Here is a 72,089-nt window from a genome sequence, read left to right on the forward strand (position 1 = left end):
TCCCCTGTTTAGGGAGTTTGAGTATCACAGGGCCCTGGGCTAGGACCTGGTGGAGGAGGAGGAGTCAGGTCCCCTACAGCCCCCCCTCAAACCAATGATCCAGCCACTAGGCTGCTTGGCGACTGAAGGCCCTATCACACATACATGATCAGATCTATATGCAGACTGATGAAATACAGATGAGTAGTCAGTGCATATCTAGTCTGGAGAAAAGGCAGAACATTAACAAGTGAAAATGTTCTGTTTCATTTAATTTTTGTCTCTGTACTACTTTTTAAAGTCAATTGCTGCCCAATCTCAACACACTAAAAATTGACAGTGTGGAAGTAGCACAATGTACATTGAAATTAATGTCCAAATAAACACCAACAGAACTATGGTTCTGATTTCTTTTTATTTAATTCAGTAAAATTCTCCATTTTTAAGCAGAAATTAAGCTGCCTCAGAATTCTGATTTGTCACATTAAAATGCTACAGGATTTAGGGATCTTGCCACAGAATTTAGGTCCAATTTATTATGACATACATTGTACCTTAGCCCTATTTTGGCAAAAGAATAAGAGGTTCAGTGCTAGGCACCTGCTATCCACATACTCTTGTGACAAATGAGTACACAAGGAGTATATTTCATGGTGCCCAATCCTCGGCTGTTGTAAATTGGTGTAGGCCCACTAATGTCAACAGAGCTACCATACAGTGATTTACAACAGCTAAATCATGAATTCATTGTATTCCCCTAATTTGCAATAAACATCACAAATTAGCTTCCTTAGATGTGTAGTCAATAGCTAATTTGGAGATGCAAAGAACAACATTCACAAACTAACAAAATATCCCTGACATTCTGAGGACTTTTAGATACATGACTCATTGATAGGTCATTACTCATCCCATATGTAGTTTTTTGACACTGACAGATGAATAAAATTATTCACCTAAAAACTAATTATGCTTTTTAGCACATTACAAAAGACAAGTGTTTTTCCCTCCATTTATTTAACAATTACATAATGCTGTGTGAGAGAACAGAAATGAATAGAAATAAGAGGGGACTGCATAATTTGGTAACATGTGGCAGGTCTCTATAAAATGAAAAACACATCACTTTCTAGTTTCTCTATTGAGACGTGCCAAGGCCTAGAAGGCATGTCACAGTTGAAAAGCCAGTTTGTGAGATGCATTTCACTTCACTGGCATACTAGGTCAGAAACTGCTGCAAAACTTAACTACAAAATATTCCAACATAGCACCTATATATTACTATGTATTTGACAGTATGTGCTCTCTGATTGCAATAGTGAGACATAAGAAATGAGAAATGGGAGCAATTTTTAAACATGACCTCATTACACTTTGGAGGACAGGATTAGAATTCAAAACAACCTTGATAAATTGGAGAATTGGTCTGAATCCAACACGATGAAATTCAATGAAGTCAAGTGGAAAGTACTAGGCTTAGGAAGGAAAAAATAAAAAGCACAACTACAAAATGAGGACTAACTGGCTAGATGATAGTAAAGCTGAAAAGGATCGGGGGCTATAGTGGATCAGAAATTGAATAGGAGTGAACAATGATGCAGGTGCAAACATAATATTTTCAGGTGTATTAACAAGAATGTTGTATGCAAGACATGGGAGGTAATTGTGCCACTCTGCTCTGCAATGGGGAGGCCTCTGTTGGAATACTATGTCTAGTTCTGGGTGTCATACTTTTGAAAAGATGTGGACAAATTGGAGAGAGTCCAGAGGAGAGCAACAAAAAATAATAAAAGTTTAAGAAAACCTGACTTATGAGGAAAGGTTCAAAACAAATCTGGGTATGTTTAGTCTTGGGAAAAGAAGACTGAGGGGAGATCTGATAACCATCTTCAAATATGTTAAAAGCAGTTACAAAGTGGACAGATGATTGATTGTTCTCCACATCCACTGAAGGTAGGATAAGAAGTAATGGACTTAATCTGCAGGAACAGAGATTAAGGTTAAATATTAGAAAAAAAACAACCTTTCTAGCTATAAGGGTAGTTAAATTCTGAAATAGGCTTCCAAGGGAGGTTGTGGAATCCCCGTCACTGGAGTTTTTAAGAACAGGTTGGACAAACACGTGCCGGGGCTGGATCTGATGATCCCTCATGGTCCTTTCCAGCCCTACATTTCACTGATTCTGTGATTCATATGTTGATTAAGCTTGCTGTTTTTAGCCAAACGTTCCTTTTCCTTTTACAGTGCTAGTCCCAGTTACTAATCTGGGCCCTGATTTCACAATTGGATTGATACAAGGTATTTTTTTGGAAGAATTAAAATACAGACTCCTTGACCAAAACACACTTCTCAAAGTAAATATTTGTTACTTGGATGGCAGTTGAAATGCCCTCCCCCACCAAAAAAAACCCCTTTCATTTACAATGTAATAACAGCGTTATTAATTGCCTTAATAGTCAATGATAACAGCTTTACAGAACCTAAATGCTGCTAGTAATTAGGGTCCCGATCCTAGGCTACAAATACCCTCATTGTTAGCTTTACTCATTGAAGTCTGTGGGACTACTCAAATTAAGTATACACAAGTGTTTATAGGACGGAGGCAAAGCTTAGCAGCTGAAAGACATATTTTCTATCAATTTTCAAGTAATGTTAATATGACTTGATCTCTAACATTTTAGGAGTCATATGAAGAGATGGAGACTACATTTCACTAAGTAACTTGTATTTTTAATTTTAGAATTACTTTTGATAAAACTGTCATTGTTGGTCCTATAACCTTTAATTAACAAAAAAAAAGAATTGGCAGATTAAGGAGGTGTAAAGGCTCCATAGTTCCATAACAGTACCAAACTCACCTTCCAGAGGAGTTGTGGTTTAGAATAATAGACTAAAACTTTGCGATAAAACTTGATTTATTGTGATTTATTACTACTTGATACATTAACATTAATACACTAAACTTTACCAAATCATCATTTTATTTTCTATATCTTCTTCTTGAATATTAACTTCTATTTCAAACAACAAAAACCTTAAAATGTGTAAGAATTATTCCAGCTAAGCACCTTGAAATCCAAATTTAAGAGAAACTTTGTAATTTTAACCAGTTAGATAAAACTGCTTAACCAATGTGTTTTTATAGTGAATGTACTAATATTCTCACAGTGAGGACAATCTTGACAATTTTTATTTATAATCTGATTTTATATATATATTTTTAATTTTATTTATGTAATTGATTGTTTAAGTCAACTTTAAGCTCAGTTGCTCTGGGAAAGCATGTCTTGAGCCACCTGCTTTGGGCAGATCTCCCAACAGAAATCAAAAGACCTTTTTTTAAAAAAAAAAAAAAAAATTGGCTCAGTCATGATACTAGTTACCAGCTGGAGAAAAATGAGGACCTTTGTGTCATTCAAATATAATTTGCTGGGGCTTGTTCTCAGTCTCTCTCATTCTTGCTCAGAGTTCTTCTGACATATTAAATACCATGGAAGTGCATCCAATTTCATATAAGTAGCTGTATCTTTAGTTAATCAGTGCATGGGTGAGCTGACAGATACATATTCTCACATTTTTATTGAGTAGATGATGCCCAGCTATTTGGAACATTCTGTTAACAGAGTTATTTTGGCAGTGTTCTGCCCTGAAAATCATTCGCCCATTTCTTTCTCATCTTTACCATATGTGGAAAAACTGTTAAACGAGAACTTTGACTGCTATCCAGTTTGGAAACTAATTCCCAGCTCAGTTTATGTTCACTTCTTATAATCCTTCTGCCACATGCCAAAAGTTGCATAGGGAACACTAGCTTAATATACACTTTTACATGATCTCTCTCGGTTCTTTATTTGCTTTACAGCACTCAACTTCGGTTCCATAGTGTTTCCATAGTGTTTCTTTTCAAATACTCTTAAAAAGTTTATACAAATGTTCAATACAAGAGGTCATGCCATAGCTGACTTATTGACAAACTTTTACTAAAGGTTTGTCATTTTATATGAACACTTAATTTTAGCAAGCTGAGAGTAGTTGATTGCTCTAAATTGCAGGTGCTATTCTATCTACACTGATTGCAGTAATTAAAATAATTAGGGTGTGAAGATGTATAATGAAGGAATTAATATACACTGTTTGTCACATTCAGAATACAGGGTTTTTGACAAGGCAATTCATGTCATAGGACAACATTTAGTGCAAAAGGTTTAATGAAAATAGCCAGTTAAATTGGAAGTCAGAAAATAGCATTTTATGTGAATTAGCAAGTTAACTTGTTTTGTAATTATGAGAACACTTTATTTATGTAGTATTTAATTCAAACAAATGTGTGCTGCAAGGTAATCCAAGGCTGAACTGTAGCATACAGTCAATATGGGATGTACTTTTATTTATCCATAATTTATGTGTTTGTATTTTGAGAAGTCAGGGTAAGAAGTATTTTTTGAATAAAAAGTTATAAATTAACGTGTAAACATCAAATGCAAAATTCAACAATGTAATATATAGGAAGATGATTTATGCTTTATTCCATATGACAGTATTACATTTTAATCTATTAATCTCTACCCCCATATTGTTTCCATACCACATAAAAGATTAAACCTGGTATAACTATACTTTTTTAAAAATGGGATATTAAATGTGTATTAAATAGTCTTCCAAACCATTGCTTCCTCCAGTTATAATGGTGGGAAAATACTTGGCAACGCTTTTAGAAAATGGATATTTATCATCATCTGCAGTCTAATTACATGGCATAGCTACGAGGCACTGGTGAGACCTCATCTGGAATACTGTGTGCAGTTCTGGTCTCCCATGTTTAAGATGGATGAATTCAAACTGGAACAGGTACAGAGAAGGGCTACTAGGTTTTCCATTCCTCGGATCATCCTATCTCATGAAAGGAGACTCAAGGCGCTTGGCTTGTTTAGCCTAACCAAAAGAAAGTTGAGGGGAGATATGATTGCTCTCTATAAGTATATCAGAGGGATAAATACCAGAGAGGGAGATGAATTATTTAAGATCCGTACCAATGTGGACACAAGAACAAATGGATATAAGCTGGCCATCGGGAAGTTTAGACTTGAAATTAGATGAAGGTTTCTAACCATCAGAGGAGTGAAATTCTGGAATAGCCTTCCAAGGGAAGCAGTGGGGGCAAAAGACCTATCTGGATTCAAGATTAAACTCGATAAGTTTATGGAGGAGATGGTATGATGGGATAACATGATTTTGGCAATTAATTGATCTTAAACTATTCATGGTAAATAGGCCCAATGGCCTGTGATGGGATGTTAGGTGGGGTGGGATCTGAGTTACCCAGGAAAGACTTCTCTGTAGTATCTGGCTGGTGAATCTTGCCCACAACAACATCAGGGTTCAGCTGATCGCCATATTTGGGGTCGGGAAGGAATTTTCCTCCAGGTAGATTGGAAGAGGCCCTGGAGGAGTTTCGCCTTCCTCTGTAGCATGGGGCATGGGTCACTTGCTGGAGGATTCTCTGCTCCTTGAAGTCTTTAAACCATGATTTGAGGACTTCAATAGCTCAGACATAGGTGAGAGGTTTATTGCAGGAATGGGTGGGTGAAATTCTGTGGTCTGCATTGTGCAGGAGGTTAGACTAGATGATCATAATGGTCCCTTCTGACCTTAATATCTATGAATCTTTGAAAAGTGATCAATCCACAACTGGTGAGTCCCCAGAATTTTCACACCATCCAGCATCTTCAAGCTCAAGTGGAGAATGAGACTAAGGGTCTGATTGTAAGCCAAGGAATGCATAGATATTTGAGGAATAATGTGTGTATATGTGGAATACTGTGCCAGTGGCACCTCTAGGACAATATTTTAAGTGGGGGATTGTAATCCAGGAGGAGGATTTGGGGGAAACTTCTCTAAGTTTTTTTGACCCCAATTTTCAGGGGTGCTCATCTCTCTCAAATCCCATTGATTTAGATGGAAATTGTGGAACACCACATGTGAAAATTCAGATGCTGAGTGTTGTATATTTCAGTAAGTCACTGAAATCAGTAGATACTGGCCCCTAGTATGTGTCATTTAAGGCCCATATTTTTGGCTGGCCCCCTACAGGGCTTACACTTATGTGCACACAATTATATGCACACAGGGAAGTAGCCACACGTGGACCTGAAAAACACATGGGTGCATACTATGGATTTAGAATTTGTATTGTAATGCTTCAGTGGGGATCAAAGGTGCTTAGAATTTATGAAAATCAGATCACTTAATGCTGAAATGTGGCTTTAGGTGCCAAGTTTAGCACCGAACATTTGAATATTTAGGAGCTATTAGGCACCAACATTTGAATATTTTGGTATAGTTTGATAGACCTACAGATCAGGTCACTGATGACTTCTAGATGACATTAGTTGCTAATAATGTGGTACCAATATGTAGGCCCCAAAATTACCTATTTGGGGCTTGTAATTATTTGTGGACGTAAGCCAGGTATTAAGACATGGATTCAATTAAAGTAGTATATGTAAAGTTTAAATGTTCAATTTAATTGTAATATCTGTATCCAAGTCTTTTCTGGACAGTCCATTCACAGGGCCTGATTCTTAGCTGGTGTTTCCATCTAGAAAAGCTCCACATTACACACACTCACAGTTATTGTCAACATTTAGTGAAGGGGCGTGGGGGAACTTTCGCTGTCTTTGATCATCCTACACCACCTCGTTGCTCTGATCTCAATGATCATGTGTAGAAGCAGTGTGGCCTCTAAAACAAATGTCGGCCTGAGTCAAACACTCTGCATGAAAAGGTGATATCAAAGCTGAATCCTTAAAGGGGCAATTACATCATTTCAGATGAGGAAAAGGAATGCTATTTATCATGGGCTTCCTTTGAAACCCATCTGCAAAAGTCTGTTTCAAATTTGTGGCGAGCTAATAAATCCCTCCAAATATAACACAATTCAAATATATGCCTTGTTGCCAGTGCAGATGTTTCTTTGTATCCAGGCTTCTCTTTATAGCAACTGATGACAGTTTGGTTCCATGAGTAATATATATAGATATAAAACTATTAAACAACCCCCTTATTTTCTTTTGTCATTGTAAAGACAGTACGATAGAAAAACTGAGACCATTTGTTTCTTTTACTTACCTGTCTTTTCCCCATAGCTCTGTCTAAAAGGTGGGCATCTGACCTTTTGTGATTTTGCAGCCTCTGGGCATTTCAGTAGTTGCTACTCAATTGCCGTGCTTGGCTGCGCACTTTGCTCACATAGATAATGTTTCTGCTGGTTTGAGATCTGTCTGTGTAATATGCTTTCTTCAGTCCTGGATCTGAAGGATACTTGTCTAAATCTGCCACATGCATAAAGATTTATCTAGAATAAAACAGACAATATGACATTCAGCTGAAATAGTGGAGAGAATTTTAAAGTCATACTTGTAAAGTCCTGCAAAGAAAGAAGGCCAATATTGGTTATACATTTCCAACAGATCTCTGATTCTCTTTTCTATAGAGTTCCTGTGTGAACGTATAAGGAAAAACATGGCTGAAAGAGGGAAAAACAAAACACAGGATGGCACTTAAGAAAAGGGTTCACAAGACACAAATCAAAGCTAAGAACTTCAGGCTCACCCTCAAAGGACCAAACAAACCTGTAAGTATCAGGACTTATAAACATAGTCCTCTTTGACAAGTTAAAAAAAAATATTGCCAGAGCTTTTTAAAGGGAAATATCCCATTTTATTGCCGTGAAAAGCAAGATGTGCTTCATGATGATTATATTCCTCTTAAAATTGTGTGGTGATTTTTTCACTTGTCAAAGGAGAAGGTCGTTACAGTTTTACATATCTATAAATGTGCTGAAAGTCTGTTACATGAAAATGACAAATTCAGGAGATTTTTTTTTCTCATGAGAAAATAAAAAGATTAAAAATCCACTGGGGGGGGGGCAGCACGGTCTAGAGGAAAATCACATTTATTAGGGTTTTTTTCCTCTTAAGGGAAAGAAGTTCTTGGTCAATTCTTTATGGGTTTATAGACTGAACACAGGGCTGGAAGCAAGGGACTCCTGAATTCCTTTCCCACCTCTGCACCAGCATAATAATACCTGGCACTTGAACAGCACTTTACAAACATAATTTATTCTTGCCTCTCAATACTCCTATGAAAGTGGTAAACACCAGCAACCCCATTTTGCAGTGGCGGGAATGGAGACTCAGATTACTTAAGTGTTATTAAATATTGGTGATACAGAAGACATACCGAGTTAGATCCTGAAACCTCTAATGAGCACCTTCAGTGGCAACTCAAGACACCAAGCACCTAGTGACAGTGCTCAGTAACAGACAAGACTAGGCTGTAATATAGCATTTTAATTTTCATTTTTAAGAACTTCTTCCCCACAAAGAAAAAGAAATCCCATTAAACATATGGGGACGTATTCAGATCTGGCAAATTTGCCTTAATTTCAACGGAATTACACCAGGCATAAATGTGGCCCATAAAAACATGCGGCTTTTACCATTCTCTTAGCAGCAAACCAAATTCAATTCATGCTTTAATTCTAGCCTCGATTCTGCCATTGTCTTGCATCATCCCTGGTAAGTCAATTCGGCTTTTTCGTCAAAGGTATTTAGATATCTAAATGTCTTAGAGGAACTGGGCCTGACGAACTTTTAAAAATGAGACTTCCTAAGTACTTAGGCCATGTGGAGCTATGCCTACATACCTTTAAACATCTAGGCCTCAGTGACTTGCTGGATTGGGGTCTTTAATAGCTGCATATCCCAGTTCTCACATTTGTAAAATGTAACAATGCTTGCACTTTCTTTGTAAAGAATACGGAATGAAAAGTGTTGTGTAAGTGCACAGTGGTATTAAAATGGAAACAATTGAAAAACCAAGGATCTGACCATCTTACCTAAAATATAGCACCACCAGCTGCAATATATTCCTTATTAAAACTTTACAATAGCATTGGTTAAGTATTGTAAAAATGCCCTACCCTAGCTGCATATTTTGCCACAGAGATCACCCATCCCATCACTGATTTTACTAAACCCAATCCAGCTTCAATTGTGAAAAGCAATGATATTATGGGATAAAGTGGTATGCTGTAGGACATTGTGTCAAAATGGGAAATATCTATTATTTTTATGACCAAGGTATATGCCTCTGTTTGTGTTTATGATGGGTTAATTGCTAAGGAATTAAACAGGGAAGGCAACACAATTACCTAGATTAGGAACACACACACACACACACACACACACACACACACACACACACACACACACACACACACACACACACACACACACACACACACACACACACACACACACACACACACAGGTTTATAGCCCTGAAGAGGCAACTTCTCTGCCCCAACTCTGGTGACATAATTGTTATGCCAGGATGAGAAGAAAGCAGTTAGAGTACACTAAACCTGTAGAAAAGGGTGGGGATTGAGTGAGTGGCCAGACACTGATGAAGTGTCAGTGACAGCTGACAGGTTAACAAGGGGACATGCAGAGACTGAAAGAACATGGTGTGAGTGGGACAGTCTCCTTCACCAGCCAGAGATAGTTGGTGGGCTGAGGAGAAGTTACAAAAGCAGACCAGGAAAGATTACAGTGTAAGTAATACCTATGGGTGTGTAGGCTTTTGGTTGTTTTTGCTCTCTCTGCCACGTATCATCTTTTGAGAGAAACACATAAATAATGTTTTGTTTTGAAGATGCTGTTTTTGAGTCACTGTAATCAGCTCACTGGTCACACGGTCCCGGAGGAAAAGGGCTTATGCCAGGACTTAGTGTTGGGCCTGTTGCATTAACATAATTGCGAAACAGGGGACTGCAGCCCAAAGAACCAGTCTGAGTGGTAGGACTATATGGTTCCATCAAGTGTGGTTCCGACAAGAAGCCAGGCCAGTCACCTAAGGAGTGCACTTGAGTGAGGCTAAAAGGGGTCTTGGTACAGTGTGCCCTGTGATTGTGTCAGACAACCTCTCTGATCTGTCCAAGTCACGTTGGCCATTTTGGAACACAATTTTCTATATAAATAAAAAATATTTTTGTTCCGTTACAAATGGAACATATCTTCAATGTAGTCTAATGCATAAGGTACTGAGTATTATCCAGGACATGTGAGTGTATTTCCAGCTCTGCTACTGTGTGACTCTGGACAAGTTATTTCCTGCCTCTGTTTTCCTTCTAGCACAGAGTGACTGCCCCCTTTGAGACAGAGTGGGGTCAAGTGCACCTGTGGCTAATTACCTGCTGCTCAATTTGGCTTAAGGGAAGACACCTGAGCCTTATAATGGGAGACAAAGCTGCTGAAAAGGATTCCCAAAGGAAGCAGCTGAGAGTCCAAAATCACAGGCTGAAGGAGAAGGCCCATGCAACTCCCCAACTGTAAAGGGGACAAACTACAGGCCTGAGAATGAATGTGCCCAGGGCAAATGGAGGGAAAAAACAGAGCTGAAAATTGCACACTGAAAAGGCTTGAACTAAGCTGGACCACAAATAGGAGGGGCTGTGTCCAGTGGGATATAAGGGTAGAAAAGACCAAAGCATCTTTACTTTTTTTAATAAATCAGTCTTCAAGAAAGGGGTCTTTTAGATATAAATCTCTCTAGATTATGCATGGAAACCTGTGAAATGGAAATGGAGGAAGTATGCAACAGAGCCACTCTCAGCCAGCAGGTGATGCTATTGGGCCAGTATATCCTTTGACACCTTCCCTTTATCTGCCTTGTCCATTTAGATTGTAAACTCTCATGAGTAGTTTTCAGAGTAGCAGCCGTGGTAGTCTGTATTCGCAAAAAGAAAAGGAGTACTTGTGGCACCTTAGACTAACAAATTTATTAGAGCATAAGCTTTCGTGAGCTACAGCTCACTTCATCGGATGCATCCGATGAAGTGAGCTGTAGCTCACGAAAGCTTATGCTCTAATAAATTTGTTAGTCTCTAAGGTGCCACAAGTACTCCTTTTTTTTCTCATGAGTAGTGCTCTCTAATTGTACAGTGTCTAGCACCACATTTGCTGTTGCTGCTCATTGGTGCTTCTGTAATATAAATAAAAATAGCGTTACTAATGTAACTGGGCATAGGTTCACTGGAACAAGAATGAACAATAGCATCAGGTAGATAGTTCCACAAGACAGAGGAAAAACTGTTAAGTAAACTATGTAAGGATGGAGGAAAAACTAGTCAAGGTAAATGTTCATCCATTAGGTAGGAAGAAGAGTTGGTTGGGCTCCACTTGCAGATTTTTCCAACCAAATAATAGTGCTTAGAATTAGAAGACAAACCTGCTGCATCACTAAAATATGGTTTTCAGCCAATGCCATTTCTTACCTAAAAATTCATGAAGGGGGAAAGAATAAAAAAATTCCATAAAGCAGTCTGACTTTTAATAAAATGTTTCTGTTGCAGAAGTGATTCCAGAAAGGTCTGCCACTGTTTGCTACTTCAGGTAGTTCCTAGAAACTTCAATCTAAAGGGGAAAAGGAAGACCTCCTGCCTTTTTAAATACATCTTCTTAACAAGGCCCCGATGATCTGCATCTTAGGTAGAACTGATTGTGTAGAGCTTTCTATGTCCGCTTTAAATGTTATTAATCTATGATGTTGTTCTACTGCCCGCGTTCATCCAGAACTGAGATGAGGATTGACGTTGCATAGCACTGACACACGATAACTTCATCGTTGGTGTTGTGCCAGTGTACCCCAGTGGTTCTTGTCACATTTCAGGGGAACTGCAGTTGTATGCATGATCCATAGTCCCTCAAGGGCACCCAGTCGAGGCGCCAGGCTCACCCACCATCACTTCTCTTGGGCAGAGTCCTGTGTCTCCCTCCCTTCTGAATGGGGTTTTTCCCAGATGGCACAGTTCCCTGCGTACACTGATAGTCCCAGCAAGCCAGACTGCGTAAAAACGGGGCAGCAGCTGCACTCTCTCCCCAAAGGCTTATGAACACTAACTGCCAGCAGTTAAGTAGGCTTGGCAGAATTTGAATTTTTTTTTAAACAGTTACAATGGATAAATATTGATGTTCATTTTTAAGCATTTAATTTAGCTATTTAAAATTTCCAGTTGCACAAAATTTAGGATTTTAAGCATTTTTCCCCCCCTTTAAATTTTCAGTTGTGGAAATTAAGGTGCAGTGGGGGTCAGACACTTAATTACAGTATCTCTTGAGATTCCAAAAAAGGTAAAAGCTTTCTAACTGTTAATGAGACAGTTCATATCATATGTCAAAATATATGAAGTAAATATCCTTAAATTAAACAAAAGTTCTCAAGCAACACTTTTCTTTACATATATTTCAATCATTGATGGAAACACTTTTCCCCCCCTCATGTGTGTGAGGTGGAAGTGATGTTTATCAACATATACCAATCAAAATCTAATCCTTCCAGAAGTTTAGTTGTAAATTACCACACAGCTCTTTCTAAGCAAGCATATTTATTCTTAAAGTGAAAGCACTACAGAGAAAACAAAATAATAATAAGAGAACCTACATGCATGCTACTAAGCTTACAAGAGACCACCACCACCTCAACTCCAGCAAGGGCTCTGGTAGGAGTCAGCCCTTCAAACCCCATGTTTTTTTTCTTGTTATAAACTTGTACTCACAGCTCAGAACTAGCATCATTATGAATAGGTTAGTCATGCCTTTATATTGCTTGGTTTTTTCATCTTCAGAATCCAGAGCAGATAAATCAGCAGACAATGGTCCCCTCCTCAGTACATAGCTTCCAAAGACTTGGGGATGGGGGGAATTTGCATTCATTACCTCCTACATATTTCCCAGGAAATCCACTTCACGCATTGTCTCAAAAGAGCATTCTTGTCTCCCACATTGCTGACTCTAGGCCTTTGATCATCCAGGCTCACACTAAAAACATAACTTTTGCATTTAATACAATGGACTCTAAAGATACTTAATTCAGCAAGGTTTTCCCAAGAATACTGCAGGAAATTGCCCTACCTGTCACAGTACTATAACTCAGTCTTCCAAGATCTTTTAATTATCATGAGAGCAAGGTTTTAGTCTTGAAATAAATGCTTGTAATGTCATGAGTTTGCTTGCAAAGATGGTGTAGAAGCAAGCAACAATGTGGCTGGCTCTCTGCTAGAATCATTTCTTGGTGCAGAGTTGCTTCCTAGGAATGGGACACTCCAGTGTGCTATCTGTGACTGTCTCTTCCAAGACAGATGTATATTTGTAAATAAATCAAATTACACTTATAAAAACCCAGACTGCACATCACTGATTTCTCCTCCATTGGGAAGTCAGCCTACAAGGCCCTGGAATTCTGCTACCACTCAGCAGAAGTGCAATACCGGTGTCAGAGATAGGATGACACTATAACATGTCTGCATTTTTACAATATCACAGGAGTCAACTCTTATGGGTTCAATAAATCTTTACTTGGCAAAAAACCTGCCTTCTACTTCATACCAACATTGTAGATATTCATGCCAATGCTACAGATGAGGTATAAAGTTTGAAACACCTGATAAAGTGAACTGTAAACAGTGACATCACACAAGTGATCTATTTAGTGACAGCTCTGGTCAGTAGCTTTTAAGTTCCACATTAAAAAAAAAAAAAAACCAAAAGGTTTCAGTTTATATTGCAGCTGCGTTCCAGACACTGGAGAACAAATCTCAATGTTTTTAGCTGCCACTTTATTTATTAAGGCAATTGCATTCTCCTATGCAATTCAAGTAAATGGCTTGTCACAGGTTTGTAATTACCATCACTAATCAGTTTGTTGACATTTTTGTTTCTGTGCATGCACACAAGCCTCTAAATCTGGAAATGCATTTTCCATGGCTATGTTAGAAGTGAAAAGAATTGGAAGCAGTCCTTGCACCTCTGCCAATTTTTTCTTGACAAGATTTATGCAAATATTCATGGATGCTAATGAAAGAAGTTCAGCAAAGAGTTATTTGCCACAGCTGTCTACCTTGGATATAGATTTAACGTGCAACTTTGAGCGTTCAACACTGACAGATTAGGGAGTCCTTCAAAGGAAAGTCACTGTCCTAAAACAAACACTCCTTAGTGCAACAATAAACTGAATGCTGCCTCTTTTATATAGATCCCCCCCATATTTGAATGCTTTCCTTCTATCAGTATTTTTCCTGCACTAAGAGGAAGAAATGGGCACTTTGGATGTATCAAAAATACATATTGCAATTATGAACCCAGTTACTTTTATGGTGTACTGTATATACCCATAATCTGATTTTTTTTTAAATCAGCAGCTATAACAAATGTACTCTCACCTTCCTCCCCTCTTCAAGTTTCCATCCTCACTTGACTGCTTTCTTACTGAAATTGTGCGGTGTTAAATCCAAAAACTTCAGGTAGGCTTAGCTCAGAGTCTAAGGCACATTGAGAAAGTAAACTCACTGTGCCTTCAATGCACTAACAATTATTAGTGTGCATGGTATCATTAACTGCATTAGGTTAATTATATAGTTTTGCATGTTATTGAATCATTAGGAATGGGAGGATAAGGCATGGATGGCTGGGGGAGGGGCAGAAAACAGGACAGAGGGGCTGCAATAGAAGAGGGAGCCAGCTAGTTAACAGGATTGGTTTGAAGGCCAGTCCTGTCACCACTGGAGTCTATGGAAGTTTTGCCATTAACTTTACTGGCTGGTGGCTTGGATCTTTTGGGTGCCCAGATGGCAAAGCCACAAAGAAGCCATTTGAGACATCTTGGGCTTGAGGCTGATTCTACCCTGGTCTGGTCTCTGGCAGAGTATAGAAATGTGTCTGCTGTCTGGCTATTGCCCTGAGAGGTGGGTAAACCAGATGCAGATCACAGAAGCACGGTAGCGCTCTAGCCATATGACTTTTCTCCTGGCCATGCCCGCAACACACTCCCTATGCCAGTGGCAGAGCAGTCGAACATTTGGCACATGGCAATAGACTGTTACAGTGAGGGCTTTTGTATATTTCATTGAATCTGTTAGATTACTACTTGTTCTTTATCTGTTCCAGCTTCAGGCCAAACTGTGCTTGCCTCTCACACAGAAGTAATCACACTGATTTCAAAAAAGTGAAAACCCATGCAAATAAGGCAGGAGAGAGAGATTTGTCCTTCCACGTCAAACCATAAATACTATTGCTCTGATGATTAACATGGCTGCTAAACATGCAGATACTGTGTCACCCACTTCAGCACTCATCTCCCCTTCATAGTACAAACACAATCAAGGAACAAGTCAGAACGAGGATCACAGGGCTGTGGAAAGATCATTGGGATGACTTGGAGCTGAAGTTCTGTGCTGGTTCAATCATTTGACAAAAAGAAAAAGGAGTACTTGTGGCACCTTAGAGACTAACAAATTTATCTGAGCATAAGCTTTTGTGAGCTACAGCTCACTTCATTGGATGCATTCGGTGGAAATGCGGTGTTTTTTCCACCGAATGCATCCAATGAAGTGAGCTGTAGCTCACAAAAGCTTATGCTCAGATAAATTTGTTAGTCTCTAAGGTGCCACAAGCACTCCTTTTCTTTTTGCAAATACAGACTAACACGGCTGCTACTCTGAAACCAATCATTTGACAGGAACAGGGAAGGAGAATCTGAGCTTCCATAATTAGAGTTCAAAGGAGTTCCCCTCCCACCCGGCCCAAGAAGCAATATGCAAAAAAGAGTTGAAACATAATGATGAATGATCTTTTGACCACTGCCTATTCAATTTACCCAGTAGGTGCCATCATCCAAGCAGGTGGGGAGGGAGTGGGCAGAATCTTAGCTCCCCCCTCCAACCAGTAGAGTTTAGCCAGTGAGAGGGGAGGGAATCAGTATGTTAAACCTGATAGAAGTCAGTAGCAAGTTACTATGCCAACCCATATTCAGGGCTCTGTGTAAAATGCTCGATCGAGCCCTTTATATTTTGTGAAGCCTCAGTGTGCTGACAACATACAACCTTTGTGAACTGCAGCAAATCCTGAGCACCTTCAAGAAAATATTTGCACATATGGTTAGCATTTGTGACACGTATTAATGAAAGCCAGGGTGGTAAATGGCATGCTTTGTACTAGTGAAAACCCTTTTTTTCCCCCTCTTAATAAACAAACAAAAAAACCCACAATTTTAATTTCATGATCCCTCCAGAATACAATTCACATTTAGGAAATATTTTCAAAACGTACAAGATTGAGTAATGCTAGAATGAAACAAGAAGTCTGATCAACAAGAATTTAGTAGCCTCCTTTACTCTGAAGTGTAATTTTCTGTTGAATTCAGGTTCTTGGGATAAACTTAAATCTCTCAACTGTTTACCTGTCATTGACAAAGAGAAGCAAAGAAAGAACAATAAATCCCCTTTTGGAGAAGTAGGATGAAATGAAACCACTCAAGCATTTAGGTTATATTACCAAACGTGAACTTTAATCCCTCAATACCCATCTACTGACCTCTTCCCCCCGCCAACTTACGAATTTGTCTAATCATTCATTTTGACAGCACCTTAAATCTTAAATGGAAGATATTAAACACTTTACCTGTAATGTACAAGAAGCACTAATAGGTTTTTCTTGACCCAACATATTTAGAGAGAAATTGACTGTGTCTGATATGCTTGGATGTGCCTTTGCAAAGACAAATGCAGAAATGAAGGAAAAATGAAATATAAGCCTAACAGAATGACAATATATAGCCTTGCTATAATTTGACATAAGGGATAGAGAGAGATGGATGTTCCACATGCATATGTTTAAGTATGGGTAATGCTAATAGACACAACAGTGGGCTCCTTATTTTCAGGTGCTGAGCACTCAGGCCCAGATCTTCAAAAGTATGTAGGCATCCAGCTCTGATGGCGTTTAGGTTCCTAAATACCTTTGAGGATATGTGCCTCAGCTCCTGATCAAGCAAAGCCCTTAAATACATGCTTTACATTAGCATGTGAGTAGCCTCAGTGAGCTCAGTGGGGCTTCTGTTTATCTAGCTAGGGTATTTCTATGGCTCCCATCAATCTTTAATGTATTTATCCTCACAATCCTGTTAGGCAGTATTTTCATGCCCATTTTAAAGATGGGAAATGGAGGCCCAGAGCAACTACCCAGGACTTACCCAAGGTCAGTCAAGAAGTCTGTGGTGGAGCAGGGAATTAAGCCCGAGTCTCTGGCTAGTGTTCTAATCATTGGACAGTCTCACCTCCACTCATGTACATTTCAGTGCTTGCTGGATCATGGCCAGAGTGCTCAACACTTTGCAACATTGATCCTTACAGGAGTAGGGATGGGTTTAGTTGTTTGATTATAAAATCAACACAGTATAATCACAATTATTGTATTCCTCATTTACAAGACAAAGAAAAAAAAGTTCTCCTATTCATGCTCAGATTGAGTACAAAGTTTTGCCGTGTATGTAAGCGGGGGAATAGTCCCGCTATTGTGGGGAACTTTCCTGGATTCTGCACTACCCCGGTGAAGTGGGCTAGTGAAAGGATCTGAGTCCTCGCTCTCACTTCCTTTATCCAGTGGCCTCCCTGCCCTTGAGGGCTCCCCTTCCACTCTCCTCTCTGGCAGAGTCCTTGTAACCCCAACAAGGCTGGGCCCAGGATTCCTGGGGGGCTCAACCCCCAATCCTGCTGTGGTCATCTAGGACAGGGGCTAGGGTGTCCCCACTCCAGGGTACTCTCTCTCTGCACTGGGCACTTCTCTGACCCACTGACCATACATACAAGTTAAAGTTATTTAATCAACAATTAATTTTAAAAAGAATAAGGAAAAATGGGAAAGGTTAAAGAAAACATCAACCCGCTCTGTGGCAGGGAACATCACAAACAGTGTCTCTGGAATGTCAGGGCAGTTCACAGTCTGTTCCTTGCAAGTCCCAGGCCTTCTTCTCAGGCCCTGGCTGTGCTGCAGGGATGCTGTGGGTTGGATACTTGCTCTGGTGGTGGCCACACGCTCTCAGGCTCTAAGTGGTAGGACCCTTCTTCTCAGTGTCGCCCCTGCACTGTCCGGGTTACGATCCAAGCCTGGCCTGCAGAACCTCTTGGCTGAGGTGTCTCCCTGTGCTAGGCCTGCTGCCCAGGGTCCCCCTCGCTCTCCCCAGCTGCTCACCACATGCAGCTCTGGACTGCTCCAGCCCCAGCTCCACCATGCTATCTCAGCACTGCTGCTGCTGCTTTGCCTCCAGCTCTCTGGGCCGATTCTTTGGTTCCCTCTGCCTCTGGTTGCTACACCTCTGCTCCCAGGACAGGTCTGTTCTGCAGGCTGCTTCTGTGACTCTGCTCCCAGCACTGACCTGCTTCCTGGGCTGCTTTTCTGGCCCCTCTGGCTCCGATTGCTGCAGCTCTGTTCCCAGGGCAAGTCTGCTCTCTCTGGGCTGTGCCTCTGGCTTTGGGGCTGCAGCTCTGCTCCCAGGACAGGATCTGCTCTCTCTGGGCTGCTTTTCTGGTCCCTCTGGCTCTGGCACAGCTCTGCTTCCCAGCTCAGCTCCAGCCCCTGCTTTCTCCTTAGCTCAGCCCCACTTTGTCTGACCCAGGCAAATCCAGCTCACACGGAGGACAGGACCTCCCTGGCCTCCTGACTCCCTGATTAGCCTGCCCACCCTGTCATTCAGGCTGACCTAGAGTGTTGGCCTCTCCCCATTGTTCCTGGGGGCTGTCAGTCTCAGGGTCCTGGTTTCCCATAAACCCTTCCCCCTTTTAGTACTGGAAGCTAGCAACTGAAACACCCCCACTGAATGTTAGTAAGGGGGCAACAGTGCCCTACATGTGCACTGAAGGGACTGGAGCCTGTTGAAATGGATCTTTAATGGCCAGTACCAGTGAGACTTCAGAAACCAATATCCTTAATGAACAGAAAGTTATTTGATGAAGAACCACACAAGTAGTTAAGGTTACATAGCACACACCTTTCCCAATAAGCCTCAGCTTCCCAAACATAAACCCTCAGTAACTATGTTAGCTTTACGCAGTATCCTGATTGGCAAACAAAGCAGATATACCTGCCAATTCTAGATGGAGACTTCTTTTTTCCCCTCTCAGGTACTTAGTCTATCAAGTGTCCCCTGAAGCAGGGTCTAGGTCACTCTGAATCCTTCAGATTCTAGAATCCCGCAAAGGTCACTTGAAGCAGGACCTAGATTGCCCTAGGCCCTCTGTCTCACAGTATCATGAACCTCTTCAGATGTTAATTGGGGAACTAACAACTAATTTACTTTGATTAGCATTTATACCTTTTGTTCTCAAAGGAGTCACATGTCCCAGAAATATGCCCTGTAGGCATTCATTAAAGGGTTTTCTCTAATTAATATTTTGGAAGGGGGGCTGCAGAACAGACAGACCAAAGCTCAGTCAATGTTTACCCTCTCATCAATCATTCATCTAAGCTCTGAGCATGATGCCATCCAGAGTGGTCATTTCTACCCAGGTCAGCTTGTACCAAGCCTACTGATCACATGATTTTACATCTTCTTTACTTTGTGAGTGGGTCCCCCTCGGCTGATATGTTCCAAAGTTGAAACATCCATGCAGATTGAGTCTTTATTAACCATTTAAATACAGTTTTGACCACTCCCAGTAATTTTCCACATCATTTATCTAATGCTAAGAGAATCCTGCTCCCAGAATCCTTTAGCAAGTTCAGATGCACTAAGCCATACCAAACTCATGCTTACCACATTTATTCACATTCATAGACTAGAAAAACTTTTAAAGAAAAGGCGGACAAAAGAGGTGATGTGATCATGAATAGGTCGGAATATGAACAAGAGGCTGCTAGGCAGCTCTCCAACACCACTTCTACACCATTACCCTCTGATCCCACTGAGGGTTACCAAAAGAAACTACACCATCTGCTCAAGAAACTCCCTGAAAAAGCAGAAGAAATCCGCACAGACACATCCCTAGAACCTTGGGCAGGGGTATTCTATCAGCTACCCAAGATCCATAAATCCTGGAAATCCTGGATGCCCCATCATCTCAGGCATTGGCACCCTGAGTGTAGGATTGTCTGGCTATGTTGACTGCTTCCTCAGGTCTTATGCTACCAGCACTCCTAGCTATCTTTGAGACACCACTGACTTCCTGAGGAAACAACAAATCCATCGATGATCTTCCTGAAAACACCATCCTAGCCACTATGGATGTAGAAGACCTCTACACCAACATTCCATGCAAAGATGCACTACAAGCCATCAGGAACAGTATCCCCGATAATGTCACGGCCAACTTGGTGGCTGAACTTTGTGACTTTGTCCTCACCCATAACTATTTCACATTTGGGGACAATGTATACCTTCAAATCAGCGGCATTGCTATGAGAACCCGCATGGCCCCATGGTATGACAACATTTTTATGGCTCACTTAGAACAACGCTTCCTCAGCTCTCGTCCCCTAATGCCCCTACTCTACTTGCGCTACATTGATGACATCATCTGGACCCATGGAAAAGAAGCCCTTGACGAATTCCACTATGATATCAACAATTTCCATCCCACCATCACCCTGAGCCTGGACCAGTCCACACAAGAGATCCACTTCCTGGACACTATGGTGCTAATAAGCGATGGTCACATAAACACTACCCTATACGGGAAACCTATTGACTGCTATACTTACCTACATGCCTCCAGCTTTCATCCAGACCACACACCATGATCCATTGTCTACAGCCAAGCTCTACGATACAACCACATTTCACAGAATAGATACGAAGGTCAGAAGGGACCATTCTGATCAAGTCTGACCTCCTGCATGATGCAGGCCACAGAATCTCACCCACCCACTCTTACGAAAAACCTCACCTATGTCTGAGCTATTGAAGTCCTCAGATCGTGGTTTAAAGACTTGAAGAAGCAGAGAATCCTCCCTCAAGTCACCCGTGCCCCATGCTACAGAGGAAGACGAAAAACCTCCAGGGCCTCTTCCAATCTGCCCTGGAGGAAAATTCCTTCCCGACCCCAAATATGGCGATCAGCTAAACCCTGAGCATATGGGCAAGATTCACCAGCCAGATACTACAGAAAATTTTTTCCTGGGTAACTCAGATCCCAACCCATCTAACATCCCATCACAGGCCATTAGGCCTATTTACCCTGAATATTTAAAGATCAATCATTCCATCTCCTCCATAAACTTGAGTCTAATCTTTAAGCCAGATAGATCTTTTGCCCCCACTGCTTCCCTTGGAAGGCTATTCCAAAACTTCACTCCTCTGATGGTTAGAAAGCTTCGTCTGATTTCAAGTCTAAACTTCCTGGTGGCCAGTTTATACCCATTTGTTCTTGTGTCCACATTGGTGCTGAGCTTAAATAATTCCTCTCCCTCTCCAGTATTTATCCCTCTGATATATTTATAGAGAGCAATCATATCTCCCCTCAACCTTCTTTTAGTTAGGCTAAACAAGCCAAGCTCCTTGAGTCTCCTTTCATAAGACAAGTTTTCCATTCCTTGGATCATCCTAGTAGCCCTTCTCTGTACCTGCTCCAGTTTGAATTCATCCTTTTTAAACATGGGAGACCAGAACTGCACACTGTATTCCAGGTGAGGTCTCACCAGTGCCTTGTATAACGGTACGAAAATCTCCTTATCCCTACTGGAAATACCTCTCCTGATGCATCCCAAAACCGCATTAGCTTTTTTCACAGTCATATCACATTGGCAGCTCATAGTCATCCTATGATCAACCAATAGTCTAAGGTCCTTCTCCTCTTCCATTACTTCTAATTGATGTGTCCCCAGCTTATAACTAAAATTCTTGTTATTAATCCCTAAATGCATAACCTTTCACTTCTCACTATTAAATTTCATCCTATTACTATTACTCCAGTTTACAAGGTCATCCAGATCCTCCTGTATAATATCCCTATCCCGATCCCGATCATTTGCTCCATCCCCTCAGAGACAAACACCTACAAGATCTCTATCAAGTGTTTTTACAACTACTATACCCACCTGCTGAAGTGAAGAAAGATTGACAGAGCCAGAAGAGTACCCAGAAGTTACCTACTACAGGACAGGACCAACAAAGAAAATAAGAGAACGCCACTAGCCATCACCTTCAGCCCTCAACTAAAACCTCTCCAACGCATCATCAAAGATCTACAACCTATCCAGAAGAATGACCCATCACTCTCACAGATCTGGGGAAACAGGCCAGTCCTTGCTTACAGACAGCCCCCAACCTGAGCAAATACTCACCAGCAACCACACAACAAAAACGCTAACCCAGGAACCTATCCTTGCAACAAAGCCTGTTGCCAGCTGTGTCCACATATCTATTCAGGGGACACCATCATAGGGCCTAATCACATCAGCCACACTATCAGAGGCTCGTTCACCTGCACATCTACCAATGGGATATATGCCATCATGTGCCAGCAATGCCCCTCTGCCATGTACATTGATCAAACTGGACAGTCTCTACGTAAAAGAATAAATGGATACAAATCAGACATCAAGAATTATAACATTCAAAAACCAGTCGGAGAACACTTCAATCTCTCTGGTCACTCGATTACAGACCTAAAAATGGCAATTCTTCAACAACAACAACAAACTTCAAAAACAGACTCCAACGAGAAACTGCTGAATTGGAATTAATTTGCAAACTGGACACCATTAACTTAGGCTTCAATAAAGACTGGGAGTGGATAGGTCATTACAAAAACTAAAACTATTTCCCCCCTCCCCTCCCACTGTTCCTCACATGTTCTTGTCAACTGCTGGAAATGGTCCACCTTGATCATCACTACAAAAGGTTTTCTCTCTCTCCTCCAGGTAATAGCTCACCTTACCTGATCACTCTCGTTACAGTGTGTATGGTAACTCCCATTGTTTCATGTTCTCTGTGTACGTAAAATCTCCCCACTGTATTTTCCACTGCATGCATCCGATGAAGTGAGCTGTAGCTCACAAAGGCTTATGCTCAAATTTGTTAGTCTCTTGTGACTTAGTCACAAGTCCTCCTTTTCTTTTTGCTGCTACTCTGAAACCTATCCTAAAAGCAGGGGAGGTGGAGGAAGGATGGCCTAGTGGTTAAGACAACAGATTGGAGACCTGGGGGCTTCAATTCTGTGCTGTGCCACAGATTCTTATCTAACTGTTAGCAAGTAACTTTGTAGCCTAGGCCTCAGCCCTGCGAATAAAGGACAGACTTCCCTGTCTCACAGGGGTGCTAGTAACACACACACACACACACACACACACACGACTGTGTGATCATGAGGGCTGTATATGTACCCTGATAAAAGCTATCGTCCTCCAGAATTATCAGTGTTAGGCTGCTCTAGAGCTCCCAGTTCTTCTAGCAGAATTAGCATATCCTGACTAGCCCAGCCGTGCTACATGTCCTGCCCAGCTAGCACCATCTTTTAGACTATGCTGACCCCTCTATGGACCCAGGTAGAGGGTGCTTGTTGCCATTTCCTTTACAGAACCTCCTATTGGTTTACTGTGCCACTGCTGGCATCCTGTGCTTTGGTTTACACTAGCAGAAGTCTGCACAAACTAGGGGTAAATCTAGTTTTAAATATATTAGCATTCATACCCTCTGGATAGTTGTGATGTTCAGGAGATAAATTGCATTATGAACCTGACTGCCCCCATCTGCATTCTGTCTGCCAATCCACCTCCCTTCAAATTCCAAACCTCAGAGCAGTTGCAAACAGTCACATTTAAGAATCAAGAGTCTGACAAAAATATTTATTTTGCTGGACCCAAATGTGAAAGTTCCTCACAAAATTACCTTGGCTGAGACCCAGGAAGGGATGTGTGTCATCCTGTACAGTGACACGTTTAAAATCTGCAAAAAGAAAAACGAGTACTTGTGGTACCTTAGAGACTAACAAATTTATTAGAGCATAAGCTTTCATGAGCTACAGCTCACTTCATCGGATGCATTTAAAATCTGGCATCTCATGACCTTGCAGAGATCTCTTTTCCTGTAAAATGTGGCATATACAGAATAGATGATAGTGAGGCACAGAAGTTTTATTGGTTCCTATTTGATGACTCATAACACTGAAAGTTCTACCACTCATGAATAATTTGGGTGCAGGCTACACGTGGAATCATCAAGTATGTGAAGGCCTATGAGTTTGGGCCGTGACCACATCTATCTATGTGCTCTCCTTATTTTGAAAGGGTAAGTAAAACAAGGGCTCAAGCCTGGCTCATAATAAAGTCTTTGTGGACCTCAAACCTGCCCCAAAGGTGTAGCTAAGGGAAGCCTGGGCTAACAAAGCAACCATCCTTGATTCTACAGTAACTCCCTGCTCTAGAAATTTGGGAGGGGCATATGTCTGGAACTGAAGAGTGTAGGAGGGTGCATTTTAGGAACCAGAGGGAGCATGTTAGCAATCCTCACCAGCATAACAACCCATAAGAAGCACACAAGTCAGCATGAGCTACAGTACCCTTTAGCGTGCTCAACTCAAGGCAGGAAGTTGCTCGATTCTCAGTCAGCCCAAGGACTAAGGGAGGGGAAGAGAGGGCATGGCAGAAAGGTGCCTGAAGTCAAGTCTACACTACAGCGCTACATCATTGCGGCAGGGGGAGGTGCTTTTTCAAACCCATGAATGATGTAAGTTAGGGATCGACACAAGCAGTAGCGTAGAGCTGCCCTGAGAGCCAACTTTGTCTTCCTCACTCAACTGGACTAAGCTCTGCTTCACTGAAGCTGGAGGTTTTGCTGAAGATGTCTAAAGGGAAACAAACACTCATTCTGAGCTTCAAGTATACTTTATACAGCTAATGTTCCTATGCATTAATACCTATCAGGGAGAGCTTTTCTTGAAAAACAGGTTATTCTGTTTCTTGCACTTGCAATGTGGAATGTCTGTCAGAAGCTCCTAGGAAAGACATTTAGGGGGTTTCTGAAATTTCCAAGACCACTACTGAGAATTTCCCTATCATTCACTTAATTTGCAAATGAAGAAATAGAGCTAAAGTCCAACAGCATTCCTTAACAGTCAGCTATTTGGGGAGAAAATGTAGAACATGATATTTACCGCAAATGAGGCAGGGATTTTGCTCCATTCCTTAATGTGATCTGTGGTTTCTCACTATTTCTTTTTGTTAACAAGCCCTGGGTTTAAAGAGCCATGCCATGTATACTGCGTTGTTATACAAGATTTTTCTTTTGCTCCAATTGTTTTCCTCTAAATCCTGTAACATCAAGCACTGACATTCTCTCACTGACTTCTGAGCTAGGCTGCCAAAACACGATAAAAGCAGATAAACTGGGAAGATTGAAATCAGAAGGAACAGATGGGCTCATCTGCACATAGCAACTCTAAAACAAAAAAAACAAACAAAAAAAAAGACAAAGCACCACACAAATTTATAGAGCTGCTGGAAACCAGAAATTTGGTGATTACATAAAATGATCCTTTGAAATATTTTCACTAAAACACCAGCTTTATGTGAGAAATAGGAAACTTATTAAATTAGCAATGGTTCAAGAATAGGTATTACAGGTAACTAAAAGAAGCCAATGGTTAACTGCTAGAGATATGCAACTATACAAAAGGCCTGAAGGTGTAAAGATCTGATTTCCCAACCCTTACTTATGTTAATGAACACTCTTTGTATAAAGAAAAGGAGTACTTGTGGCACCTTAGAGACTAACAAATTTATTAGAGCATAAGCTTTCGTGAGCTACAGCTCACTTCATCGGATGCATTTGGTGGAAAAAACAGAGGAGAGATTTATATACACACACACAGAGAACATGAAACAATGGGTTTATCATACACACTGTAAGGAGAGTGATCACTTAAGATAAGCCATCACCAACAGCGGGGGGGGGGGGGGGGGGAAGGAGGAAAACCTTTCATGGTGACAAGCAGGTAGGCTAATTCCAGCAGTTAACAAGAATATCAGAGGAACAGTGGGGGGTGGGGTGGGAGGGAGAAATACCATGGGGAAATAGTTTTACTTTGTGTAATGACTCATCCATTCCCAGTCTCTATTCAAGCCTAAGTTAATTGTATCCAGTTTGCAAATTAATTCCAATTCAGCAGTCTCTCCTTGGAGTCTGTTTTTGAAGCTTTTTTGTTGAAGTATAGCCACTCTTAGGTCTGTGATCGAGTGACCAGAGAGATTGAAGTGTTCTCCAACTGGTTTTTGAATGTTATAATTCTTGACGTCTGATTTGTGTCCATTCATTCTTTTACGTAGAGACTGTCCAGTTTGGCCAATGTACATGGCAGAGGGGCATTGCTGGCACATGATGGCATATATCACATTGGTAGATGCGCAGGTGAACGAGCCTCTGATGGTGTGGCTGATGTGATTAGGCCCTATGATGGTATCCCCTGAATAGATATGTGGACAGAGTTGGCAACGGGCTTTGTTGCAAGGATAGGTTCCTGGGTTAGTGGTTCTGTTGTGTGGTGTGTGGTTGCTGGTGAGTATTTGCTTCAGATTGGGGGGCTGTCTGTAAGCAAGGACTGGTCTGTCTCCCAAGATCTGAGAGAGCGATGGCTCGTCCTTCAGGATAGGTTGTAGATCCTTGATGATGCGTTGGAGGGGTTTTAGTTGGGGGCTGAAGGTGATGGCTAGTGGCGTTCTGTTGTTTTCTTTGTTGGGCCTGTCCTGTAGTAGGTGACTTCTGGGTACTCTTCTGTATACTCTTTGTATACATTCAATAAGACCGTTTAGAGGAGTAACTAGGACATAACAACTGCCTCTATTTCCCCCATTGTCAGTGGTTTTCCCTGGGCTGACAGAATGATTTGGCCAAATCAATGAAAATCCTTCCCATACTGAACAAAATAAAACTGTCCAATTAAAAAAAAATAGTCTTCCAATCCTCCCTTAGTATTAACATGTCTGTAAAGGTTTTCATTCACTTTTCTGAAAATATTCAAGCAACTAGTTTTTGTTCCCATAAATATTTGGGGAGCTTTTATTTATGCAAATATGTCTGTCTGAGCAAGTATATTCATGTCTGAGCTAGTGCACTTACAGAGGAAGAAGTGCTTGACTGGCCAAGGCTATAAATGCAATTACTCGGTGGGAATGAAACCAGAGTACGTTGAATTTAAAGTTTGGCTAATACTTCTGGTTTAAGTGTTTCTTTCTCCAAGCCAGGAGAGAGCCCTGCTATTTATATTTTTTCAAATCCAAAATATTAATCCAGTTATTTTAAAATCTGTGGTTGACTCACACAGATAAATATAATGTTCTGTCGGCTCCAAGAGAGAAACATTAACATCTCCAAGGCCTGCTTTTCTCCTTATGTCTTTCTCCCTAAAACACTCTCAGCCTCTCCATGAGATTTTCAATGCCTGAATGACTTCAGGCACTGCTCCTATTAATAGATATTTGATCATCTAAATCAGGGAGATGGAAATCATGTGACTCTCAGAACTGAATTCCACATAGTCTATGTGGAAATCCATAGGCACAAGTTTTAAAAAACTTATTAGTCATTTGTGAACAAACACTCGGTTTACAAATCATTCATAAAGAGAAGCTTCACAAGATTTGGCCCTATCTATTCATAGAAAATAGCTGTACTGCTATCTTTGGCAGAGGATTTTGTTAACTTTTGGATTTGAAACTGAGAAGGCTGCAAGGCACAGAGGGGTGGTGAGTTCTCTCTCCACATGGTGCCTTAGCACCAGCAATATTCAGAGCCCAGGGGCCCAGCTCCACCAATATTTGGGGCCGGGTGTCGTCCCCCCCCGGCCCCACCTGCAGCCCCCCAGAGCCTCCCTGCCTCTGCCAGGCAGCTCCATGCTTCCTCCCTGCAGCAACTGCTGCCACAGGATCCTAGTGTCCCCCCCCAACTCCACTGCCAGGGCACACTGACTCTGAGCCTGCCCTTCCACCTCAGACCCTTGCCTTTTCTGGCGTGACCCTCCACTAGCACAGGGGGACCCCCTGCTTGCAGTCACTGCTCCTGCCTCATGCTGGGCAAGGAGGCAGCCCCATCACTCACCCCCAGTGAGGCTAGTCAGGAGGTGCATGCAGCACCCCACGGCACCCACCACGGGGGAGCGAGGGAGATTCCTGGACCTGAGAGGGGCCCTAGGAGCACATGCAGTGATAGTGGTGGGGGCGAGTGTGCTGCTGGTGGGGGCAGGAAAGGGGGGCTCCTCCCCCAAGGCTTGCTGCTGCTGGCAGAGAAAGGCCTTCTCTGGCCCCTGTCCCGGAGCAGCCCTGACCCACCCCAGAGCCCACACCCCCAGCCAGAGCTTTCAGCCCCCCACCTCACCCTCAACCCTAGCCCTGAGCCCATCCAACACCCCAAACACTTTATCCCCAGTCCCAACCAGAGCTTCTCTAACCCCCCTACCCCCAGCCCCAGATAAAGCCCGCACCCCATACAATCCTACTCTTACCCTGAGCCCCTCCCACACCCCAAACCCTCATTCCCAGCCCCAGACAGGAGCCCTGCACCCCTACTCTTGCCCTGAGCCCCTTCCATACCCCAAACCTCTCCCTCTGCACCCCCTCCCATCCCCAAACTCCCTCCCAGAGCCTGCACCCCAACCCCCTGCCCCAGCCTAGACCTCCTCCTCCACCCAAACTCCATCCCAGAGCCTTGGGCAGGTGGGGGGACGGAGTTTGGGAAAGGGCGGGTTCTGGGCACCACCAAAAATGTCTACAAACCTGCCACCTCATATATACTGCACTGATAGCAGTCAAATACATAGGTTCATGGCTAGATTTTCTTTAAGGTTGAAGGATTCTCCAACATAGAGAAGAATATTTTGAGAAGAAAAAGTTTTCTAGGAAATGTAAATAGAAAATGCTGTTGGGCAATCTTTCAGGAAGGTGACTAAGACAAACTAATGAATCCCCAGGAGGTAATATCTGTAACAATGCATTGCCATGCTCTTTGGTGCATTAGCCAGTGCTGTGACCTAAAGGTAAATGGAAGTCCTTGAAGACTGGAGGAAAGCATGATAACTCAAGAACACCAAGGACAAAAGTGGATGAAGCTACTCAGATATGATAATGCCTTTCACCTAATTTCTTTAGAAATGTTTTTCATTCTGGTGTGGGAAGAGCTCTAAAAGCTAAAAAGGTTTAGAACAGAAGAAACTATTTAAAACTAAGGAAAGGATGTAGGTGATTTTTCCTGAGTCAATTTCTAGGACTTGTTCTCAGAGGATGAATTAGTATAATGCGTGTGTTGATAATGGAGTTCAGAATCAAGGTACCAGCAGACTGGTGAGCAGCCCTGAATTACTTCATGCTATAGGGCAACCTTAAAAAAAAAAACCCTGAGTTTAACATTGGCCAACATAATATGACTGATTAAGTGACCTTCTAAAGGCAGAATTTCTTGAACTGATGTAAATTCATGAAAGCGTCAGGGACTTGATCCAATCCCTGCAGAATATGAATAATTCGTGTCAGCCTCAGTGTGGGGAGAGAGCCCGGCACCATGAGTTTATCATATTATCAGGAGTAGGATGGGCTGCTAGATAAGTCATATTTTATTTCCTCTTAACATTCCTAATTTTGTTGATCTATTTCTGGCTCATCTGTAATGCCCCCTGGCTCATCTGTAATGCTCACTGTTAGCTGCATTTCAAACACACACTTATTTCAGAGCATCCTTTCAGCGGTCTTTCAAAAGGGAGGCTACGACTTGTTTTACTAGACATGCATACTGTTCCAATCTTTATAGTTTCCACTTCCTAATGAGCAACCTTTGTGCAGCGGCAGCATCAGTCTATCGATATGGCGCACTGCTCTGGATACCTGGCTGTCCAATGTGTGAGGAGCACTACTCGCACTTCTCCTGCTGTTCCTCCTGGCTGTTCTTGGAGAGAGGAAATGGGAGAAATCAGCAACAGAAGGAGGGATGAAAACAGAAATCAGCGGCTATTTCTAACTTGATGTCTTCTAAAACCTGGAAATACCAAATGGAGACGCTAAGGTAGAATTTCAAATCCCCTCTCACTACCTGACTCTTATTTTCCTGATTGGTATGTTATGAACTCCAGCCCTACTCTCCATTCGGTATCTATATCTTGTTATTGAATTACATATAGCTTGAGAAACCTGACAAGACACTATTTTAATTACAATAGATGTACTGATTTCAAGAAAGAGGTGATATTTCTTATGCCACAATGAAACAATATCTTCAGTTTTTCCTATAAAGTCAATGAAATAGTTACCTTTGCTTGTTTTGCTGCTACTTTAAAAATAATGCAAACAACTCAAAATCAAGCAAGCTTTGTTCCACAAGCAGGTTGATTTGGAGAGATAATTGTGTAATTTTCTCAACAATTACATCTCTGTTACATGTTTATTTTTGAAATGCTTTTTCATTGGAAAATGCTGGTGTGTCAAAACTGAAATTGTTCATAGGAAAGTGTCTGTTTCAATGAATCTCACAATTAAAAAGAAAAAAAGAAAAAAGTTTCAAAAATTGTTAAAACATCATACCTGACCATTTTTTCCAATGAAAAGGGTGGGGGTTGGTTGTTCAAAATGACTGTTTAGAAATTTTAATTAATTTATTCTTAAAGATATTTTTAAAAGATCAAAATCATAACAAAAGATCTCAAAATTATCAAAATATTTTGAGTGACCTAATCCATTTCCCCCTCCCCTCCCCCAGATAATAAGTTTACAAAATTTGAGATTGACTTTTTATCCCAATTTGGGATTTTTTTTTTTAAAAAAATATATAAAGCTTGAAAATTCACCCAGGACAGAAAAGCCATTTCGTACCCAGCTCTACTGATTTATTCTAATTGACCTTTGGGGAATTTACTTAAATTTACATGTAAGGTGTCAGCTTTCTAAAGTGACTACTTATTTTGGATGCCTCATTTTTGGACACCCAACATGAGACACCTCAAAGGAGCCCAATTATCAGAATTATCAACCCATATATTAGTTGGTTAATTTCTTTCAGGTGTCAAGGTATGAATGGGTCTTGAGGAAGTACCTGAAAAAGAAAAAGCCTGGAAGCTGAAGCTAGATACATTCAAGCTAGAAATAAGTTGCATGGTCTTAATGGAGAGGGTTATTAGCCATTGGAGAAATCTTACCTAAGGATGTAGTGGATTCTCCATCACATCAATGCTCTAAATCAATATTGGAGGTCTTTCTAGAAGGAACAGTAGATCAGACAGACATTATGGGCTTGCTGCCATTACTGGATGAGGTTCTCTGGTCTGCGTGACACAGGATCTCATATTAGAGCAGTGTTTCCCAAACTTGGGATGCCGCTTGTTCAGGGAAAACCCCTGGCGGGCCGGGCCGGTTTGTTTACCTGCCACATCCGCAGGTTCGGCCGAATCGCCGCTGCAGGCCAATGGGGGCTGCAGGAAGCAGCGGCCGGTACGTCCCTTGGCCTGCGCCGCTTCCGGCAGCCCCCATTGGCCTGCAGCAGCGAACCGCAGCCAGTGGGAGCCGCAATCGGCCAAACATGCAGATGCGGCAGGTAAACAAGGGGCTTTCCCTGAACAAGCGGTGCCCCTAGTTTGGGAAACACTGGATTAGAGGATCATAATGGTCCCTTTACACCTCAAAAATCTATGAAATGCAGTGCCATTGTGGACTAGCTCAAGAAGGAACATTCATGTACAGTAAGTATCTTTTACTTTAACCTTATGGGTCAGCTATTGCTATTGGAAGAAGTGATTTGTCTATGCCCATAGGTAAAAGCAAATAACTTGGTAGCTAGATTACTAATTTAGAGTATTTTTTCCCCTTGATCTATCTGTTACAGACCTCTTGCTCCAGTGAATCCTTCTGTGTCTCTCTGCCCGTTATTTTTTTTTCCATTTTGCAATATTACATTTGTCTGATACATACAGATTCCTTACTGTTCCCTTCACTGGCATCCAACAGCTGCCAAACTGTCAAATACATTCATTGCATCCTTTATAAAAGATCTCAATTCAGTAACACTATGATTTAAACATCTTCAGTGAAAGCAGAATCAGCACCCATGATGATTTGCTGTATAATTTTGGGGTTGTGCCAAAGTTAGCCATGTTTTCCCTTCATAGTGCATTTCAATACAATGCTATATAAACATTTATAATACAATGTTCTAAATAAATAAAGGAACATCAAATGTTTCATACTACACAAATGGGAAAAAGCTCACAATGCATGTGTGCTGGAGTTATCAAACCAATACTAGTTCACAGAAAGAAAAAAAGGGGGGGGGTATGCTGTTGTACCAATCCTACTAAATACTATTTTCTAAAACTTCCCATTGTGGACTTATTTGTCAGATCACATTTTTCATCATTCAGTTTAAAATTAGTAGTATAATATGCCAACTTCTGGGATGCCAAAAAGAAAACTGCTATTCTTGGCATTACCCATAACTGTTCTATCTAGATTCAATTTTTTATCCTGCAGTGCTTCCTTAGAAAAGCTGCTTTATGTGCCTCTAACTCTGTACTGCTGATTTTACTTTGATTTAATATAATTTGGCTACTCCGTATCTGACCTTCACAAGCGCTATAGATGCATTTTTCTTGTTTGCCTGAACTGCCCGATGCCAGTTTCCCGTTTGACAATTGGCATCTGACCTGAAAATATGTCTAGAGGTTTTGCTAATTTTTGTTCCAGTTAAGTGCTATATTGGATTTATTTACCTTACTGTAAAAAACCCAGCAGCACAGAGTCTCAGAGCCCAGGTCAGTGACTTGGTCTTACAGGATTTAGGCTGCAGGGCTAGAAGTTGCATTGTACATGGTTAGGGTGGAGTCTGAGTTTTGAGACCCCACAATGGTGGAGGGTCTCAGAACCTGGGCCCAACTATCTACACTGCAACTTTAAAGTCCTGTAGCATGAGATTCACAAACCCAAGTCAGCTGACCTGGGCCAGCCATGGTCATGCCATGGGTCTTTGATTGCAGCATAAACAGTTTCTCTCATTAGCTCAGGCCACAATGGGTAAAACAGAACAATGGAATATAGCATAATATGAAATTCTAAATAGTCTGGATAGTTCAAGAATCCTTTTTGGTTTGATATGACAGGGCAAAATCTTTGCTGTGGTAGAGAACCACTGGATGAAACAAAGGAGAGAGATGGTTACATCTTACTGGCTCTGTTTGGCTCTCTTGGCCCAAGCCCTGACAGTGAATCTATCCTCATATGTCAATGTTAAGAGTGTTTTCTTATGGCATCTATTTTATTAAAATCAACATGACAAGCTGAACTACCTTTCTCATTAAATCAAAAGCAAATTATATATTCCCTCCTATAATTCAAAGATTATTCTGTAGTCTTATCTAATGCAACAGTCCCTTGACTCTAATGGAAACAGAATTAGACCAATGTGGAGCACTTCTGAAATCTCACCACATATTCCTATGAATAAAACCGGTAACTGGATGGTTATACAAGCGTATACCTCAGAATCTAGGATTAGCAGCTGAGGTGTGAAAATTCTATTCCATAAGTATCTCCATTTATCACAACTTTGACATAATATGACACACTGTTCTCAGATTCTACAATATTAGGCTCAATGGTGTAAATTTATAAAATATATATATATATATATATATATATATATATATATATATGCATGCGCGCGCAATGATGGGCATCCTCAGTTTCATAATTCCTTACCTTTGACAGTTTTGGCATGGTCATTGATAAAATGTTTAGTCACTTAATGAGAATATGTAAACGTGTTTCACTGGTTCTTACTGCATTCTCCGACTTTCATTTAAAAATCAAACTTCTTCAATAACAGCATTCTGTTACCGAGTGTTATAATGTTGTCAGATAGTATCATGAGCTCTGAAATTAACGTTACTGAGTATGTGTAACAGATAATTTTGAGAATCTCCCTTTAAAACGTCGATGCTTATTTTTCTTATGAGATAAAAATTGATCTAATTGCTTACACAAATTCTCACAAGTTTTAAATGCTCCTAAACACCACTTGGTTCTTTTTGATACCTCTGCATCCTAATAAATAAATTTGAAACAAATGCTAAGCAAAACATGCCTTTTAGCCTACAATTTTAAAGCCTATGCTTCAAGCAAATGAAAATGGCTGAGATACATCACTGACATATAGAGTTTATAATAGAAATGGCAAGTCAACCTTAACTATGGCATCAGCGTTGTAAATGTCATTCACTGATTATTCAAATTTCAAATTAACTTACGAGTCTATCTTCAAGGTGACCTGATTTTACAAAGGTTGTCTAAGATTTAGTCACACTCAAATTTGTTTGCCATGAACCATATGTTAATGTCACAGATATTTTTAGTCCACATAAATGCCCAACAAACCACACAATTGTCTGTGACTCTTCAGCCAGACTTCATTTAGACAACTGTCCTTAGATGTTTTACTATGGAGGTTACATTAAATAATTAAAACTCAGCAGAAAACTTAGAATCATAAGTGGAGCCTTTATTTAAATATTACATATAAAATACTAGAAGACACTGAGAATTCTGACTGAATAAACTATTGTTGATCTGTGAAAAATCTCTATTGTTTAGTAAAGGATGAAGACACAGACCTCCTAAAAATGAGCAAAGTCCAAAAACAGTTCATTCCTTTGACTATCTCAGAACTATGTTGGCCTTTTCAATACAGAAGATGCAACTTGTTGAGAGCTCAGTTAATGACAGGTTTCAGAGTAGCAGCCGTGTTAGTCTGTATTCGCAAAAAGAAAAGGAGTACTTGTGGCACCTTAGAGACTAACAAATTTATTAGAGCATAAGCTTTCGTGAGCTACAGATGAAGTGAGCTGTAGCTCACGAAAGCTTATGCTCTAATAAATTTGTTAGTCTCTAAGGTGCCACAAGTACTCCTTTTCTTTCAGTTAATGACAAAATCATTGGTTTTTATATTGTCAAAAAAGCATAATTATCTGGAATAAAAAAAATTGGTCAAAATGGCTAGAAAAAAATCTTCACTGAATTATGTGCCAAAGATATTTAACCCATGCTGAATCTCATTGTTAGTTTCTTGTCCATATGTCTGTTTCTAAGACCCTTCAAACAATTTTCCCAACTTCCTACCGATCCCTGTGAGACCTTAGACACTTCCAGAAAATCTCACTCTATTGTCATTTTTTCTTTCCTTATAGTGCTTCACCCAGTTTTCAATATGTGAACACTATTCCTATCAAAGACAACTTGAATTTTTTCATGGGTAAGATTTCATGAGATATTTTGTTAAAAATTAAATATACCATCTACCACTTTCCTTCTGCCAATCTGTAATTATTTGAAAAATAACAATCACACCATGTGAAACATAAGATGAGAATTAGTCAGATATGCCATGAAGATCTTGAGTTGTTTCCTGGATGTGGCCTGTATGCCTCCCTGGATAAGCACTGTGCTGAGTTTGAAGTAAAGTTGAGATGGGAAGAGTGCTGATTGACAGCGGTCTCTTTGTGGACCCATTTAGTGATAAAGTGGCTGAGGATCCAAACTCTGAGTTGAGAGCACAGAAAGCAATGGCCCCAAAGGTTGAAAAGGGAGTTGGTTCTGCAAGACAAACCAGTAAAGATGGGCCAGGTCAGAAGAGGCTCATCTTCATTCACCCATCTGGTTTGTTTCAAATTATTTTGAAAATAGAGTTAAGTAAGGCTGTGTACACAAAATATACTTGTGTGAACATCAGGTACTTTGCCAGAAATTCAGAAGATAAAATAGTCCAGGTGATATTCCTTTAAGATAAATAGTTTTAAAAATTGAAAAAAGGGGTTGGCAAAAAAAAAACCCAACCCAAAACCTGACAGTATCTGAAATTTTGACCGCTGATTAGTGCCAGATTTAAGCCTCCCATAAGGCTGAAAAAAGTAACTGGGATAAGCCTTCCTGATATGAATACCCAAAAGAAAACAATCCTTGTCATTTCTCATGGAATATAGATCTACTCAGTTTTTTTACTGTAGTGTTGCACTTGATTCAACTCCCAAGAGAGCCTCCCACTGATTTCCATGGAAGTTGGACTGGGTCTACTGGTCTAGATGCCCAATTCTGGTGAAAAAACAATTAGTTTGCAGACTCTTACCTAAACATCTGCTATACTTTAATGCAGAGTAAGTCAATTTTTCACAGTAGTTTTCACACTGATTAAGGTAAGGATGGGGAAGATGTAGTCAAACTGGGAAAGTCATTTACATCTCTATCATTTATATAAACCAAGTCATTTTGCAGCAAATGGAAAGTGTAAAACCGTTAATTGGTTCCGATTAAGGGAAATGAGGTTCTTGACAGTGTTCATTAAAAGAGAAAAGGAATTGCACATATAAAGTGCACATATAAAGTGAAATGAAAAAAGGCAAAAAGTGAAATTGCTTCAAACCAAAATACGAGCAGGAATATTCTTACCTGTATGCTTAGGAATTTATTTAAGAAATCCCCATTAACACTAATTGGAGTTACACACTTAAATCCCAGCACATCATCATCATGAGACTATGTCCTTTAGTCTGCATTCTTTAAATATTTAACAATTCTGAAGATTATTAATGTTGAAAAAAAAGAGTCTGAAAAATACACAAAGAAGATCTGTGACACAAACGTACTTCTGTACCTAATCCACCAAGCCATAGCATCCCTGAACAGGTACATATGGAGGAATTTAGCTAAGACGACATTTCACTATGCAGTTCAATAGCTGCTCACACATTGCATCAGATCCATGCTTCAGATTATCTCTTTGCAGCAGTTCTACTCTGAAAAAGTGATTCTTAAAAATGACACCATCTTTCTCAATAGATCTGCTCCTTACAGTATGGCCATGATTTTTCCTCTAACACTGCACATCAAACAGCCAAGCAATAGAGATGAATTTTTCTTTCTTGTACATCATTAATGGAATCCTATTTCCCAACTTCCAGTCAATGAAGTTATGCCAATTTATCCAATACAAAAATTATCAGCAAACCAACTGATTTTTCACAATTTGTATGTGTAGTTTGATATTACCTTGGACAAACATATTACAAACAACTGGAATATGGCTGAAAAGAAATTGCTTTAGACAACAGTTTCAATTATTAGCTATACACTATGTGTGTAGAACTGGTGTCTTAAATCGCATTGCATTTTTTCAGCTTCTTGATTGGATGACAAATATTAAAACAGGTACACTCTGCATATGAATACAGGGATTCACACACAAAAAGTCATTCCCCATTCTTCAGATACACACACAAACACACACACACACACACACACACACACACTGCATAAAAGAAAAAAAAAAAGAGGAGAAAGAAGTGGCCAGGACTGTCTCAAAATGAAATTGAGACTTTATGAATAATTTCCCCCTACTATTCAACCATCTTAAATCTTCCCTTTATGTGCAGTGTCTTCTAGCTGTAAATAGGAATGCCAAAATATTTTTCAAGACTTACCATATTTCTTCTTGTTTTCAAGAAATAGTCCACATTAATTTGCTACAGAAATAATAGTGCTTCACATCTGTAGCAACAGTATTTCTCCCTATTCACTAGTTCCACAGACAATGGGCCTATCCTTCTCACTTTTTCTAGTTTTTACAGAAGTGAAACTCTGCTGACATCAATTAGTTGAATTATGCTAATAAAAAAGTGAAAGAAGAATCAGACTCTGTGTCTGGCAATCTAAGATATGGATGGCCAAATCCCCTTCTTAACACATCTTTTAGCATTATCTATACTTTGCTGACCTCTGAGTATTCTTGAGTGTCTAACGTAAGACAAAATTGTACATTATACCTTTGACACCAATGAGGTTTTCCTCAGATTTCACTCTTAAAATGTTATTTATTGTCTGAATAAAATTGATTATCCTAGTACAATTTCATTTTCTTTAGTTAAGTAGGCTACGGAAGAGCCCATCAGTAACTGCAAAATACTTCAAGCTATATTTTTATGTTCCTAAATTTTTCCCCAACAGTTATCCCCATTTGAAACAAGTTTATACTGTACCTGAGCTATCTAAAAAAAAAAATTCACTGACCAAATGCTAAGGTTTCCTTTTATACAAAAAATAATTGTTGTGGTTAGAATGAACATGTGCGCATGTGTGTGCTCTGTCGATTAATTGCAGTTAACTCACACTAACTCAAAAATTAATCACGATTAAAAAAGTAATTGTAATGAATCGCAGTTTTAATTGTGCTGTTAAAGAATAGAATCTCAATTGAAATGTATTAAATATTTTGGATGTTTTTCTACATTTTTACATATATTGTATTCTGTGTTGTAATTGAAATCAAAGTGTATATTTGATTACAAATATTTGCATTGTAAAAATGATAAAAGAAATAATATTTTTCAATTCACCTCATACAAGTACTGTAGTGGAATCTCTGTGAAAGTGCAACTTACGAATATAGATTTTTTTTTGTTACATAACTGCACTCAAAAACAAATGTAAAACTTCAGAGCCCACAAGTCCACTCAGTCTTACTTCTTGTTCAGCTAATCACTAAGACAAACAATTTTGTTTACATTTACAGGAGATAATGCTGCCCTCTTATTTACAATGTCACCAGAAAGTGAGAAAAGGCATTTGCCTGGCACTTTTGTAGCTGGCATTGCAAGGTATTTGCGTGCCAAATATGCTAAATATCCGTGTGCCCCTTAATACTTCGGCCACCATTCTAGAGGACATGCTTCCATGCTGATGATGGTCGTTAAAAAATAGTGTTAATTAAATTTTTTGATTGAATTCTTTGGAGAAGATTGTATATCCCCTGCTCTGTTTTACCCACATTCTGCCATATATTTCATATTATAGTAGTCTCGGGTGATGACCCAGCACACATTGTTCATTTTAAGAACACTTACACAAAAACATGAAGAAGATACCAATATGAGATTTCTAAAGATAGGTACCCAGCACTCAACCCAAGGTTTAAGAATCTGAAGTACCAAAATCTGAGAGGGATGAGGTGTGGAGCATGCTTTCAGAAGTCTTAAAAGAACTACACTCCGATGTGGAAACTACAGAACCTGAACCACCAAAAAAGAAAATCAGCCTTCTGCTGGTGGCATCTGACTCAGGTAATGAAAATGAACATGTGTCGGTCCACACTGCTTTGGATTGTTATCGAGCAGAACCTGTCATCAGCATGGATGTATGTCCCCAGGAATGGTGCTTGAAGCATGAAGGGACATATGAATCTTTATCACACCTGGCATGTTAATATCTTGCAACGCTGGCTGCAACAGTCTCATGAGAAGGCCTCGTCTCACTTTCAGGTGACATTATAAACAAGAAGCGGGCAGCATTATCTCCTGCAAATATAAACAAATGTGTTTGAGTGATTGGCTGAACAAGAAGTAGGACTGAGTGGACTTGCAGGCTCTAAAGTTTTAGATTGTTTTATTTTTGAGTGCAGTTTGTTTTTGCACATAATTCTACTTTTGTAAGTTCAACTTTCATGATAAAGATTGCACTATAATACTTGTATTAGATGAACTGAAAGATGCTATTTCTTTTGGGTTTTTTTACAGTGCAAATACTGTAATCAAAAATAGAAAATGAGTATTGTACACTTTGCATTCTGTATTGTAATTGAAATCAATGTATTTGAAAAATCTAGAAAACATCCAAAATATTTAAATAAATGGTATTCTATTATTGTTTAACTGTGTGATTATATTAGGTCTGTCAAGCGATTAAAAAATTACACACATCTCCCCCAGAAAGCTTTCCATTATTAGCTGTCAATTCTAAATCACCTTAGAAACCAGTTGCTAAGCTTTCAATTATATCTTTCTGATATCTTTGTAATCTCTGCAATTTGCTGGTAACAGCTGCATTCAATCACATTGATATCTGTGTCAGGTCTTGCCACTGTAGCTCAGAGAGATGTATTACAGTGTATGCAACTGAAAATACTAATGCTGAGAATATTTGTAAAAATCAGGAAGTTCATAGAACAGAACAGAGACTTGTCTCTACAATATTATTGTTCATAATCAGCTCTACCCTTTGCTGAGGTTTAGAAGGAAGCAGAGGAGCAATCTGGGGTGTGCATACAGGAGACATCATGCATACAGGAGACAACATAAGGAGAAACAGGGTTCTGTGGGTAGATGTCGTGACCAAGGGGAACAAGAAAACTGGGCTTGGAAGCTGGGGAGGGATGACTGAGAAACTGGGTGTGGTTAAACCAATTTGATGAGGAAGCTGAGGTTGGCACATTTGGATTGGCTGGGTAAGGAGACTAGGAACCATTGGAGTAGGAGGGAAGGGAGACAGATCTGATGAGAAGCCAGAGCGTAGGGGAAGAACTGGGCCTGACTAGGCAAAGAGACTTGGATAAGAAGCTGGGGGAGGGTGGCATGAGACAATACCATCACTAAGATTAGACAGAGAACACAGGGAAGGAGAAGCATGACAAACTATTCCCCCCCCACACCCCCACCACACAGGTTCTCCTCATTGAGTGCATACTTAATAAATAGTTATTTGTTTTCTCCTTGTTGTTCAGCATGTGGCCCCATGCCTTATTTACTGCACACTATTCAAACCCTGCTCTGAAGACAGAATTATTATATTTCCTCACAGCTTTTCTGTGGCACTCATCACTATAGTATCTGAGTGCTTCACAAACATTAGTTTACCTTCCCAACACTTGTGAGGTGAGGGCTGTTATGCCTATTTTACAGATGAGGAGCTGAGGCACAGAGATTAAGATCAGAAATAGACGCTAATTATAGGTGTCCGATTTGCATTGCCACAACCTGATTTTTCAGAGTACACAGAATTAGAAAGCACTTTCTAGGCTCAAAGCACAGCTCCTATCAACTCCAGCTGTGAGTGTTCAGCACATCTGCATATCAGATCCAAGGGTCTCAAGTGGGCCACGCAGACAGTGACCCACTGTGAAGAGTTTGGTTTAAGTAACTGACTGAATGCACCATCATAATAATCTTTGAACACAATATGCCTTGAGAGTTATCTTTTGAAAACTAATGACTTGCTGGCCAATATCATGGTGAAATGTATGTAGCAACAACATTATATGTAAAATTATGAATTTCTCCTGAATGATGATGGTGGCACATGTTTAAACCATATAGCCCTGATTAGGCCAGAGCGGTTAAGCAGGCCTATTATAAACAATGGAATGTATGTTTACCTCAATTTACATATAGTAGTAAACAAAAGTCCTTAAGACAGCAAGAGGGAATCAAGCCAAATCTGCTTTTCACCATGCAAAGGGGAGAAGAGAGAGGGTGGGGTCACCTTCCCTCCAGACTCTACATCACCTTCTTTATTGTTTGAATGAACTTTGCTTTGAGAGGTAATCCTCAGAAGAATTCACTTCAAAGGGGTGCTGGAGTATAAAAGTGAGGGGCAAGTCATACCCCAGGTATTTTCTCTTTCATCTAACAAAAGGGAACCAGCCCTTTAGACATTAAGGGCAGGTCCTGACTTGAGAATTTGGTCCATCCTGTTGCTGGGACCATGTGGTAAAAATTTTACCTTGAACCAAGTCTACTTTGTTAAGTTTTAGTTACTGAAAAGCATTTTATCTTTGTCTCTCTTATAACCATATTGGACATCAATGCCTTCTACTTGTACTCACTTAAAATCTCTGTACTTAAATAAAGTGACTATTCTTTAATCAAAAGTAATCCAGTGCTGTGTTTAAACTGAGCTGTTTGGTAACTCCTGTTAAAGTAGCAAACTATTGAATATTGACCCCTTACAGGGGCAACAGACCTCTGATAACTGAATTGTCCAGGAGAGGGCTGGGCATGTTTTTGGGGGAAAATCTGGGACTGGGAGTGTGTTGGGTCACCGTGCAAGTAATAACCAAGGCTGCTAGAAGCCCCAGAGTGGCTGGAGCGTTACTTACAGGCTGCTGGAGTCAGAATGGCTAAACTAGGACTGCAGCTATACATAAGCACTTAGGGTGTGAGCTGCATGATGGTAGGTTGCTTTGAAAGGCCCAGGTTGGGAGCTATACCAGCAAGGCATTGTGAGGCACCTAAGATCAGAGGGCAGGTGGTGACAACCCCTCACTTGTCTGGACTGCACCCCAAATTGTGCTCGAGACTTGCCCAGCATCACCTAGGGACTCTATGGGAGAGGAAGAGAGAATCAAAATTCTCTAGGGTAGCATTAAACTGCCTTAATCATGAGATTATTTTTTCTGTTTCTGAAATCCCTTCCCTCATTCACTACATGTCTTCTAGCTTTGAAACAAATGAGGCAGGAATCCTGTTAAAAAAATATCAAAACTATTATGTTGTCATGTAATTAGAGACTATCATAATGCAGATTGGACTGTCAACCTAAATTCTGGCATTTCCTAACTTTTGAGAGCTTAATTTTGCAACCTTACTGTTCTTTTAATGCAGTGTTTATGTATTAAAATGGCTACTATACTCCCCAGATCTCAAGCATAATTTGTTTAGAATTCACACTAATACAATGCATGCATTAAGATCAACATATTCTATTAAGTACTACAGTACCCATATTGAACATGTGCATCTCTCTCTCTCTCTCTCTCCATTGTTACCCTCATGGAAAAGATTTAATAAGGATGAAACCAATAGAAATTCAGGGTTCTCTGAATTACTTTCTAACCTATAGAATTTAATAAAGATCCTTTCTGTTGGGCTGGGGATTTTTGGAGGGTGGTTGGGAGGGGGTGGCAGGGTGTTGCTGCAAACACACCTAATCAACCCCTGCCATGCCTGCCCCAATCAAGTGGGATAGATTGGGGCTGGTTAAAAAGCCTTATGTCTACCTGGTGATTGGCAACACCTGCCAGCCTGATAGGCAGGAGCTACAAAGGCTGGGGAGGGGGAAGGAGAGGGGGAAGCCCAAGCCCTCGCTTTGGTTATTGACCCAGCCTGCGGTAGGCAAGAAACCTGTAAGGATTGTATATAGTTGGACACTAGTGGTGGGAAAACACTTAAAGAATAAAGGACATGGGTGTTGCACAAAGCTGAAGTCTCCCTGGACTTATTTGGGAGGGTAACCAGGCTCAGAAGAAGAGGGGCCAGCCATGCACCCTGTGACGGGGGGAGAAGACCACCCTATAGAATTCTACAGCTTGTGTGTAATTCTTGCCATTCAGACAGCTATGAACGAGTAGATTTTCATATAAGAAACTTTTCTCATTCTGTGTTTCTAACTATAACAGTGGCATCAGATGGGGGAAATTAGTGGAACTGGGATTTATGATAAATGATTAACCACGTTTTAAGACTGCAGGACAAATTTATCCAATGTTGTAAATACACTGAGGCCAAATATGGCCCTTCAGTTCTACCTTTGGTCTTTATTGTGATGAGAGAAGAAACTGAAGTACAAATTTGCTTAGGAAGAACTTCTTTACTCAAAACCAAAAAACAACCCAACACAAAATCAAAACTGCATTTGATTAGGAATGTACTGATTCCTAAGGGTGATGTTCAGAAATAGTCTGATCCTAGATACCTATGCTACTATATAGTGTTTGAATGCCTTACAAATGCAAAAAGAATTGAAGTGCTCATAGGTAAATAAAATCAGGTTGATGTGGCAGATATTTGTTTCAAATAAGTTGAAAAACAAAGATGATGAGGATTGCTGAATAGCTCCCAGATGGTCAAACCTGCAGTCCTTGTTCACAAAGGGCATTTGCAGACCCTGGGAATTTTACCAGAGCAAGGACCAAGGGATTTGGTGTGGGAGCCAGGCACTGCAATGCTGAACATCATGGCACCTAACTTTTCGGTACCTAAAAACATTGTGATCCAGCACCCCGTGATGCAGGAGGGGCTCAGGGCCCAGCCTTCTGCTTGACCCCCCAACCATCTGCACCGTAATTTTGCAGCCCACGCACGAGTCAGCTGACATGGGCCAGCACGGGTTTAATTGCAGTGTAGACATACCCTAAGGGTCTGAGAAATATCAATCTGACATTATTAGATTCTACACAAGCAGCAGCACTAGCCGTATTTTCTCTGTAGGCTTTGCTGCCTCTTTCAAGTTTGAGGAGATAATAAATAAGTGGAATTCTTGAAAGATATCTCAGGGTATGTCTACACTGCACGCTGATCCGGCAGGTAGTAATCGATCCATCAGAGGTCAATTTATTGTGTCTAGTCTAGATGCGATAAATCGATCCCCATGCGCTCTTTCGTCAGCTCCTGTACTCCACCGCTGTGAGAGCTGCAGGCAGAGTTGACAGGGGAGCAGCAGCAGTCGACTCATCGTAGTGAAGACACCACAGTGAGGTCTAAGTACGTCGATTTCAGCTACGTTATTCATGTAGCTGAAGATGCATGTTAGATCGATCCCACCCCGCACAGTGTAGACCAGGCCTCAGGAAACAATTCCAAATACCCAGAGCTTGGAACACACCCTAACATAAGATGTGATCCTAGAGCCAGGAAAATCAATAGGTATTTTGGAACTAGCTTTGGAGTGGTACTGTGTCCCTGGTCAATTATTCATTCTGTATATTCATTGCTAAATCTGTGGCTGCTGTTTCTGTGACTCTGCGTTAGACTTACTAGCACCCACTTCATTTTCTTATTAGGAAAGCTATTTTAGGAAGTAGAGCTAGACTGAATTAAATTTAAATCTTTTTGAGGATGAAGAATGTCTGATTAGTTTTGCTAAACTATATGAAGGAGCTTATCTGAACTAATAATATTTTGGGGGCCAAGAAATGAAAATACTGAAAAAATGTTAGAAAGACTGCACTTTCAATATATCGGAACTCAGAATGTGCTGGAGAAATCCTGTTCTCTTGATTTCCAGACTAGTGAGTTGTGAATAAGGTCAGGTGATTATTTCTAAACCAAACCTCAGATCTAAAGCAGTGTGAAATCTAGCTGAACTTTGACTTTTGGCTTTGAATGGATAGTATTACTCCAACCAAATCTCACTAGAATGGATTTCACTGTGAAATCCTCAAGTTTTTCATGTTTTCAAAGTGAATTAAATTAGAAATGGACCCAATTTAATTAAAATTAGTTCAATGAAACACTGGCAAACCTTAGCTGAGCTCATGGTAAACTTGGCCCGAGTTTCAAGTTTTTAATCATAGCCGGTAAATTTCATATGCTTTGGGTTTCTTTGTGAGGGTCAAATAGGTCTTCTTTGTACCTCTGAGATTCATCCATCACTAGTAAAAATAATACATGATTTTATAGATCATTCCCTTGCAACTGCTCATAAATAAATGCTACATAGTTGTAAATCTGCATCCCTCATATGCTATCAGCAGTTTTATACCTAAATTAAAAAAAAAAGTCAGAATCTGTTTTTTACTGTCAAATGGATCTTTAGCAACAGGGATTTGTTTTCATATTTATTGCAGCTAGTAAGCACAGAAAGTACATGAGCTTTTTCAGTAAATTAAGTGGAAAGATTATTGTTTTTGCCCTAAGCAGACATTACAGAACATTCCCCAGAAGATAAATGGAAAAAGCAAAATTCAGCAAAAGATTGAGCACTTGTCAAAACTAAATTGAAGGCAGTAGGCAGCAAATTGGATTTTCTTTTACAATAATATGCAGTTATATTCTACCATTGCAATGAATGTTATAATGTGTGTTCTAATATAATATGGTCCATTTCTAGAACGCTTTTTCAAAGCTTAAATATATTTTCCTATATTATGACTCAGCGAATAGTAATGTTAAGTTATTTGATTTGCTGCATAGCCTTATGTATATTTTTGCCTTCACAAGAGCAATATGGTGACCTAGATTCTAATATCAGTTACAGTGGTATAAATCTGTAGTAATTCCACCCAATTCAATGGAGTTATTCCAGATTTTTAGATAGGATCAGAATCTGGCTCTAAAAATCTGGTCAGATCCTCAACTGATGTAAATTCATGTACTTGCACTGAAATCCAAAGTAGCTAGGCCAGTTTAAAATAGAGGATCACTTCAAATATGATAAACAAGGAGTTTTAGTTTCTTCACAAAATTTAGAAGCAGCCCCTAATTGTACAGCTATGTAACCTGCCTGTGGGAGAAATGATCTGTAAGAGTCAGTTTCTTTCAGCTGCATGAAGAAAGATCCAAGATCTAGTCAGAGAAGTGTGCAGAAAATGAATTAGCATTGCCTATATTTTACAGATGGGAAAGTGAGGCACAGGGATTAAAGTTACTTGCCCAAGGTCACAAAGAAAGTCAGGAATTCAACCCAGATCTTTTAGTCCCAGGCCAGTACTTCAACCGCAAAAATCACCCTTCTTCCTTATGTGTGATGCACAAGTGGCACAGAGATGGATGCATATATTTTTGAAATAAGGATCTGCAACAAAACTGCAACCTTATTATTTATGTTACCTAGAAGCAAGAGCACTAGACAAGAGGGCAATAATCAAAAAGGAGGTGGGACAGTGGTTGGTTAGTAAGCAGACTCAGCTGCTATATGAAGCAATAATTTTCAGAAGTCTATATCTTCAGGAAACATTTCTTGCTGAATTTGGCTTAAAAATATTGCAGTCAGAAAACCCTGAAATGCTGAGTCTCAAAGAGTGATAAAAAAAAAAGCACAAAGATCAGCAGGGAATACTGTGTATGTTCCATATCAGATGATAGCTTAAAATGAGCTGAAACTTGTACTGCACCAATTGTATTTAAATGATAGAGCCCAGGGAGCTCCAGAAGTACCTTAGAGTCAGTAAGAGTGATGTTATTGACTGCTAGCTCAAGATCTCTGAAACATGCTTCTTCAGAGCAACTAATAAATCAAGATTGACTGAAGTCCCTTTTAGGCATTTTCTCAATGTGCATGTAAGGCTATTTTGAAGAAGTCAGAAATGTTCTATATTTTTTCCCTCCTCTCAAGATAATTGCTTTGATATTTAAGAAAGTGCTTGCTTCTAGTTTAAAATAAAGCGTATACTGAATATTTACCCTTTCCATTCTTTGAGCACACCAAAACCTGTGTCTGCCTCTGAACTTTCTGATGATGAATGCAGATTTATGTGAGAAATGCTTAACTATATTCATTTTTGATTGGAGGAATTTCTGTACAATCCAACGAGGACAGCCATGGTTTCATTTTAGAGGTTTTGTGGAGTATGCAGTGTTGGTTTATTATTTGTTTTTCTTTCTTACCTTCCTCTAAAGCATCATGTATTGATCATTGGCAGAGGCTGTTTACCAGAACAATGGTCTCATTTGGTATAGCAAATTCCAATGTATTTTCTTACATTTGGAATAATTCAGTCATTGGATAACTTAATAGGTTACAGCCTTAAATTTATTATTCTAATCAATTGGTAAGTAAACAAAAATCCCAAGTGTCCTGTTATTTAGATTTGGCCCTGAACAAGAAACATCACTGATGGATTCATTTCTGAATATCTGTCACCTGAAAAATTTGAAGGTGGTGTGACAAAGTTCCTTCTCTGCCTTGGTGGGTCCTGTGCTTATTGGCAGATTTGCTCACCTCAGAGGTTCACGGCAGCCCTCAGTTTGGCCACTTTCATGGCTCAAATCTGCCATTCCCTCAGTTAGCCTCATCACTGGTCAGCATGGGAAAAAGGAAGAAGAACAATCCCTGCAGTCTCTGCTGATCCACCTAGTGGATTGGGGAACAGGCCAGAGACCTTCCCTTCTGTGGAACCCACAGTCCAGGTCAACTCCTCCAGTATCAAGTAGGGAGTTGGGGGGTGGAATAGAGGGATGGGGGGAACCCAGGCCCCACCCTCTACTCCAGGTTCCAGCCTAGGGCCCTGTGGAATGCAGCTGTTTACAGTGGCTCCTGTAACAGCTGTGTGACAGCTACAACTCCCTAGGCTACTTCCCCCTGGCCTCCTCCTAATACCTTCTTTATTCTCACCACAGGACCTTCCTCCTGATGTCTGATAATGCTTGTACTTTTAAATCTTCCAGTGTACACCTTCTCACTTTCAGCTTCTTGCTCCCAGCTCCTCACATGCACACCACAAGCTGAGGTGAGCTCCTTTTTAAACCCAGGGGCCCTGATTTGCCTGCCTGTCTTAATTGATTCTGGCAGCTTTGTGATTGGCTGCAGGTGTTCTAATCAGCCTGTCTGCCTTAATTGTTTCCAGAAAGTTCCTGATTGTTCTGGAACCTTCCTGTCACAGTGGTCATTTCTGATAATCTAGTTTGGCAAATTATATACACCCTAATCACACATCTGATAGCCACATTTCAAAGTGTTTAGATTTCAAAAAAGTTTAGATTGGAGTTCATAATCAGAACCATCCTCTCTTGCTACTTACAACTGATTGAAGCTGCTATCTTAGGATATGTCTATACTACAAACAACAACACATGATGCTGAGTCTCAGAGCCCAGATCAATTGACTTGGGTTTGCAGGGTTTGGGCTGCGGGGCTAAAAATAGCAATGTAGATGTTCCCTCCCGGGGTTGCAGCCTGGGTTCCAAGACCTTTCCTCCCACTGGGTTTCAGTGCTAGGGCTCCAGCCCAAGTGGGAATGTTTACACTGTTATTTTTAATCCCTGAAAGTCTGGGCTCAGTGCCATGGGTTTTTCTTTGTAGTGTAGACACATACCCTTCCATGTCATTATTCCTAGAGGTACCGCTACTGAAAGCTGAACTGACCACACAGCCTCAGCTTGTTAACTGAGACATCAGAGAATTTGTGAGGTGCAAAAATCCAGCGGGAAAGATGTCCATTTTAACACAAAATTAGTTTTGGAAGGAAATTAGTTTTTTTCTAGGAGCTCCTGGAAAATGTTTATGATTTTGTTCTGTTTTTTTCTTGCAGATCTCTAAGCATCCAGTGGCTTTTACAGAAACCAGAGGAAAGAAAATCAGAAATGCAAAAACCAAAACTACACACTGTAGGCCACATTTTCAGAAGAGCTCAGCATGTGAATCCTTTTTGAGAATCTGGTCATGTGTGTCACGACAGGAGCTACGGAGCATGTCTGAAACACTGTCCCCATGTTTCCAAGGTGAAAAGCTCTGCTTTATTAATAATGGGCTTGCTTCTCCACTGTCTTTCATCTTGTGCAATCATTTTTACCTGTGCCAAGTGGATGTCAGAGTTTACCAGATCAGAGAGGTAGCATTTTACACCTACTTTGCATTTGCATGAATGACTACACAAAATGCAAGCCAGTGGCCAATCTGGTTTACTAAGTGTGCTATTTTGTCCAACAATTAACTCAAAAAGCTCTGTGCTTTCTTCCTCTTCTAGTTGGTGTGGCTGATTACAATCTTACAATCTTACATAGTGTAAATGAGGGGCAACTCACTGGAGATGTATCTTTGCTAAAACCAGCATGAGTGAGAACAGGATCAGGGTAGGTATGTTTAGTTAGGGTATTTGTGGTAAACCATTTTTTGGATAATCTGCAAGCTATGACTGCAAGTCTCAACTCATCCTATGTTAAGGTAGATGTTCACACAAAGGCAAATGGCACTAACCAGCAGTTGATCCTATGGAATTTTTGCTCTCTAGTTGTATAAATAAATTAAATTTGAAGCTTAGTTTTAATGATGGGGAATAAACCATTATGGACAATAAATTAAGATAGTCTCCAAAGTGGGGGATGAGAATTATGCCAGAGTCTACAGAGACAGAGAACAAAAGCACACACAGATTCTTTGATAAATGGATCAGTCATATTTTGAAATTAAATCTTATCATTGATTCTTTGTAGTGGGATTTGTTTTCATGGGTTGGGAAAAGAAGAGTGGGAGAGAGTATTTTTCTGTGTAAGGTATTGTTTCTGTTCCTTGACTGACAACTAACCCTATAAATCATATCTGAATGCATCTTGGACAGTGAATATGCTGAAATGTAATGCATCTGATACTGCACCCACAACAAATGTATTAAAATGAAAATTACTCTGGTATCTGTGGCTCAGTCACCAATCAGACTCAAGGGACCAAGTGTTTAAAATAATGTAGAGATTATGTCAGAGATTACAATGCTAGGGACCAGATTCATCCTTCCTTCTACTAGTATCACCACCCTTCCCCATAAAGCTGACTGTCTTACCTATCCCCTTTCTCTGAGGTAGGGGATCCAACTTTCCACTCCTCCTCCGAAATTGATGGTTACACAATCCGTCCAAGGCAAACCTCAAACCAGTATCATTGTTTCATAGTCCCTCCACAACAACTAGGGGAGATATGGGGTAAATTCATGTTGGTTTCACATTCACCTACTCCTTGTGGGCCTCCTATCTACCCAGTCACAATACATACCATACTCAAACCTTTCCAGCACATGTCCACCTGGCCAACGAATTGTTCACAAACATAATGTTTTAAACAATTACCTAAAATAATTCCCAAGAACAAATTCATCTGAGGAAATCACAACCTCATTGGATATTCTGGAAGTAGAAACAAAGGATAAAGTCGTTAGATATGGTATTTGTTGTGAATCATTTGCTCAGGTCTACTTGGTTAAACACAGATGACAGTAGTGAATCATCTGTTCTTCTAAACTAAATGAAGCTCATGAGCAGGTCCCTAGTTAATCCTCTGATTAGAACTTGTTTAAAACTTATATATGTATATAATACATATGTCTTTTCTCTGGTGAAAAAAAATTCCCTGGAACGTAACCCCACTTTTTTACATTAATTCTTATGGGGAAATTGGATTTGCTTAACATCGTTTCGCGTAAAGTCATTTTTCAAGAACATAACTACAACGTTAAGTGAGGAGTTAGTGTATATGTTTATGGCTTCATTCAACTCCTTTCCCACTGTTATCTTCCAAGAGTGACACACACACAAAGATATACTCTTGAGATTCCTATGCATTTCCTTATTTTATGTTCAGATATATTAACATATACTTTACCTGGGGGGAAAGGATATAAAGACACCAGTTGGCATTAGCAACACCAAATATTATAAAACACTTCAATTTTTCATCCAAACTAATCAGCTGTCAACATGTGTGCTGAGTTGGTGGCATATGGTTGAAGTGGGCAAAGGCAGGGAATTTTTAGTAGACTGTGTAATTTGAGATAACAGGGACACAAATGGGGAGGAGAATATAGTAAAACAGATGGAGCTAGTGTAAGCCAATGAAAGCAAAGGAAAACGCAAGAATGGACACAGCTATCATTAAGATTCAATAAATAGGAACATAGCTCCCTGAGTGAATACCTATCACTGAAAGTGTTTTTTGTTATCTGACTCACATCACATCTATATATAAAAGATACTAGTACAGACACCTGGGATCATCCACATTATGCTCAATGCAGTATTGAGGGTGGAGTTCCCTCATCCTTAATCTTGCCATTTTTTTTTAGAAATTTTACCGAGTAACTAGAGAACTGTTTCTATGATTGATCCTGGGTTTTGTCAATGTTAAAGATTTTTTTTAATAAAACATTTCCTAACTTTTTTTAAAAAAATAGCTTTAGTGACTTGGGTGCTTAGAGTAGGATATTGAAATTTGGCAAGGAGCCAATTCTGGAGTCAGAGGAGTAACTTGAAATTTGGCAGAGAAATGAGTCCTAAACCTCTGTTGGGCCTTTCAGTGATCAGGTGAAAATTGATTGTGATCGGCCAAATGTACAGGGGTTTAAAGAGTCAACTGCGCATGCACACTGGATTTTGTAATGCAAACCCTAACAACCTGTTGTTCTTTTGGCTCTGCATGTGTATGCAGAGCTTAGGAAATTTCACAGGAGTGTGCAATGCATTTCTGAGTGAAGGAGATCAGACTTCAAAGGAGACCTGCCTCCATCAAGAGAAATCCTCAGGATAGTGGACTGAGATGGTCTTCTTCAGTGAATTAAGAACCTACACAAAATAGAATAATACTGGAATGAAGTGCCAAGAGCATATCACCCCTGTACTTCATACTCTTCATTGACTTCCTGTTTTCTTTTAATGTCAATTCAAGGACCAGGTCCTGATCCTCCAACCATCATCAGGTCAGGACCATGGTACACAGGACCCAGGTACACATTTCCATTCATTATCTCCCAGAGAAGATGCATGTTTCCTGGACAATGCAACTTGTACATTTGATAAAACTTTCCTACAATGACTGCAGAGGGCTATTTCCAAGGCACAAAAAACAACTAGGCATCCAAAACTTATTGCAATTCAGATGTCTAATTCCTATTTGTGCCTTTGAAAATATCCTGTGAATCTACAGTATTTGAAAAGAAAAAAATTAACAGAAAAGACAGAGCTATACAGAACTTAGGTGAGCTCTTTAATAGAGTCTACTATGGACATTATCATGCCAAACTGATTTGCCCATGCAGCACATAGATAGCTGAAAATACCAAGATAGATAGAAATTGTGTCTGTCTGTTTTTCTGTCAAGGAAAAGAGAGCAATAATTTATTATAGTTTTGAACTTTTTGCAGTTCCTACATACATACACATGCTTTTCTCTAATATCTATATTGTTTTAACAAATTTAACATCTATTGTACCATGTTCCTTTTAGTCCAAGATTCTTGAATGCTTTTTAATATCTTACTTATTTAAAATATATTATTCTGTTACATTGCTATAACAAATCACTTTCAGAGTTAGGGGATTATTATAGAAGGGTTATTTGAACTGAAACTAAGACTTAAAGTCAGAATATAATAAAATCAATTTCATTCCTAGTATTATTGAATTAGAAAGCACATTTTCATTTCAGTTATTTGGAGTGCTTCATTGTCTCTTTCCCAGCTATCCTTGAAAATATGATATAATTGGGAAATAATAATAGTAAATAACTGTACGAAAATAGATTTCCTGAAAAGCTGTTCCAACAAAATCTGAACTAAAAATGACTGGCGTTAAGAGAGAAAAAAGCACAACATTAGAGCACCTGACAGCAGAGCTCTTCATGCTATTATGCGATTCAGGGTCTGTTACTTCAAAGCTCAAACTCTCTCCTTCTGGCTTCCATTTACGTTAAATATCTTTCTGGCCCTCCACACCTGCAAAGTTTCCCTTTCCTCAAACACTTCACAGGTGACAATATTTTAACCTATTCTATGCTCTTAAGAGCATGTGAATAAGTCCATGATGTTGCTAACCTAGGTTTATTTCCAGTGCATTGCATACAATCTTCTATTCCTTAGAAAAAAGGGACCTCGTGGTTACTCTAATAATGGAAACTTACAGATATCCAAAGTAAGAACAATACTGAGAACTTTTTAGAGTTTGATTTAAAGATATTTATTTACTTTGTATATTTTGACGTGACATTGGCAATTTGTTTTTTAACAGACAGAAAGCTTTAACTCTTTGAATTTAATGTCTACTTCATTAAATAATTATTCTCTGACATCCCATAATCTCCTGCAACTGTGAAAATTTAAATCAATTTTAAAAAAATTAAAATTTGTCAAAATTATTTAAAAAATAAATTCTGTCAAGACTGCTTTTATTCCAAGTTTATTCCAAGTTTTAATTCTTTCTTGATTATTAAAATAACTACAAGAAAATAGATTTCTTGAATGTTAGATATTTAGTTCATTTCTTACTTGATATCAGTCCTGGAAAGTGTATATATCATTCCATTAACCTGTGGATATTTATTTACTTTTTAAAATATACTTGCCTATATTATCATTTTAAAGAGGATGCAGGTTCCTCTCCAGTTGAGCAAATTTTTGTGTGAAATTGCCAATTTAGTGATACTGATATGTTTCACAAATTCATGTGAGCTTTGCCAAATTATGTTTGTGAAAGCAAAAAACAAACAAAACTGGAAAAAAGTCAAAATGTTTTGTTTGGACATTTTCAAAATGAAACTTTAAATTTTTTCTGAGCAAAACATATTTTATTTTTGAAATTTCAGTTTAAAAATAGTTTTTTTATCAATGTCATTCAAATTTAATTTTAAAACATTATAAATGTAAGAAAGCATTCACAATCAAAATTAAACATTTCAAAATACAATGCTTTATTTTTTAAAGAAAACTTTCATTCACCAAAATTTTAAAAAAAATCTTTGAGTTTGACCTGAAACAATTTTTTTTCATAATTGCCCAAACCAAAAATAAATAAATAAATAAATCTATGATTCATACTGCTCCACTCTGGGGAAAAATATAGCCAGTTTAGCCAGTTCCAACAATTATTTCTGCATGAACCAATCACAAAGTCTTGAGTTGTGGCGACTGTGCAGTCTATGGTTGTGTATTTTGCAGAGCACATCAAAGAATTGTACTCCACTGCTCTGTGTTGACTCTGCTCTCACAAACTAAAAGTCCTATTTGAAAGAGGACAATGTTAACATGAACTAGGCATCTTTAAGTTCAACAGTATCCAAATGGGGCGATTGGAGTACAACTCTTCAGTGAGCTCTGCAATTCACATCCCTGTAGTAGACTAGCCCTAGGATGAGGACATAAAAGGCCCGTTTCAACAAACTAGACTTAGAAATATCTTCCAAATGTATTTGAAAGTTTTGTATAGTTTCGCATTGTCTTCACAATTTATGAAAGCATCATGCTGATCCCATATCATAATGCTACTAGTTTCTCCACCATCTCTAACTGATGGCATTATTAGGCAGAAATTGCTAATAATACATCTCTCTTCTCTGCTGAAGGAGCCTTTATTTTTATTTTTTATGAATAGTACCTGATAGAGGTGCTGATTTTCTACTGTGCTGGGGGCTGCTCCACCCCCCCACTCCACTCCTTCCCCCAAAGCCCTACCCTGCCCCGCCTCTTTCCACCCTGCCTCTTCCCGCCCTCGCTGCTCCCCCTCTCCCCAGCATCTCCTGCATGCTGTGGAACAGTGAGGGCAGGAGGCACTGGGAGGGAGGGAGAAACACTATTGGCGGGGCCACCGATAGGTGGGAGGTATCGGGGGAAAGTGAAGTGCTGAACAAGGGGGCTGCCGGTATGTGCTCAGCGTGCACCATTTTTTCCTTGTGGGTGCTCCAGACCTATGGTACCTGAGACTCTGGGTCATGGAGCTCAGTTTCTTGTTCACTGATCTTACTTCATTTAAATGATACGCTAAGATAGATACAGTCTGGCGAGAATAAATGTTGACCGCATGACTGCACAAATTAATCCTCACTCAGAATTCACCTGGCTCTCAGCCAGCCATTTACAGGACAGACAGACAGAGTGAAATATAAGAAAGCACTAAAAGGCATAAGTAACAATAAAAGAAAACTGGGAAAAAATGCACAGAGAACAAAATCCTGGTCCCATTGAAATCAATAGTAGTTTTGCTATTGATTTCAATGGAGGCAGGATTTTACCAAGAGTCGGGAGATCCTTTAAATCAGGGTTGCTATAAATAGTTGGCTTGATGCTTTAATGTCTCTAATTTCCCTTCCCTTCTCCCCACCTATCGGGTTTTTTTAAAAAAAAATACATTCCAGAGAAACTCTCCCGTATCTTCCCCCCTTGTTGTTTCTTTGTTATTGATCAGGCCCATCATCACATTGCTATCCTCAGAAAATGTATAGCAGTGACAGACAAATCACTTTTTACTATCTATTTTATGCTGTATTGAAGCTGAAGGAAATTATTTAATAATCTTACTCACAAAAGTCCAACCATAATGAAAAAGGTGAAAAACCCTGAGAAAGATATTATGTTTTTGTACTCACATAGGTACCAAAATGCTTTCTGATTTTGACAAGTTACTCAGTCAGAAGCAATTCCAGAAGAATGGACTCTCTTTTAGTTTTACTTTAATTTAAATATTTTCTCTATTGTCAGCTGGATATTTTCTGTGGTAGGATGGCTGGTCATATGGTTAATGCACAGGACTTGGAATCAGGAGAACCATGCTCTTTGCCCAGCTTTGCCACAAATTTCCATTGTGACCTTGGACAAATCTCGTAAGCACAATGTGCATCAATGTCTCCATCTATAATATGGAGAAAATAACACTTATTTCAAACAGATGACATTGACCTGCATTTGAGGGGAGTGTGTGTACCCCAGATTTTGATCATGCTAACTGCAACCATATTGTGTGCATTCAGCCATGAATTAATAAAATAGAACACCACATAGTTAAGGGTTAATATGAATAAGCAGGGCTTTTGGTAGCAAAGTCAAAATTAGCTGTAGGCTTGCAGGGCTGCTAATCAGAATGGGAGGAGGGGAGAAAAAGAGTCAATAATTTGAGGCTGAAAGAAAATATATGGATGTAAACCTTGAGATTTGGGCACCTTAGATATAGCATCTTATTATGACTAAGATTGTTAGGAACGTTTATTGATAAGTAGTAACCTTTAGCTTATGTCTGGGTGTGCTTAAATCTAATACATTGTAGTTTTAAATCAGAGCACGTTTACTTGAATTAATCTTTCATCAGAGAGAATTGCTGTGTTCCCACAGACTTATTCCTGACACTGCCTAGAGTGCAATGGTTAAGTTACCACTGCTTTGGGTTCTGAAAACCCTGGGTAGCAGTGTGATGAGGTTTCAGAGTAGCAGCCGTGTTAGTCTGTATCTGCAAAAAAGAACAGGAGTACTTGTGGCACCTTAGAGACTATCAAATTTATTAGAGCATAAGCGTGATGAGGCTCAGTTAAATCATAATTGTAAGACACTTGGACATTCTCAGCTGGAAGGGACTACCAAAGTACACAAATTTATGACACATTAATCCATTCCTATCCTGCTTATAAAAAGGGTTGGTTGGCACCTTGCAACGTGGCACATGCTCTATGTAGGACAAGAGGAGGGGCTACATTATCACAATCTAGTCCCTGCCTCCCCTTTGCTTCATGGTGGAAGTAAGCTGTGGCAACCCTTTTTTATTACTCTAGTGCCTAGAGGCCAGGATGCCAATGTGCTAGATGCTGTACAAACGCAGAACAAAAAGTTGGTCCCTGCCTCAAGGGGCTTACATTGTCAGAGCTTTGAGAGAGGAGCCAAGTCTACTGTATAAACTTATGTCAATATAATGACATCGCTCAGGGATGTGAAGAAATTTAAATTTCCAGATTTCTTTTTATATTCTGCAATTGAGAGATGCAGGATATCATGTGTAATGCCAGTTCTAGTGCTATTATGTTAATGGTAACTGAATAAAAGCCTAATATTTCTTGTGTCCACTTAGGCAGCTGAGAAAATATTTTTGGGGGGGAGGAACGGGAGAGGGAAACGTTAGCACTGTTAATTTTTTCTTCTTTCCTTTCATTATTGCTGCCCATTTTCCAAATGGAACACAAACCACTTCTAAATTCTGCAGAGGAATTTCCACCAAAATTTACCCTAGGGTTTCATTATTTATAAAATTGTGAAAGCCAGTTTATATTATGTATGTGTGGATGCCTGGATTGCCTAATTCTTGTCTCTTTCTAAGTGTTTCAGTCAAGCCAACTACTCACTCCACTTTGAATTAATTATCATTGCCAGGAGATGGTCTTGAAGAGTGATAAAATAGATGAGGCAGGAGGAGCAGATGACATGGGGGTATGTATAGTTTAATTTTAGCACTATTGATTGCGTTGAAAATCCAATTCCCCATTAACAGAGGGTTTTTTTAAAAAAAAAAAATAAAACCATGGAAGGAGGCTATTCTTGAACAAAGTTACATCACCAGGGAAGAAAAGTGGAAAGAAATGAATTAGTTCTAAGTACTGTGGCTTTGAACTATTGAGTAGCAATTAATGTGTGACATTGATAGTTTAGTATACTTTCAGTACTCTCTTGCAGAAGAAGCAGCTGTGCAATTATAACCTAAACTCTAGCTCAAGGTGTCAATAAATGCATGAGAGTTCTGAAAGTTTTCTTACATATAAAGAATCCTAGCTTATCCAAAACTTCTGAGGATTTTACTGGGATGGGGGGGGAGGTGAACCAGGAATGCAGGATCAGGCCCAAAAGAAGTGTGATGTGATCTGGTCATTAATGTAGCTGTTTTCAATTTTTAATGACTGCTGTAGGAAAGAGAAATAACTACCTATAGTTAAGCATATTAAATAACTCTACCTGTAGTTAAGAGAATAAATCATAAGGCAAACATGAATCTATCAAGTACTTCAATGTAATCTAATCATGGGGTTAAAATAATTAAACTTTTTTCTAATACTTCAACAGAGATTTAGAGTGAAGTAGGATTTACATTTTTTTGCCTACTGAGACATAAGGTATTTTTAATTTTCTTTTCGACTTCTCTTTGTTTCTCAATTTATACACCCAAAAGGTTTATAAATTCAGGGTCATTGCAAAAAAGGAATGAGTTATAGTCTAACTTCTTAATTTTCCACTTCATTACCAAGTACTCTCTGACCTCATTTACTTCAGTGCCATATTTTTCTCTGGCCAATGTATTATCTTTAGTATTTTTCATTTTATATAAAATATGGTGATATCTAAAGAACATTAGAGTGAAATAATTATTTTTTATCTTTCTGAAAAACTAATCATTACAAATAACCTTCTCTCTTCCAACATAAAGTAAGAAAAGAAAAAGAAAAAGAAACCTACTATTCATTAATATAATCAGAAAGGGTATAATTCCAGACAATTAAAATGATACATTTTAGGCTTAAAGAGCCAAGATTATTATATACTTTCAGCAGTACTATGAGAACATCAATAATCTGGTGTTTTAAATGTTACAGGATATTACTATTCTGTATTTCTTAGAGCTCTATATTTCATAGAAATAACTATAAGTAGACTAAATGCTACTTGCTGGATACATTAGCTTTATATTACATACTATAATATTATATTAAAACACATAAATATGAATTCTTCTTGTAAGGATCAGCTCTGAGCCCAGAAAATGAAGAAATTCAAAGATACAGTATTGGAGAAATTGTCCTTTAGTCAGTGCCTAGGGGCCAGATCCTCAGATGGTGAAGCTATGCAAAATTACACCAGATAGCAATCTGATCCTTTTTATCCAGTTACTCATCTCCACCCTCACCCCATATACCAGCTTCCTGTCCAGGACTTTGTCCAATGAACTGCAATCTTGATTTTCATCAAATGCTGCAGTAGCACAACTTCATTGTGTCTACGTATGTGGAATTTGATGTTCCAGGAATCCTATTTATTTGTTCTGCCACCAAAATTTTATCATAAAATGATCTTGTGACTAGGTCCTAGAGCATTAACTCTTTGTAAGTTTATCCTGGAAAGCAAATAGGAAAAGTCCTGGTTTTGACATGGCAAAAAATGCAAAGTTCATATTTTTAATTTTTGTTAAATGGGAAAGTTGTGGCACACAACATTTTAATTATTACAACATTTATTTTCCACTAAAAAAGGGTAAAGAAACTGACATTAATTGATTGAGGCGGGGGAGAGAGAGAGAGAGAGAAAGAGAGAGAGAAAGGTTAAAAAAAAACATTTACAGACAGCAAAACCCCAGAACAGATGTATTTTATGTATATTTAGTGGCAATCACACTAGATTTTAAAAAAGGCCATGAGTGACATCCCAGTCTCATTGAAATCAATTGTAAAACTTCCATTGAAGTCAGGGGGCCAGGATTCCACAAAGGCTGCTGCAGATTTAAAAGAATCAATATGGTGCCTTATCTTTGTCCAGTGCAGGGAGGAGATCAACAGATAACTATGCAGGGTAACTAATTGTACTTCATATTTGATTTATACCGATGTCTGTTAATAGTTCAATGAAATAGTCAGAGCTGATACATCCTGTTCTCAACACATGTTCACCCCATTATATGGACAGCCCCTGGGTTAGTTGTTCAAAACTCTCCTCTTTCCTGGAGATTTCCTTTGTTTAGTAACAACAAAACTTACTGTACACATCAGCCTAAACTAGTTGCTTGATTTTACCCACAGGATCCTTCCTTCCCTGCCCCAGTTCCTCTGACTCAGAATCAGACACCTATCAAACCTTCCATGTGCCTGGGTTGGAAGCTAACAGGACCCTCCAGATCTGGCTGTGAGGATGTCAACAGTAATAACTCGGCATCTCTGTGCAGGGTCCTGAGTTTTAGCATCTGCCACCTGACATAGAGCTACATTAAGTAAAAAGACACTATAATATTGTATTGCATGTTATCTGAAAATTGCCCATGAGCTGGGGATAGTTACAACAGGCTATCAAGACAAGTTACTGATATTATTATTAGTGCTAGCAGCCCTACTGAAAACTGACATACAGCAGCTTCTCTTTCTGAAATCTCTCAACGTCTCACTTTTCCAGAGGCAATTTCATGCAGTATGATTAAGCAATATACATACTTTAAAGTTCTCTGTGATTGAAGTGGAATTGGAAGACAGACTCCCAAACAATGTAATGCACCCTTAGCTATAGCAAGATAAACAAAGAGATTCTGGTCAGATAAAACGTAACTGGATTGTGATTTTACATCTGCTCTAGGCACTGCTAAATTAGCTACCATTATTGCTTAGCAGAGGTCTTAGCAGAGATATCTATTACAGCTCTGGGGCATTTTCTAGATCCTCCCTCCAATGTTATACCTAAAAGTCAAGACTAGCAAAAGTGGAGAGGACTTGTCAGCTGATAACTGTTCCCTCTGTCTGTTACCCCAATAAAGAAAATACTTTTTACTACTGTAATAGTTTAAAAGGTCTGTGTTGTTTCCTTCTTTTCACCATTTTACTCAGGTTCTTGCTCCTAATCACTTGATGTCAGCTTCTGCTTAAACTCAACTACTCTGTCAGGATGTACATGTAAACTGAGTAGCTCAATGGATTGGTATTTGAAGTTTTCTTCTAGGTCCTGTACTTGTTGAAGATTGATAGTGGTTGAGTGGTAGCATGGTGAGGGTGTTCAGTGGCCTATGTGAAATTCATTTGTTTCATTTCAGTTCCAAGTACATGGCTTGAAATGCTGAAACAGATTGAACTTGGAGCAATTTGGATCTGAATCCAAATCTAAACTTCCAGGCTGGTCCCTGTTTTTATAATGGCCTAAGCCACAATGCTGGATGTGACCACCCCAGAATTCTATAATTGTTTGGATCTGCATGCATTTGCAACTTGGAGTTATCACTAGTCCCTTGTGGATAGGTATCCACATAATAAAATCCAGCATCACGAGTGCTAATTAGCACCAATGTTGATAAGCTCAGCAAAGAACTCATGAGTTATATAGACATGGGCACTGAACTGCCTTGTACTCTTAAAAGGGGCCCCAGCAACCTAGGGATGCAGCATCACACAGCCTGCATGATACTCACACATCTGCATGTCCTGTCGTACATCCCCACAGCCCAGAAGGAACCTCATGTATCCAAGAGGTCCATTTGCTTCTGTGGTGCAAGGCAAACAGCTCCCCATCTTCTGGCTCAAAGCCATCTTGATGCAGCAGAAGGGAGAGAGTGGCCAGTGAGTAAGCAAAATAACTAATTTATATTAACGGGGAGATGAAGGAGAGTATAAAAAAACGTAGGCGCATGTATGACTTATGTAATGTCTTATTCTTCCTTCACTTCCAGCAGTTTTACACCATCTTATCTCTTATTTATTTCAATGGAGTTACGCCTGAGATACATCAGTGTAAGTGAAATGAGAACTGAGCCCATGCTAATTTGTCACCCCAAAATTTCCCTTTGCTATTGCCTTCATAGAAAGCGCCCCATTCTGCCATTAGATAAATCTGTGCAAATCCATTTGGACAAGATATTGCTCTCAGTACATCACAAGTAACTTTACTGGCTTAACCTGAGTCACTCCAGCTATATGCTGGAGAAAATCAGAGAAAGATTTGGCCTTAATAGAAAGGACAGAATGAAACGGGAATATTCCTGGTAGGACATTTCATTTTGAAGATGGCTCAGGACTGTGCTATAGCTTTTTGGATGTTTTATTGAATCCTGACAGTGGTTTCCAGTAGAAGTAAATTAAATGTTCTTTTCTCCTGATACTTTTTCATACTTACAGTGTGTATCACACTGATTAATAATATTGTGGAATGGCTTTTTCTATCTTGACAGAGACAAATAATTCGTATATATTTAGGAATGATTCACTTGCACTGAGTTTTTGTCTTTGTCTCATTTACCTATATCTACTTATATAGGCCAGTTTTGATGAGATTCATAATTCAGAACTTTTTCTTCTTCTTCTTCAGGCCCTGCAGTCCAACTTCACTATATAAAAACAGCTACCCTTAGTGATTGGTGCACAACAATATGCTTTGACACATGTGATGCCCTGTGGGTTGTGGTTATGATTACTTTGATAGCACTATAAGTGTTCACATCACTTTACAAAACACAAAGATCTGACAGTCATTGCCCTGAGGAACTTACAGTCTAAATTGGTTGGAACAATACAATTAAAGGATAATGTGTTTGGGTGGCAACAGACATACACATAGACAATTGGAGATGTGTAATGCCCTACAGGTGAATTAAAGGAACTTGAAATTGATGTGGAAAAGGAATAGAATCTAGGGAAGTTATGTGGCTGTAATGACAGGAGAAGATTTTGGTACTAGTATTTTGGACAATCTGGAGAGGCGATGAAGTAGATATGTGGAGATTATAGTAGTCAGTAGGCATGTGGTCATGAAGGCATGAATCAGATTTTTATTTGAAACAGAGAGGAAGTAATGGATTTTAGAGATGTTATAGGGTGTGTCTTCACTGCAACAAAAGCCACACTTGAGCTCAGGCTCAAACCTAACACCCTTCCCCCGCCCGCCCCGGTGTCTACACTACAGTTGTCCTAACCCAGGGTTTAGACCCAGAGTTCCAGGACTCTGCAGGGCTGGAGGATCTGAACTTGAGTTAAGATGGGACCCAGAATTTGAGCACTATGCTTTGCTATGTACATGCAACCCCACTTGACTTGGGTTCTGGGAGTCAGAAAGAAGTATCCCACAATTCCATAGGACAACTTCCTTTGTCCTCTCTATCCCAACAATCTGCAGTCCACTGTATCAAAAATGGAAGCCACCCCACCTTCTTTGTAAATGGCAGCAGCTCAGGTTAGCATTAACCCATTCTCTTCTGATCACCAATCTGCAAGTGCACTATCAGAAAGCCTCCTGGATTTGCAATAGAGAGCAAACTGATCAAGCCTTTTGCAAATCGAGCTGCTTCCCTGTAACATGCAAAGCGGGCAGCAAAGTTTTCCTACAGTGCAACATGGTCCTAGGGCTACAACGGCCACATTTCAGGGTATGGGAGGATGTTAGGGAACCTGGGATATGATTACTGGGGTCTGCACACTGCCGTGTGAATGCCAGAGCCCTAGCTTTGAGCATGGGTTAGAAAAAAATCTTAACATAGAGTTAAAATACAATGCAGAAGCTCAAGACCAGAGTTCCCTAACATGGGTCAGATGACTTACATTTCAGTGTAGACATACCCAAAGTCACAGGACTTTTAAAGAATCTGGATGTGAGAGGTGAATAATATAAAAAAATCTGGAAGAGGAATTCAGGGTTGGGAAGCCACCTCAACAACCTTTACTGACAGTAGACAGGACAGTGCTATTATCAAGAATCAAAGAGAAGGGAGTGAGGAATGAAGGCTTGGATGTAATATTGTTATATAAAAGGAATCATGTGAATTCCATGGCCACTTAAAACTCAAGAGAAGAATCAAAAGCCACATTATTATGGAAGTATTATAGAAAAAGAAGAAGAATAAAAGAAAATAACAAACCATGGAAATATCATTTGATTTTTGCCTTTCAAGAACTTCAGCTTGCTGATTTTTTGGTTGTTCATACTGATAAATTGCTCTTATTGCTGAGTGTTCTCTACAGCTGTTATTCTTTGGCAGGTATTTTGAAAGCTATTAAGAAACAAAGGACCAGATGAGAATCTGAAGTGCATGGTGCCCACTGCTGCAAATCTTGAAACATTCACGACTCCCTGATGGTAGATTTTTCCTGTTACCTAAACACATTGCACATCTGGGATTAGAATTTGTTCCAAAGTGTAATTTTCAAGTGGTTTAATTATTAAATTCTGGAAGGTATTATTTTCTATTAGCTCACATATTAAAAATGTGATTGATTTAGAGACTGTGGTGCTTGGTTTCATTCTCTTTTTTTCCTGGATCCAGGAAGATGACATCACTGAAAATGCAACAGGAGATAATATTTGCTGCTAAAAATAGAAGACATCTGCTTAAATTGATTGCTGCTGTTTTGAGCAGAAGCAGCAATCTCAGAAGATTTCCAGTTGCTGACCAAGTTAAAAGAACACACAGCACTTCTCAGGAGTCTCCAAATCTGAGATGGGAGGGGCAGGCCTACACTAGGGTCAAGCACTAGACAGACCCAGGGTTGTCTACACTTATAGCGCAGCTATGCCGCTGTAGCACTTAGTGAAGATGCTAGCTAAACAGACGGGAGAGCTTGTCCCCCTAACTATTATACAATGTAGTTATTTCATTTACTCTTTCATCAGTTCCCCATATCAGAATCTACAGTTGATTTTATTTCCTCATCTCACCTGCCTTTATTATTCTGATATCCCTCCTCCTACTTTGTTGACCGATTCTGCTTCCTCAGATTCTATCTCTATTCTTAAAAGATAGCTATATGGATACCTGGAAAACTGTCTCCCTGTCACGGGGCTGGTACACCTCATCACCCCTGGGGAAGAAGGTGGGGGAGGGATGTTGTGTCCTCACAGGTGAGGCTGTATGACAGCCCCTGGCTTCCGGGCAGTACAGTCCAATGATCAGGGTCAATAGAGTGTCCTCCCTCGCAGGGCTGCATAGCCTAGTGCCCAGAGTCAATATGGAGGCCCACCTTCTGAAGGCTGCATGGCCCAATGGCTATAGTCTATATGGATCCCTTCCTTCACAGGGTTATTTGGCCTAGTGGTCAGAGTCCGTAGGGTTGCCCTTCTTCACAAGGCTGCATGGCCCAGTGACCAGAGTCAATATGGCTGCCTTCCTCACAGGGCTGGGTGGCCCAATGGCCAGAGTCAATGGGGCTTGAGTGGCAGGGCAGCATGGCCAGACAGCCGGGGTAGCGGGAGAAGTGGGCAGCTACCTCAGGGCTGGCGGCAGCAGGGAAGGGGGATGCAGGCCCTTCCTACTCCACCAGGTCCCAACCCAGTGCCTTAGCAGTGGTGGGGTTGTCCACCACCTGCTCAGCGGGGATCCTGCTGAAACACATTGAGCCAAGTCCCAGTTCTATGATGGGTAGCCCATTAAGTTTCCCTGGGTTACTTCCTACCCTTTGCTCCACAGCTAGTCGTCTCGGGGATTCCACGGCTTCTCCTCCCTCACTAGTTGTCAGAGTCTGACTGGCCTCTGTGTCCTGGAGTGTTGGCAGTCCCTCTGCAGGAACCTGCAGTGCAGAGCTGAGTTGCTCCCTTTTATATCCAGGTTCCAACTAGAGCATGCCTAGCAGAGCCAAGGGGACAAAACCTCCTCAGCCCACAAAATGGGATTAATCCCTGCTGAACCATTGCAGGGCTGGTATACCCTATCACACTCCCCATTCAGAAAATTTTAAATTTACTGAGAAAAAAATCCCCAAAACCTGAAAACTTATTTTATTGTTTCATCTGAAAATGTTTCCGTTTTGGGGTATTTTTTTGAGGAAAGCAGACACTTGCTGTAACAATTTTCATTTAGTTAGAAACCCAGTTTTCCATTTAAAAAAGTTGAGATGGAAAATTTTTGGCCAGTTTTAGCCTTTTATGTACAACCCTGAGTAAGGGTGTAGTTCATAAATACACACCAAAGGAGCAGCCGAACCCTAAAGTGAGAGAGATGAATACTTACCTGGCTCTGTAAAGTGTTTTGAAATCTTCAAATGGAAATTGCTTTCTATGTGTGAAATGTTACTGTTTTTATTACTACTAATGCACTTCTATCAAGTTAAATGTCATCCTTTGGACTTTTGAATCATCTTCTCTCTTAGAGGTAAATTGTGACTTGTGCTATGCAATCGTACAGGAGAGTAAGAGCCCCACCTTATACTTATACGTACTTATCCATCCTGTGAGTCTGGGCATGCTGAATAAATAGGTGTTGCGCACTGGCTTACTCCTCCCTCAGTTCAGGTGAGTAGGGATAGGCAGGGAATGAGCAGAACCTTGACTCCATCCCTCTGACTTACTGACCAGTGCAGCTAAAGTGGCATGGGGTGGGAGGCAATCATAATTTGCTTTTTCTCTAACCTGCAGCAAATTATTCCCTCTCCTTGAACAAGGTAGAAGCAGAGGAAGAATTATGACTTTTAATGCCTCCTGGGGCTGCTCTTGGATTAATGCATATTATGCACCACCCCTTGTTCAGGGCTGCACCAAAAGTCCTAATGTAGATAGCCCTTCTTAAGTACAGCACCCCATTTTTTCAAATGAATTTTCCATGTTAAGTAACTTAATGTTTATTTCCTTCCTGCAAGCACAGCACTTTACAATGAACCAATATGTACTTTTTGGCAATATTATCTTTTTTGAGAGGAATGTTCAAAGGTAAGGGACAAGAATTTAAACCTATAGCTCATAGTAGAGCATGTCACAATCCCCGTCAGTATCCAGGCTGGGCCGGGGACAATAACGATCCAACCAATGGACCAAATTCGGTGATGAATCTTGGTCACGTGCCACTTGAGGCAAGTTGTGCATTCACTAAGAAGAAGAATTCCCACTGCATATGTTATTATTGGTACTGTTTATCATACCTCACTAATTTTGCAATAAAAGTTGTAAGCATGTGGATTTGGAATTGGTACAATACCTACCGTATATCCAAGGTTATTTTGCTTTGAATGCGACCGGTGATTATTTCTCACCTCATCAGACAGAATGAACATCTGCTCTTTCGAGTGTAAAGAAGACTGCAGGGACTAAAAAAAATTTTGCTGACAAACACTTTATATAATACATCTTTGACATAATGTTTAAATAATGCTATGTAACATCCTGTGTAGATCACCACTTCATTTACAATGCACTGTATATAACACAGAAGAGTTAAGCTTTAAACTGCTTGCATAAGGTAAACAAGGTAATTGCTTTGCATAAGGGATTCTATTCATATACTGTACTATAAGCCTTAAAAATGTTTAGGTTAAGAAATTGGCACTCAATGTAAACTAGCTTTAATTAAGCACTTAGGGCTTGATCCTACATTCACTGAAGTCAAAGCAAAACTCCCTTTGACTTCAAGAATGTAGGTAGAAATGGTCTATAATTTAGAAATCTTATCCAAGAAGTTAGGTGAATTAAGCAGAGCAGCAGAATTTTGCAAAATATTACAATTTTGTTTTGCCAATTTTTCTCTTCTGCATTTTACTTCCCTGAATTTTGTTAGTTTTTGTTTTTTTAATTTGGAATATATCCTAGCTGCTAATCTTTGATAAACACAGAAACATCAATATAAAACTTACACAGGTACAGGGTTGATTCTCTCTTTCCCTTCCCTCAAAATGTTAGTTAGTTATTCTTACGCTAATATGAAATTTCCAGTGAGTCATAATCCCTATTTGTCATCTGAAATTCACTTGAACTCGAACAATCAATACCTGGAGGGAAAATAGCAGGCCTTTAACTCAGCCAGCTACTAAGTGCCAGGAAAACATCTAAACCTCCGCTATTATAAACTGTGGAAATACCATAGAAATGTAATGAAAATAAAGTGCTTAGCTTTGGATGTGAGGAATACTATGCCTAAACTTCTTATTGCATATTGTTATGGATAAAATGTTCTGTTTACAGTATGAGGCTAGAATATTATTCTAGTTTCCCCAGCATGAATCTAGAATAGCTCCACTGAATTCTCTAGTTTTGAAGGTGGCTTTTTTCCCCACCTCCATTGCTGTAAGTATAGCACATTGAACAGGACTTCAATCAGAGAGATGCTTTTCTGATAATAAGTAGTTCCAGTCCAAAAGCTAATATAAACAATAACATTAGCTTGTGGATTAATTTTTCCATGAGTTTATAGTTTAAATTTCCTATTGTGGTTAAATCTTACTTTTCAATCTTTCTCAAAAATAAAACTGCACCTCCCCATGTAAAATGTATTAAAGTACAGTTAAAAATATAAGCAGCTCTGCTTTTGCAGAACTCTAGCTACCAGATACAATATAATATGGTCTTAATCAAAGTCCACTGAAGAAATCAGATAGAATTCCACTGACTTCAGTGTGCTTTGGATCAGACTCTGGATGATTAACTTGGTCTTCCAATGAAGAAACCCCAACCTTTTGTACTTAATTTTTATGATGCTTTTTCCTCCCACCTTGTTCCTTTCGATTTTCTATTCCTTCTGACAACTTTTTCCGCATGCTGGCATTTATGAATAATATTGCTATATAAGAATACAGTGTTTTCCTGCCTTAAAACTTTAAATTGTTGTTTCTGTGGGGATCAGCCAGAAATTAGTTTCCAACCTGTTGCTGGGTTGAAGCCAGCTGTAATTCTGTGCAAATTTAAGAACCAGTAGCACAGACTCCCACATGATAATCTAAATCAGAGGTTCTCAAACTGGGGGTTGGGACCCCTCAGGGGGTCACGAGGTTATTACATGGGGGGGTCACAAGCTGTCAGCCTCCACCCTAAACCCTGCTTTGCATCCAGCATTTATAATGGTATTAAATATATTTAAAAAAGTGTTTTTAATTTATTACGGGGGTCACATTCAGAGGTTTGCTATTTGAAAGGGGTCACCAGTACAAAAGTTTGAGAACCACTGATCTAAATGCTGTGATGGGATATAAGGTGCTTCAGATAACTGTCCCCAGATGATTCAGGGCTTTAAAGATTATCATCAAACACTCTACATTGCACCCAGAAGCAAACAGGGAGTCAATGCAGAGAGAAGACCTCTGTTCATGCTGCTCAACATTGCTCACAAGGTGGATAGCTGTATTCTACACTAATTGGAACTTGCTGGCAGAATGTATATGTATCTACATGCAAATTAGTACCATTATAAACAGCCACAACATCTCTTATTTTAGTGATTTAGTTATTTGATGCCTGGTTAGTTTTTCTTGCTTTTCTTATTGCAAACAACAAAGCATTTATTTCTTTCCATCTTCTCTCTGTCACTTTCTATCAGTTAGTCCCTTCATATAAGATAAAAGGCAACTGCTTGAAAAACTGTAGCATATTTATATTGTGGTTGTGATGCTTTTTTTCTGTGCCCCTCTGATCCTAGGAACTGAACAGATTCATTCTTTATAGATCTATCTGCAAGTTTAATGCCTTCTGGTTTCTGTGACATTTGGTACACAACAAGCAAGCTCCATAAAAAACACCCAAAGGCAGCTGTAATTTATTGAAAATCCTTTACATTTTTAGCCCTGTAGGCAGTCCTTTGTGGAAGGGCAACTGTGATGTAGTAAAGACCAACATGTGATTCTCTGATCACCATCTATCTACAACAGCTTTTCTTTCTATTTCTGAAGCATTTTTTTTCCACTACAGGTGCAGGCCCAAGGCTCTGATTATTGCTTTGGTTTACTTAGCAGTTTTAACACAGACAGCAGCATGAATAAGAAAAGTTATTAGAGTTGGTTAAAGTTTTCCCACTAATGAATTTTAGGTCAAAATATGGCTTTTTTCCAAAAATGAAACTGTTCAACAAATTTTTGTGATATCATCAAAATTTTCCAGTATTTGTGAATATTTTTGTACTTTTACCAACATTTTTATTTAAAATTTTAAATTAAATGTTTATTTACTAAAAAAAGACAAACATTTTTGGTAATCAGAATTTTTGAAAATGATTTCAGGAAAAACTCAGTGAAAAATACTGTATCAGAGAAAATGGAGAACAGATCCATTTCAAACTCTGCCACAGAGAAGCAACTTTGAAATTTCAAAGTTTTTTGTGAAATATTTTTCCCCCTTTTCTTTTTTTGACTAGCTCTATTTTATATAAGCACATATATATATATATATATAATTTCAGTGCACCTGCAAAATGAAAGATCATATGCTTTATTAGCGGAAGGGGAGAAGCTGATAGACAAATCACTGGAATCCAAAATGAGATCATCCTCATTTCTCAAGATACAATTCATTTCTATTTGTAGTTCAGCATTTTAACTCTGATTTCCAGATAAGAAAATTGAAGCTGTTTGATCTACTGTGGTACCTCACCCGAAATCTGTTATGAAAGAGAACATTTTAGTAATGAAATGGTATACAATGAGAAATGAAATTCGCATAAGGAATGTTCTTTTAAAATGATTCCAGTGCTAAAAACAAAAATGTACACATTGAATAGAAACATAAGGTCAGGTCCTGTTTCCTAGTGTAAATCAACAAAGTCCATTGATATCAAAAAAACATTTTGATCTAGAGACTTGAAAGAATGTATCCAAATTAGCTTGAAAAGAAGTTCCATACTTCACTCTGAAAAGACCAATTTTTTTTTTAAGAGACCTTCACACAAGAGCAGTTCTCAGCATTCCCATGTTGGCCTGCAGCAGGCACTTCCTGAGACTCTTCAAGTGATGGTGACAAATGGAGGTGGTGAGACATTGCTGTGTCCGGCTGAAAGAAAGATACAGAAATAAATTAGAAGGTTGCAAGCAGAAGTGAAACTGGATAAATTAAGTCATCAGTGGTCAACATAAATGATATAGTGGTTGAATTTAAGACCAGGATGGAGACAACAAAGCAAAGAGTCAGTTACATAAATAATGGTGACTCTATAATACACAAGGAAACCTCGGATTTATGAAAAACTGTGCACATTTTATTCTAGATGAGGGAGAACCTTGATCATATCTGAGGTTGGAGTACCTGAGACAATCCTCTTGTATTTGTACAGACGTTGGTCAAGAGAGTTCCCTCAGGACAGAGGATTGCTCAAGTATGGAAATTGAGACAGCCCACAGAACTCTTTCCCCCACTTTTAATTACATGAATGAATTTTGTGCTCAGATTGTTATGCAAGCTCTGGTCTCTTTCTGAGCTCCTTTGGAAGTCTGAGACAACTTTGGTGAAAATAAGTCCCACTTAATTTGATATTTTTAAATCCACATTTTAGAATTAATTTTTGTGGCAAATACACAGAAGTAGCATGATATTCCTTTTGTGAAATGGGATTCGGAGTGTTCAATGATTAGCCTTCAAGGAAGAAAACAGTAGAACAATTAATCGAAAATATTAGGGCTGAAATTCTGTTTAACTGTCAAATATCTTTTAACCTAAAGATGAGTAATACCAATATGGAAAATAAGAGCAATTAGCCTGCATCAGTGGTATTTTTTGCAGTGTAAGTATATAAAATATTAAGAAAAGAGAATTAAACTTACTGTTGCTGCTCATGAAGCAGAGTTAATTAGCTTAGATGCATGGGAAAATATAGGTATTTATTTACAGTCCTTCACTCACGGTGACTAAATCCATTAACATATAATTTAAGCAACAATGTATAAAATAATGTATTCTAATCACATATTATTCCTCAGTTCTCTCTCACACAGACACACAAACACACTTAATTTTCAGTAAAGCATTATCAAAAAACAACACTGCTAAAAAATCCTCTGCAACATTCCAATTTGTTTCACTAGAATAATGTTAGGACTTAATGTGGGTTCTTTCTCCCCACTGGCTTTATCTATGTTTAGTTTCAGCCATTATTCTTGATGTAAGTCATTAAAAATTCATATAATGGGTACATTAACAATGACACAGTGTTATAACTTCTTTAATACAACAGGAATAATACTACATTTGTCCTTTTTAATTTAATTTTGGCATATGAATAGAGAATATTACTAGAAGATAAAAGAGACTAATATAGGTACAGAATAGTGTTATATACATGAAAATTATGCATATGTTTCTTATTTAATCATGTAGCACAAACAGTGAATGTTTTCGTAGAGACTTAATCAGATACAACACCTGCTTTCTACAGACAAATGAATGGACAGAAATATCATTACTTTACTATTTTATATAGATGTAAAACATGTCTCTGATTCTTTACTATTATCATTTAAAAGCCAAACTCAGTGATTAGGCAGGAATAGTCTTTTCTGCATGATTTTATTATTACCATGAAGTTTAGTCCAGTGACGCTAGCCTTTGGAGTATCAAGTACCAGATCTTTTTGTAGAGAGAGAAAAGATATAGGAGATAGGTAGACAGAAAAAGGGAAACAATGGAAGAGAGACCATGTAACATGGTAGAGAGCAAGAAAGTGATTAACAAGGACAACAGGGTAAATGTGAAAGGGAAAAAGAAGAAAGGAGAGAACAGAAAAAAATTATTTATATTTCAAGGCTATCTCCCCAACACAAAGAACCATTAATGCACCTTTATACTGAAAGATGAGATTAGTCTTGACACCTATGCATTCCCAGAAATCAAGAGGGCACAGACTGAACGTAAAAACTGATGTTGGGTAGGATATA

The sequence above is a fragment of the Dermochelys coriacea genome, chromosome 9 (assembly GCF_009764565.3).
Source record: "Dermochelys coriacea isolate rDerCor1 chromosome 9, rDerCor1.pri.v4, whole genome shotgun sequence".
Lineage (NCBI taxonomy): Eukaryota > Metazoa > Chordata > Testudines > Dermochelyidae > Dermochelys > Dermochelys coriacea.